At 36.2% G+C, this 68,397-nt stretch overlaps 5 protein-coding genes across 16 annotated transcripts; 3 read left to right on the top strand and 2 right to left on the bottom strand.

Moving 5' to 3' along the window:
* The first annotated feature begins 11,828 nt into the window (after window positions 1–11,828).
* LOC105200109 (rhythmically expressed gene 5 protein) lies at window positions 11,829–24,117 on the top strand. Its single transcript, XM_011167503.3, has 4 exons — window positions 11,829–12,852; window positions 17,250–17,421; window positions 17,595–17,684; window positions 21,492–24,117. The coding sequence occupies exons 1-4, from the start codon at window positions 12,727–12,729 to the stop codon at window positions 21,908–21,910; spliced, it is 807 nt and encodes a 268-aa protein (XP_011165805.1). The 5' UTR covers window positions 11,829–12,726; the 3' UTR covers window positions 21,911–24,117.
* A 1,308-nt stretch (window positions 24,118–25,425) lies between these two features.
* On the top strand, window positions 25,426–30,752 carry LOC105200120 (actin-interacting protein 1). 2 transcript variants are annotated; one of them, XM_011167518.3, is made up of 14 exons: window positions 25,426–25,658; window positions 27,143–27,264; window positions 27,345–27,435; window positions 27,744–27,891; window positions 28,001–28,168; window positions 28,252–28,420; window positions 28,504–28,632; window positions 28,710–28,814; window positions 28,903–29,226; window positions 29,454–29,573; window positions 29,663–29,821; window positions 30,198–30,200; window positions 30,289–30,439; window positions 30,502–30,752. In XM_011167518.3, exons 1-14 carry the CDS (start codon window positions 25,643–25,645, stop codon window positions 30,609–30,611), a joined length of 1,815 nt encoding a protein of 604 aa, XP_011165820.1. In that variant the 5' UTR covers window positions 25,426–25,642; the 3' UTR covers window positions 30,612–30,752. The 2 variants fall into 2 exon arrangements, with proteins under 2 accessions (XP_011165820.1, XP_011165821.1); XM_011167519.3 differs by lacking the exon at window positions 30,198–30,200.
* LOC105193331 (modifier of mdg4) lies at window positions 30,612–36,116 on the bottom strand. 2 transcript variants are annotated; one of them, XM_026138635.2, is made up of 4 exons: window positions 36,009–36,116; window positions 35,117–35,310; window positions 34,598–34,774; window positions 30,612–32,066 (listed from the first exon to the last, which is right to left on the bottom strand). In XM_026138635.2, the coding sequence occupies exons 2-4, from the start codon at window positions 35,297–35,299 to the stop codon at window positions 31,389–31,391; spliced, it is 1,038 nt and encodes a 345-aa protein (XP_025994420.1). In that variant the 5' UTR covers window positions 35,300–35,310; window positions 36,009–36,116; the 3' UTR covers window positions 30,612–31,388. The 2 variants fall into 2 exon arrangements, with proteins under 2 accessions (XP_025994420.1, XP_025994421.1); XM_026138636.2 differs by lacking the exon at window positions 36,009–36,116 and adding an exon at window positions 35,532–35,756 and having other exon boundaries at window positions 31,389–32,066.
* Window positions 36,117–36,133: 17 nt separating this feature from the next.
* LOC105200122 (thiamine transporter 2) lies at window positions 36,134–43,017 on the top strand. Of its 4 annotated transcripts, none has more exons than XM_026138634.2 (9): window positions 36,134–36,389; window positions 37,220–37,365; window positions 38,040–38,169; window positions 38,672–38,870; window positions 38,950–39,334; window positions 39,705–40,100; window positions 41,235–41,427; window positions 41,595–41,730; window positions 41,800–43,017. In XM_026138634.2, exons 4-9 carry the CDS (start codon window positions 38,748–38,750, stop codon window positions 41,908–41,910), a joined length of 1,344 nt encoding a protein of 447 aa, XP_025994419.1. In that variant the 5' UTR covers window positions 36,134–36,389; window positions 37,220–37,365; window positions 38,040–38,169; window positions 38,672–38,747; the 3' UTR covers window positions 41,911–43,017. The 4 variants fall into 4 exon arrangements, with proteins under 4 accessions (XP_025994419.1, XP_025994417.1, XP_039311197.1 ...); XM_026138632.2 differs by lacking the exon at window positions 36,134–36,389 and adding an exon at window positions 36,577–36,777 and having other exon boundaries at window positions 41,800–42,159; XM_039455263.1 differs by lacking the exon at window positions 36,134–36,389 and adding an exon at window positions 36,854–36,985 and having other exon boundaries at window positions 41,800–42,159.
* LOC105200121 (WD repeat, SAM and U-box domain-containing protein 1) lies at window positions 42,411–54,988 on the bottom strand. Of its 7 annotated transcripts, none has more exons than XM_039455258.1 (19): window positions 54,693–54,978; window positions 54,045–54,593; window positions 49,916–50,049; window positions 49,649–49,820; window positions 48,912–49,057; window positions 48,517–48,743; window positions 48,190–48,428; window positions 48,028–48,118; window positions 47,846–47,955; window positions 47,229–47,371; window positions 46,974–47,166; window positions 46,756–46,901; window positions 46,226–46,455; window positions 45,801–46,114; window positions 45,631–45,721; window positions 45,308–45,402; window positions 45,057–45,218; window positions 44,831–44,975; window positions 42,411–44,713 (listed from the first exon to the last, which is right to left on the bottom strand). In XM_039455258.1, the coding sequence occupies exons 3-19, from the start codon at window positions 50,020–50,022 to the stop codon at window positions 44,553–44,555; spliced, it is 2,772 nt and encodes a 923-aa protein (XP_039311192.1). In that variant the 5' UTR covers window positions 50,023–50,049; window positions 54,045–54,593; window positions 54,693–54,978; the 3' UTR covers window positions 42,411–44,552. The 7 variants fall into 7 exon arrangements, with proteins under 7 accessions (XP_039311192.1, XP_039311193.1, XP_039311195.1 ...); XM_039455259.1 differs by having other exon boundaries at window positions 54,843–54,975; XM_039455261.1 differs by lacking the exon at window positions 54,045–54,593 and having other exon boundaries at window positions 54,843–54,988.
* Between the last annotated feature and the right edge of the window lie 13,409 nt (window positions 54,989–68,397).

Raw genomic sequence — 68,397 nt, 5'->3', positions numbered from 1 at the left:
CGCCGCTCATCGACGGAGTGTCACAAAAAATTATTATTGAAATTTGATCGTTCACACTGTTTATACAATTCACGCTTTCGTTAATTAAGTATAGCACACGTTTTACGCGCCATTTTCTTCAAGACGACATATTGTGGAAAAAATCTATTAAAGTTAAAATTTAATCAATGAATCACCCAAAATTACCTTTTTGATATTTTATATTGCGATTGACGTGTTCACATTGGTATCTGCGAATGACAGTATACGAAAAATCTCGTTTTATCTGATTAACACATGGCATTTATTTTCGTTAATTCCTCAGACAATATTAGTTTTACAAGCTAGAAAGTTCGCAGGTTCTCCCTCCTCTTGGAGAACTATATTGACTCAGCATTTCGAGCTCGCGTTCAGCTGGATTACAAATTTGGACCGTCTTACATATACAACCGGATTTAATTTTAGATAAACAAATTTTATATATGTATATATTCATCAATCACAGCCTGAGAAGCGACCCTCTCTTTCGCGAATAAATCAAGGCGCATCGCGCGGCCTTGCACACGACCTTGCTGTGCGAGAGACACGTGTAACAACTACGCGGGCATAAACGAACATTAGCAGTATTACGAATGTCTCTCTCTCTCTCTCTCTCTCTTTCTTTCTTAAAAGAGATGACACCGATTCGTAGCCTTATTACTCCGGTGCGTAAAAGTTTCTCTCGCGTCTGAGTCATCGTCGATAATTACCATCAAATAGCAACTAGTTATTTCCATGAGAGCCGTGCTCATAATCAATCCATCACTAAACCGCTTCCTTCTTCTACGAACTGTTGTTACGCTTCGAAGATTTTTCTCATGGATTCAGTCATTACATAACCATAATTGAATTGCATAATTTAATTTTAATCTGAAGCTTCTTGCTTCAAGTAACCATGCAGCGCAGTTTTAAAAATAGATTGTAGTACAATACGTATTAAGTATAATGGCTAAATCGGGTATGAATCAGTGTTCTTTTGTTATCAGCGTGCGGGCTGCTTCTTCTTTCGACGGTGTTGCAACAAAGAATCTTTTTCAACGCCAAAAATAAAATCCAATATCTCAGTGCGAATATCTCAGTTTTGAAAAAATTTTAAAATTACAGTTCGTCAGAACAAGAAATTAATCTTAATGCTCCTATTCATTCTCGCGCACGATCTACCGTTTCGGAATTTGCGCTGCGGAAAGAGAGGATTAGAAGCCAGGAGTAGAAATAAATTTTAAATCGTTAGACAGATAATCGTCGCGACCGCCTCTGCGCCAGACCAATCTAGCACGCGCCGCTCATTATAATTCAACTAACTGTCTGACCGGCGGTCCAGGATCTTCTCGAGCAGAATATACAGAAGATACGGGATTTCCTGATTACGGAATGGCGCCGCGCTGTGGACCGGCTGCCACGTGTATGTGTATGCGTATATTCACGCACACAACGCCGGCAGACGTACTGTTACATGCCTTTGTGTTTAAAAGTTTAATCGGAATTTTTCGCGTCTACACGCGACATCGTTTGAGAAGTCAAAGGCCTCGCGGGGAACCAAAAAATCTCCAGGAATCTTGAGAAAGAAAGGATTCTTCGCGATAAGAAAAAGGGTTTTTCCCTGATTCGACTGCTATTTACATACTTTCTTTTATCTACATTCTGTTATATAGATATACTTAATGATGCATATAAAACGACACTAAAAATTTCCATAAGGTCGTTCGATTATAGATAGGATGTATCATCACATGGAAAAAGAAGTTTGATTAATAGGAACTATCAAATGTTAAGTGAAATAACGCCAATTAAATATTCGGTTAATATAATCTAAAGTAATTTTGTTTTTAGATATTGAGTAAATATTATCAAATGTAATAATATTTTAATATCCAAATATCTACGTAATATCTACAAAATATTTTATGAAAGTAAAATTATTTTTAGTCATATTAATCGAATATTTAATTGGCGTTATCTTTTAATTTGATAATTATTGGCAAACTTTTTTTGCCAGTGTTTACACATAGTCAATTAATTTATATGTTAGAGAAACGTGTTTTGCAGACGTACGTTTTACGTTTTTCTTACTTCTCCTCTCGCTTTCTCGTCCTTTTTGCGTTTACAGAATTTTTATTGAAAAAAATTCAATTGTCGCTCTATTATTCCCACCGTCTGCGCGATATTCTTCTAATTCGCGCAATTTGCGCAAGCATGTCATTGTCACGCGCCGCGACGCGTAACGACAGAGATGATTAAAAAATAAATCCAACAGCTGAATCGCGCATTATCACGTCGAGATACTGTAAATATGGATGATATGAGGAATTCGACTTTTTTTTCTTTGTTAATCGCCGAGAAATAAGTTTACCTTCGTTTCGTAGAAGAACAAATTAATATTGATAACTTGACGCTGTCTGCGTCTCGTGATTTATCTGACGATACTCAGACACGGCCTTTAAAGGCCGGTCGAGTATATTTTTATGAACAAAATAAATATATTCGCCACAGGACGTGCGGACTCTTACTTCATATCGTCCCGCGCGACACGCTCGCTCGGCTCCTCAAATAAATTATCAATTCACTTCGACGTACCCATCTCGCGGAATTCCCTATCAGGCTGTACCAGTCATTAATCAGCCGTAACATTGTTCTCATCGTCGCATTCTGCATTCCTCTGCACGGCGACAACGATGACGACACGACGACGGACCTCTGTAAACTTGACACCCGACTTTTAATAAATAAAGTTTTCAATACATAAAATGATAGTATTTTGTTTATAGTTAATTGTAGTAACAATAATTTTATTTGTAGTTCCATATATTTAATAATATAAAATTTAAAAAAAAAATCGCCGACTTTGAAATAAAAAAATGATCCAAAAATTTTTAGATTCAGAATCGTTTGTAGTTGTTTGTAGTGATTTTTCCGTTGTTTCTAAATGAACCGTTTAAAAGTTACAACAATTTAACAATAAACAAATATTGTAACTTTTAAACGGTTCAAGTACAAACGACGGGAAAATCACTACAAACAACTACAAACGATTCTGAGTCTAAATATTTTTGTGTCTTTTTTTATCTCAAAGTCTGGTGACATCATTTTTTCAAAATTTTATATGATTAAATATATGGAACTACAAAAGAAATTATTTTATTTATTAAAAGTCGGGTACTAAGTTCACAGAAGTCGACAGCGGGGGCTAACTCGTAAAATGTCATTTTGTAGAACATTCTCGTGCTATTTGATATTTGCAAATTACAAGCCGTAATCTGTACTGACTGTCGACCATCCGGAACTCGCGTGCTCCTTTGGCCTTTTTTTTTCTTTTTTGTTTTCATTATTGTACTCGAAGGTCAACCGGTAATGCCCGATAACTTCCGGCTCGTTTTCGCAAAGACGTAATATGTTTTCTTCAAAGCGGCTGCTAGATAGATTTATTTTTCGATCGTTATCGTCATCATTATTTTCATCATTATCATTATCATCATCATCATCATCATCATCATCATCATTGTCTTCGTCGCCGTCGTTATGGTACGACGACCCAGAGAGAGAGAGAGAGAGAGATTACGCGAAATTCTGATCCATTCCTACACGAGAACTCCCACATTCCAAGGAAGGTGAGAAATCATGATCGCCGAAACTGGAATCTCTGTTTTTTCTTTTTTTCCTTTTTTTCATTTCTACGATTAATGTGACAACTTTGCTCGAATCCACATGTTTTGACCACACCGTCATCGATCGATCGTTGGACCGAGAGAAGCCCCTACCGTATCCGGTAACGATTACGTCGACCGGAACGCGGTTCTCCGCACGTGCTGCTTGGGTAGCATCGCAGACGCATAGTGCAAAATTCCTTCGGTACATAAAAGGGGAAAAACATTCTATTTATAAAATCATTCTACATTTTTTATTAGTTTTTTTTTTATAAAATTATCTGAAATTTAGAGTTTAATAAATAAGCATAAGATTACTTTGAATTTTTTATGCAAATTAAATGAAACCTGAAGAAAGTGTGTATACGTAATATTTTATAAACTTACGTACTATTCTTGGTATTTTAAAGTATTAAGAATTTTTTACTATCTGAATCAGATTATGATATGAATATGACTATCTAGCAGCTGTTTAATTAAACTACCTAATTAAATAATTAATTCAGAGAGAGAATGAAATGTTATATATCATTATTATATTTATATATGTGTAATCGAGTAAAATATCTATATCCTTCTAAATGGCACATTGTGTGACGCAATAGAAAAGGAAATTGAAAACAGGAAATAATTTTCTGTCCTCTTTTCGATTCGCTTCCGCTTTCTCGTCCTTCTGTTGCATTCCGTTGCGATCGATGGGCACGGGAATCATTGTTGCGCGAAACGATCAACGCTGCGAATCGCGCGATTCCAAATGTGTCGAATGGGCATTCAGTTACAGTACGGTTAAATTTGAGTGATGTAATTGCCGTCGTCAATTGATGATGTCGAAACGAAGTAAGTATGATTGCGGTCAGCTGAGATTTCTGATGCTCCATAACTAGGAAGGAAGTAATTACATGAGAAAGAAATAAAAATTAAAAACGTAGAGAATAAAAGAATGATTATTTGATATTACTTTTCGACGTTTCGTTCTTAAGAAAACTAATTTTTTAAAAGCTGCCATATTTATTCGCGAAAAGTATATATAAGATTGTTTTTTTTTATTTGCATAAATTTGTGCAAATCGTTATGCTCAGTTGAATTCTAGATTTAATCAGTAAATAAACAACGTCTAGAGTCTATGCAATATTTTTTAATTTAGAGGTAGATTTGGTTCCACTGTAACATAACAGTCAATGCTATTGAAGGTGTCATAACTTACATACGAATTGATTCCGTAACAAAATCCTCTCGAAAAATCTTGCCGAAAATGACAGCGGATTAGGAGGTATCGGTTTATTTTCGTCAAAAGAAGGTCTTGGTTTATGCATGCAAATTGACACTGGTTTAATTTGGCAAGGGTCAAACACGCGCAATATAAAATTGTAATTTTTTCGAAATTGTACTTTTTTCGAAATTTTTTTGTATAATGAATATGAATTGAAATTATTGATTACAAAATATTGTTGAAATGAAGAAATATTTAGCTCGTCGTTATATTTTTAACCAATTAATTTGCAAAAACTCTACATCATAAAAAAAAGCATGAAAAAAAAATATTTAAGTTGAAATTTTATCTTGAAATTTTTGCTCATAACTGAAGCTATATTTCTCAAAATTTATTAAAATGTTTATAAATTACTTAAATCAGCAAATATTATCATATTTAACAAAAATGACTGATCAAATTAAAATAGATTTTAATTATTTTGTTTTTCTTTTTATTTTACGTCTTTTTTTTTATATATCTTTATTATCTATTTTTTATGAATTCCTCGGCATTTTCTTTTCTTTTTCTCTCTGTTTCTAAGATATCATTCTTTCACAATGCACACCACGGACAAACATGCAGTTACATGTGCCGATGCACCATGCGCTCGAGATGATGAAACGTAGATTTATTAGAACGGGATCGTACAACTTCTGGTTGCCACGAATTTCGCTCGCGTAACAGAAGGCAAAAGCTACTGTGTTATCAAGACGACGTGTGAGATATTTTTACGTGAGAAACCACGGAATCTTGAATCTTCCTATCAATTCTGTCATTATGTAATTAATTCCGTATAAGCTACCGGATCCTTTCTCTTGGTGTGGGACAATACCGTTAAAAGAATGCGAGACGAATATATTTATAAGAAATTCGTGAAGTTATCTTCGATTTCGTAAATCGCGGGTATGTCTTGTTGATGAGACGCGTTAAATTTTTTAATTAATTAAATTCATTTGTTCGGCACAATTATCATTATAACTACCGTCACGCACTAAAGTTCTTTCGCGCATCCTTAAAAAAGCCATTGTGAGAAACGATGACAAATAACATATTCGAAGTCTACGCGTTGTATATGCAATAGTTTCTCTTGGTGACAGATTGCGAAGATGTAATCTCAAATAAGATCATGCGAAACCGAGAAAAAGAGACAAATATTATCTCACGAACGATCGCGAGAAGATTTATTTATTTCAATCGACTTTCAAACGATATTCCAACAATGAAAATTAACATAATATGAATTGCAAAAAGTTCTTGCTATTTTGTGTAAAATAGGAGAACCTATCTGCATTTTGTTACATAATTTTTTTTTTAGAAGGACACAAGTTTTATTTTTTGTAATAAAAATGCGGTTTTAATAAAGTGTCTTGTTAGCGAGCTGCCGATATGATATCAATATTTGAAAGTGGCTAAAAATTTAATTCTAAATTGTGATTTAAAAATCATGAATTAATCAAGTTTATTTTAATAATCAATTTTATTTACATTTGTATAAATAATAGCCAGCATTGGGAAATAAAGAATTTTTAAATTTCTATTTAGAAGCGCCTTTTTTATGAAGTTAATTAAAACATAATTTATCATCTGTTTTTGTTTTTAAAACCTAATTTACAAAAAATTCCTCGTTTTCGTTAACAAGAAATTAAGTTTGAAAAATACGAAATGTCTCAATATTTTTAGTGTAATCGGTGTGCGAAGTTAGCTAAGGAATCTTTAACAGAAAAACATCCCATGATTTCGCGGCATTGAAATAAATTGATAGTATTCCGTATAATTGTCGTGCGTAAGAGAAAAAAATAATTTCCCATCGCGACGAATGTCGACGTGGACTGCGTTTCGCACCAAGCCGTGTGTGTTTAGATTGTGTCATTCTGCTTTCCAATTCAATTGACCGTGTGCGCGAGCCCGACCTCGAGGTGGCTACGTACGTAGCGTAGTCATCCTTTCAGTCGTTCGACCTCATCGGCATGGAAGGATATCCGTCATTGCCGTCGATCGCGGAGCGCGTCGATTCTCACACGCGCGCCTTACCTGGTTAAAAGCGCGTAGAACAACCGTAGGAGGTCAAGGGACACCGGTGACGGCGCTCGTTAATTGGCGCCGATTCCCGATTAACCAAATTTTACGGCCGAGCGATGACAGCATCCTGCGATTTCGAATCCGTCATTGATTTCGACTAACGATTTGTTCACTCATTTTATTTCCTTTTTTTCCGAGAACTTTTAAGGTTCTCGAGGAGGTTCTCAAAGAGAAGAACTCCCGGCATACACTTTGCGTTCGTTTAATTGCGCGGAGATAGGATTTATCCTAGAAACATAATTACAGGTACGGCCAATTCAATTCAATTCAAATTTCGCAGTGCATGCGATGGTAACGGGATACCTTCGTCAGCTTCCAGACTATTTGAATCCTATGATGATCCCATCGCGATCATGGTACTCTCCTTACCAACCAAAGAAACGTTACGTGCCAGAGCAAATTAATTCCGCGCCTCTTGTTACACAATAAATTTATTAGCCGCGCATACGTAAAATGCAGGATATGTAAAGCAGAAGTTGTAAGTGCGACATAACTCACTATTATTCTGCAGGGTGAGACTTGACCACCTTGAATATTACTGTTAAATGCAAATCATGCAAATGTTTGTTGTTTCGCTACTTTGATATCGCGAAACTATTCTGCAGCATATATTTTCTAAACTATATTTGTTTTAAGTAGTAGCGTATAATTGTTTTTATGCAGTAATATTTTATCGTTCTTGTCTACATAATATTTCAATTTAATAGTCTTTTATTTTTTATTATTTTTCTTTTGCCTTAATATATCTATTAAATTGTCCTTTCGGCCATTAAAAACACATTTAATTTTAGTTGAGAGAGAAATGAATATTTTATTTACGCCTGTTAAATTTTTCTGAGATTATTGAAGGCTGCATTATATAAATTTTAATTAAATTGTCTATGTTTCTCTCTTAATAATTCCATGTCCAATCGTTAGCCGCGATATTTCAATATGAATGTTAATCTAACCGAAAATGTTTTCGTTAAAAATACCGTCGCTATTTTTTAAATAAAAGTTATTTAAAAAATAACATATTCATATTATTGCCTAATCCTTAATTTTAAAACATTATTTTGTAAGACACCAAGAAGAATTGCAAGCATATTCGTTTCTCGATTTTGAATAAAAGCGCGCGAGGGCCTCATGAATAAATTTTTTATCACTATTAAGAAACAGGATATAGATATAAATAACATATAATTAAGAATGCGGTAATTAAACAAAAATTTGCATCATTCTCTTGGTAAAGCAAATTATGCAAGGTGATCGTCAGGTTTGCATATTTCGCATGCTTTCGTGGGTGCAAACATTACTCTTAAACGAGCGACGAAACTAATAATCTGAAAGATTATTGGGAACGGCACCCGTTGCGGTAAAAGCAGATGCACATTCGCACCGCATGCATAACTGCACGTATAATGAGAGGTGTGTTATCCCGGCATGCATGCGCTGCGACGTGGTACGCAGAATACGCACGTGAGCACGCTCGAGCGGCGGCGTTTGCATTCTCACGTTGGTCATCGCCACGGAAAAGCGTCGTAATGCCATTGTTCAATTTTCTACGCGTGAATTTTCCCCTGCTCGTACATTCCACGAGACATGGAAGTCACAAAGCGTAGCGCGGAATTTATTTTCCTAATAGAAGAAAGGAAGACGATTTTTTTTTTTTTCGTCGATTATACAACAGATCGCAGATTTTCAATAATACGATACAAAAATTTAAAATCAATTTCTCCAATCTGGAAAATTACATACTTAATTTTTAGAAATGAATTTTCTTAACGAAATAGTGAAGCTAAAAAGAAAGTCTTGCGGTTTTTCAAACAACTCACCATCTCAAAAAAAAAATATATATAGCGTTAAAGTAAATCAAAGTTGCTATTATTTGCGCGATGGAAATTGCTTCTCGCGCACAATGCGCAATCGGAATAATCAAATCGGATACGCAACATCTTGACGGCTCTTGGCGATCGACCATCCGAAACATTTCGGCATAAGTTATCTGGACGGAGTCGACGTGTGTCTACCGGTCGTTCGCACGAAAAGAGACGAATGTGAAAGTGAAATTGGGAAATGATGTACAAATTTTATTCTCGTATGCCACGGGCGCGCGGTGAATAAATAACGCGACAGGCGTTATGTGTGTCCCGCGCGCTGCTGTTACGAATTACGCTTCACCTGCTCGCGAGCCTTCCTGACAAGCCAACGCCGATACAATCGGGCATACGGGCAACACAATCGGTGTCGCTCTTTAATTGACACTCCGCTCACGCATTCATTTCATCGTGCTCGATGTGATACCCGTTCGCGATCAGTCACCGCAATGCATACTCGTGTCGTTCACTTGCGCTTTATGTCCGCGCTGCTCGAAATATCGCAAGCACATATGTAAAAAATAAAAAAAGAAATTTTGTTTCCGTAGCAAAACTGCCACTATACTTTCTACGAGAGTTTGTTTGCATGTAGGATGCGAAAGCGTACCATACGTCGCCAGCATAATTATTCAATGATATAACGACGCCTTTCTTTCGTAAAGTGGAAACTTTTTTTCTGAATTAATTTATAAAAATGCAAATCTGCTACCAAAGCAGATTGCTAATTTAAAGAGAAATAGTTTATTCTTAGCAAATGCAATTTATTGTTACAGTGAATGCGTGTTTAAAAGACGGAATAAATTAGAATATTAGAACGATAATTGGAAGAAGATAATCTTATTTTTTAATTAATTAATTGAACTTGATTTTCTGAATTAGCAGAATTTCTATTTCAAGTTTTATTAACCCTAGCTTGCGTTATCTTTATTTCTGATTATCTTCCCGCCACCTAATTGATCTGTAACGTGGAATCTTGTAACTTGTCACGCTGCATCTCTAAACAGAAAGCATATTTTTTAGCTCATAATATGTGAAATAGATACCTCTGAGTCAGATGACAAATAAGACCCGAATCAAAAATATTTTATTCTCAAGTAATTACAACTGTTTAAAGAAATTGTATTGCAAAAATTCGCAAAAGAATGAATACTTTAAATAAAAAAATCTCAAATTTTTTTATTTTAATTTGTCAAAAAAAATTTATACCAGTGGGCTTTTTTAGTTGACCTTCTTTGGACTAACAAAAAAAAATAATAATTTGGTATGAATTGCTTCATAAAGTTTAATTATTTGAAGTATCGAAAATTGACATATTTGAAAAATCAAGAACCATAATTTTAGAACAAAATTTTATTATTTCAACAATATAAAATAGTATTAGATAAAGGATTGTAATGAATAAATATTATTATTGTATATAATTAAGAAGCATAGGTCCTTGAAAAGAGTTCCGGAAGTTTGCGCACGTTAATACGCAAAAAGAATATTACTATGCACGTAATAATGTGCATACATTACATAAAAATAATTTTTTTTAATTAAAAAAAAGAACAAAAAAAATTGTTTTCGTCTAAAGGCTTGGCAAACGTGTCGATATCCCATATGTACATGTGGACTGCTCAGTATCTCATTAAAGAATTGAAAGGGATCTACTTGTTTTATTGCTGTCGTAAATTTTTCTTGTTTACGCTCAGATTTTATGAACTTGTGAAATGTGTTAAAGATTGTTCGTTGATAGAAGGTCAATTTGTTAAGGTCATTTGTTTGCTTAGTGATTTATGTTAATTTTCATCGTCATCGGCGACTTCTTCTCTTTTCAATCGACTTCAGCGTGTGTTTCATTTTAATTCACGGTCAACGAGCAGTGTGATAATCAAGGGTTAAATAGGACCGATAGAATCCTTGGCCGGTTTGTCTTTTTGAGGTAACACGTTGCGGGTCGTTAACAATGTACGTGCGATACGTTTTATCAGGTTTACCGAAAATTCCCACATCACACGCGCGTGCGATGACGTAAGGGCGCTTAACGATTGTAAAACCGTCGTAAAGGCAACTTCCAGAACTTCGCCGAACACAATTGCTCAAAGAAAAAAAAAAAAGACTTGCCCTTAGGGCTCTGGTTAAATCCCGGGGAATACAGTCTAAGGATGAGAAGAACCGGACAAACAGGATCGAGCTCCTTTTTCAGGCGCGTCCTCTCGAAGCAGACGCTTCTCTACCTCAAGACTTCAAATCAAATTGCGATCGATAAACTTTATTCTAAAATAGTCTTCTCTCTCTCTCTCTCTCTTTCTCTCAGAATTTCAGAAGCCGTCCGCGGTATTTTCCTGATGATCGTGAATCATTTCGATAAAAATATTTGCGGCATCTGAGTCATCTCACTTTTTCAAATCGCGTGAAATTCCTCCGGGCGAGATTACACCGCAATATTTCTCAATTAATTAATTAAATTATGGAAGGCATAGTTTTTCTGCTCCGAAAAGCGACGCGGTATGGCTCATTCGCAGGAATGTCGACGCGGCGCCGAATAAAATTACGAGGTGCTTTTTTTTTGCACCTTCTGCATACCTGCGTCGCGTCGACGCGCGCTCGCGTCGAGCGCGTAAATACTGACATAAAACAATATATAAACGTGTATACTCAATAAGCATAATTATGACATTAATGAATCCTCACCTTGGATCCATTTCACTCGGCCGTCTCGCGCGGGAACCATAAACTTTCTTTCGTCTTCGCGCGTGTGTCGCGCGCAGGAATTTCGGCGCGGCGCCGAATAAAATTAAGAAGCGCTTTTTTTTGCGCGCGCGTTCTTCTCCACATCCTTGATCGCGCATCAGGGATTTCCTAGAGCGCGTAAATATTGCCATACGTAAGAATAATATATATATATATATATATATATATATATATATACGCGGTAATTAAGCTCGTGCGAAACTTATTTAAATTTATTTTAATGCAACGTCTCGATTTGAATTGACGTTAACCCTTTTGAAATACGCAGAATCTCTTTCTCTCCCCGCGTCACATGTATTCTTCCACTGTTGAAAAGGACTTTGAACTCCACGATTGAAATACCAGTCAGGGAGCTATCGTTTGAAATCTTCGACTCGGCGAACGTTTGTAAACTTTTAAGCAGCACCGCGCGGTACACGCTGTATCAGGGCTCTCTTTGCAGAGGTCTTTCCATGTCATCCTAATCTCCGTGCATATAAAACATCTCTGAGCAATAAGAGATTAATCGTGTATTCCGTCGAACTCCCAAGCGGCGCCAAAAAAAAAAGTAAGCGCGAAGTAACGTATCTAATAAGCAAATTTACGGCGCTAATAAATCTCCATTTTATCCCGCGTCTCCATCCTCCACGTCACGCGAGAAAAGCCCAGGCTCTCTTCGATTTAGCGCGCGTATCGTGCGCAGGAATTTCGGCGCGGCGCGTCGAATGAAATTAAGGAACGCCTCCTTCTTCTTTTTTCTTAGCGCGCTATCCGCATACTTGCGTCGCGTCAGCGTGATTTCCTAGTGCGTGTAAATACGTTCCGGATCCCGTGGACTCTGGCTCCTCTCGTACTGTGACGCGTGTATACCGAAACCCGGATGGATGGACAAAGTGGGGGCGCTTGGAGGCGCGTGGTCGCCACTGGACGCGCGAGGCAACATAAAACGAAGCGGCAAACGAGATCGAGACTCAGTATACACGAGACGATCGATCGCAGCACGATCCCGTGAACGAGAACGAGATTGGGGCTTGTTATTGATTGTTTGACAACAATCGTGACGGCGGCAATTGCACCGGTAACTGCACGTGTGATCGCACACCTGCCGGCGTGAAGCGAGTGTCGCGACGTGAAGAACGGAAGGAAAGCGGAAAAGGGGAGCATCATGATGATGATCAGCGGGACTTCTATCGTGAAGGTCACTACCTGCATTCTGCTTGGATGCTGCATGACGATGCGAGTCGCCGGATCGGCGATACCGATGTGGGAATTTCTCTCGAGAGACGAGAAAGTGAGTACCATCCCTATGAGATCATCCCTCAGTTCTTTTTACCGCTTATCTCAATAGATATAATAACATGTTAGCTTGTGCAAAAGATTTAACGATTTTTTCATTAAATGCTCCTTTAAATTGACGCTACTGAGCTTTTTAAAATCTAAACCCTTCAAAGCACTTTTTCAAGTAAAGCTATCTGATTGTGAGCTTTCAAAATAAAAGTGTTTTAGAAGAAGATGTGTGAATTTCTTAAATAAGAATTTATAAAAATTTCTATTTAGACCAAAATCTTATTGGAATGCATTGACAGCGCTGATTATTTTTGATTGATCCGTTAAACGTTGGTTGTGATGTGAAAAATTCTTGTTATTAATTTTTAATATGGCTTATATAATAAGTACATTTGTGTAACATGACAACGAGCAAGCATAAACTGCTCCAAATTTATTAATTATTTGCAATGACAAGTTCTATAATAATTCTAAATGTTCATTTCTATCAATGTAAATTAATTTTGATCTCGGTTTAATCTACTCTCTATCTTTTTAAATTTCTTAAAACTAGAAAAAAATAATGAGTAAATAAAACCAAGACCAAGGTTAATCTACATTCGTGGAAATGGACATAAATGCAAAAAGGATGAAAGAAACAAAAGAAGCATTTTTATTGCGCAATGAATTAGATGAATTGAGAAATAAAGTATTTTTGCATATTCCATTTTTTTTTTTCAGAATAATTCTAAAAAAGAATATTGCTATTATATTTCCATCAGAACATGTATTTTCATTTATGCAAGAGTACATTGAATAAAATACTTTATAGAAATACTTATTTCATGGCTATACAATTATTTCATTCATTGTAACTTCCGCATGTTCAGTTTTTTTTAATTTCCATTGATATGGTGTTAAAATCTCTTCAATTAGTTTCGCATGAAACTGCGAATGAGAGGTGTTACAAGCATCTCTTCGTGATCAGCTACTCAGTGGACTTTCACCGAACAATCGGGTGTATCAGATGCAATTGCGTTGCATTCGAATCGCTGGGCGTACTCCGCGATGCTGTTATTACGTTACTTGTATTGTACTTGTATCGTACGAATTTCTCAGCGACGAATCAATAAGCTAATATATCTATGAAATTTAATATGAGTTCGATGAACATCTTTGAATTTCAGATACTTGCAGAAAATACTTTTAATAATTTATAAAAAGATATTTGACTTCGTCGCTTTACTTATTGCTCACTGAGCTTTATAATTAAAATTATAGTTTGATATTTGTCTGAGTTTATCCTAATACAAGTACAAGTATTTTCCATTTTCTTGAAATTATTTTATGTATCGGAAAAATTTATTTAACTTTTTTGAGTCTATTTCTATCCTGACTTTCCCTGTATCATTATTTCCCTGTATCATTATACTTTATAAATAACGAGTTTATAAGCGGCAAAGTTCTTTTCGTAATTAATGACGAGACAGAGAGCTAACATCGTTTTTTCAACAAGTTTTAATTATCTTACGCTTCTTCAAAAATAAATTTTACGTTTTAAGTAACATTTATTCTTTAAGATTTTTGAAGATGTATTCTAAGAAAAAAATTTTCTGTCTTAATTTTAAAAAAAAACTCTGATAAATACTAAAAAAATTTTAATTAAAAACAATTATTTTAAATCATGTAACTCGTTTTCAACTTCAGTTGACAAATACCAAGCCGACTGTTGCTGCAATCTAACACTTGTTTATTACTGTCATAAATCTTCCGACAGTGCGAATAGCGATGTCTCGTGCGAATGACACATTCGGTATTGTTGAGCTGTGGAAATCAGGCGCTTCGTTTTAATCTCGAACTGCTCGATGTTATCAATTAATAGCCGGATGCTTGCGATTTTACACTTGGCTCATACTCTTTATCTCAGAGCCCTCATGTTTCCCATAGAATGTCTTTAGTACCTGTGGAGCGTTATGCGACAACAGACGGTTGTAAAAAAGTCTGAAGATTACCGCGATTATGACGATCGGCTACCGGGAAGATAATTACACTGACTGTTAATCGTCGCCGTGACACAATAATTGCGCGGATTCCTGCAAGGCAATGAATGTATAGGAGGTCAATTAGCTTTCGATGCGTGTAAGAAATTAGTTGACATTTATTTTTTATATTTTTTCTAAAATTTATTAAACTTTAAATTAGAGAAAGTAAACAATCTTTTAATTAAATTAATATAAAAGACACATACCTTCCTGACATTAATTTTCTTAGATTTATTTTCATTCAATAATGTTTATCGCGGATTGCGTGATCTAGGATTAAAAATAGAATGCAATGTGTACAGAACCTTAATTGGCGAACGCTGTCTACTAAGGTTAAATTACTGTTAGTCATTGAAAGTGCTTCGTATTCTTGGCCAAGGCTATACGCACGGTATTCTGCGGCTGTACCGGATTAAATGTGTGCATGTAATACTCCTGAAGCAAGTAAAAGCGATCGTACGCAGTAAGTGCTGAACTGAAGTTCAAGAGCACTGCAGCGTATCTAGGATCAGTTTCTCGATGGAGTTCGGGTCAATGTACGGATTAAAAATTGATTTCAGCTAACCGGACGAATAAAAATATATATCGCATTACAAATAATTTAGCATAATTTTTTAAAAATAATTTTGTCGGCAATAAACGCATCTATTTATTGAACTAACGTAAATTATTAAGGACATATATATGTAAATTTTAAGTAATTTTTGTAAAACAAATCCTTGCAATTAAAATATGTATATTTTTCTTGTACGTTTTACATCTTTATTTTTATCTTTTCAATTTTCAAATAGTTTTATATAAATCAGGAAACACTCATTTAAAGCTGAAATTAATTTGTTTTCTTTTTCTTTTCTATCTAAGAATTATTCATATTTTAAATACATATTTAAATATTTAATTTAAAATTTAAATTAAGTATTTAAATTCTAAATGACTTTTGAAATCGTATATAAATATATGTGTTTTTTTTGTCTATAATTGGATAAAATATTTGACGGACAAGCGCGAAATACAAATATTGCTATGTATCCAAATGCAAGAGCGTACCTCTAGCGTAACTACATATGTAGTCATTGTCTTTCCGCGCTAATTCGCCTATAGCCGAGAATTCCGCTCATCTCCGCTTTCTCCCGGTTTCCGGAATCGCAGCGGAAACAGGACAATAATCCGTCACTGACCACATACCTAAGGTACATTAATCAGTAACGGTAATTGCACCGAAAAGACATGAGATAAAAGACGTCGCTTGTGATTTTTCCTTTTTCTCTCGTGACTTTCAGTTTACTTTCTTAAACATTTAATGATTACATAAAGGAAGTAAACATAATCACATTTAACGATATTTAAAAAATGATAATGCTGCAGCTGTGAACAGTTTTGACATTCTAGCAATCAAGTTAAACATCCGATTTTTGAAATGGATCAACATAATTATTTTCAGCTCTGTGTTTCAACAAAATTATTCTTTTCGTGTGTGATATCTTTGAGTTTCTCAACTAATAAAAATTTCAAATTTTTGTAAAACACTCTTAAGCCGATATTCATAGTCGATTCTTATACTTAAGATTATCTTGAGTAACACCTTAAGATGCCATCAACCAATTAGAGAGCCATATTAGCATCTTAAGACGTTACTTACTTAGGTTCCTTTTGATCATAAATATGTGTCAAAAGTGATGTCAGAGACGGATTGGGTCGTTTAATTTGCAAAGTCCGCGAGAAGCGCGTCTGGGCCCGCCAAGAGGTGTCGAAACGCGCGCGCGACGCGAGAATAATAGACCATTGAAATCGTAAAAGAGGATACGAGAGCTCCGTCGTCCGTTACAGAAGTGTCATTAGAAATTCTAAGATCGGTTGTGCGCGTCATCGGAGCGAACCGCAGAAGGTGTCCGCCTATTTGGACATTCGTTCTCGTTATCGTCATCGCCGGCGCGAGAAACGTGTGGCGACCGCGCCAGCCACGCGTTTCTCGCGACCGATCGTGGCGAAGAAGCAAGAGACCAACGATATCGCGCAACCTAATACGTGATGTACGGGACGTGCTGCATCGCGCATACATATTTGTCGGTTTTAACTGTCGGTTCCGTCGCCGGCGTTACACATTGCCGAGTTTCACCGGACGCGGTCAGAATGCGTCGCCGCGTGTGGTCCACATTTCGTTCCCCGCTGATCCGAAGAGGACTTTGACATTATAACAGAGAACGCGCGTCGTATTCTCGAAGATTATCTATCGAGGAAGCTTCTCGTGCTTTCTTCATTCACCTCACTTTATTCCTCTCACGAGTGAATCGACGCGTCGCGCATTCGCGCTCTTCGCAAACGCACGCGAGATCAATGGCCAACGCAGGTTCTAAATAGACCCGCGCCTTTCTCGTTTCAGATGAGTCACCTGTACGGACTATTCAGCAAACAAGTGGCACGGTTTTGCGCCGATTCCTCGAGGCCGGACTGCAATAAGAACCTGCTCGTAACCGGCATACGGAGCCTCGCCAGCATGGACGAAAACGTCCTCGACAAGCTGGACCCGTATCAACGCGGCGCGAAGGAAATGAGTAAGGAAGCGTTTCACGTAGCGTCGAGAAGAGGCTTCGTGTTTATTCGGCTGTATATCGCGGAAGAGATTTCGTGTTTACCCGAGCGAACATACAAATGAACCGCGAACGCCGCCAGCCTTGACACTTTGCTCGGCCTTGTACTCAAGCTACTTTTAATTTCTCGTTTTCAGTTTGGCACGCCATGGTGGGAAGCAACAGATTTGCATCGAGAATCAGCCATGAAAACGATGATGACTCTTACTTCACGACCGACTTATCAGGCAAGTGTGATCGAAACGATTGTTCTTTTGTTATCGATGACAGTCGCTCGAGAATAGTTTAGACATGAAGATATGAAATATCGGCTATTGTAAAAATATCTCTGGAGGTTTAAATAAATTGTGTAGTGTAATATAGAAATGGGACATGGAAAAGAGCATGGACAAAAGAATAATGAGGTTGATCAACGAATTTTAAAAAGTAGTACAAATTAAGACGTAAAAATGAAAATCTCGCTTGGCGAATTTATTTAGAACTGAAAATAACCACTTGGAAAATGATTAATTTCGCATCTTTATATTTAGATAGCTTTGTCTGTTTTCGATTATTAATTCAGCTTGCTTTGATCTGTCCTATGTCAAATAGAAAAATCTTTCTTGGTCTAAAAGAGAGATGTAAAATTTATACCTTTATTTTTTGCAACCCAAAGAATATCGTTCAAGAATTGTCGCAAAATTTATTATACAAATATGTTTCAGTAAAAATCGATGCGCTTCGTGCGATATTATTTGTCTTGTATTTAGCTGTTTGTTTTATATCTTCTAGTCACAAAGCTTTAATTATGTATACAGTAGAGCCTTCCATATCCGAAATAATAGGGAGACAAAATTGTTCGGATAAGGGAATTTTCGGATAATAGAATAAATATATTTTTATATTAAATTTCATTTATTCAAACAGAAACTTAAATTTTTAACAAAAAAAGGACTTCATATATTCAAAAACACTTAAATTCTTTACGTAAAAAAAAAACAAAATTAATTTCACAACATGTTATAACATTCAAATAGTAGAACGTTCGGCTATTAAGTATTCGGATAATGGAACTTCGGAAATGGGAGGCTCTACTGTATATGCTATTATAATAAGAAAATCTTGCGGTGAAGAGAAACACGCCCTGCGCTGGCCTACTCGAAAAGAAATGACGAGTTTCGAGAATCGTTTCTTCCTCATTTCGGGGATCTCTCCGCGATTACGATTTGGCGGACGGAAACACATCGTACCTCGAGAAAGTTTCAGCCGCGGTTTCGATCCCGCTCGTGCTCGCGCTCGTGCTCCTAGAAAGTCTTTTTTTCTCCCTTAACGATATTGCGCCCGATAGACAGTAAATCCTTGCTGGTTGTCTTCAACTATGCGCGCTTTCTCCCTTTTTTTTTTTAAAGAAGCAAAAGAAGCACACGGTCCACCGCGCCGATTCAAACCAATTTTTAGTTATTATTAAAATTATATCACGTTCATCGTTCGACCGCAGATCAGTTGGATGTGTTAAATCGCGAGCGGATAGTGTTCGTCGTTTATCAAACTTGAATTTTTTTTCTAATAGAAATAATTAAAAAGCAGGCAACTTTTTACTCTTGGAACACTTTGACTCAAATAATAATTAAAAGATTACAATCTTGCATTTTTTATCGTTTTACAACAGCAAGATTTCGATATTAGGTATCTCATCTAATACATCTAATACATTTATTCATAGATAGATAGAGACTTTTAAGAAATACTTTTAGAAAATGCTAATTTATTTCAATGATCTATTACCATGGCAGTCCTTACGTAACATTTGGTAGATAATAAACATGGGTAATGTGCACCATTCATCAAGCTTACATTTCTTTTCCAATAGAAATAATTTAAAAACAGACAGTTTTATTCGAGCTCCTTGATTTAAGTGATTTTTTTTTAGAAAATTCTATTAATTTTTTATTCAATCATCTGTTACTATGTCTGACAGTCTTCATACATAAAAACATTTGGTAGATAATAAACATGAGTAATGTTCATCGTTCATCAAGCATAAATTTTGCAATAGAAATAATTTAAAAACTAACAGCTTTTAATTTTTCGAGCCGCTTGATTTAAATAATAATTAAAAGATTATAATTTTACATTTCTATATTGTTTGATAACAGCAACATTTTCATATTAAATATCTTACGCGAAGCGAACATATCTGAATTCATATATAAAAGATGAAACTTCAAGAGGCATTTGTGAAGAATTCTATTAATACTTCATTTAATCTATTATCACGTCTGACAGTCCTCGCGCGTAAATAAACATTTGATAGATAGTGGACAGATTGCGAAAGGAGGTCACTTTTCTCAATGTCCAAGATGAGGGTCCCCGGCGCGGGGGCGCACCACGCGGTGGCTTTCACATTTTCTCTGTTGGCCCATATATACATGCGTACGCTAATGATGCATCGACATGCGATGAAAGCCGCGAGCGTTGTACACCCGTGATTTCATACGTTTATCGATCAATTATCGTGCATCTAGAAATCTAGCGAAAAAAAGAAAAGGGACTTGATACGCTGCCTGTCGATCCCGTTTGATGGCAGGGAAACAGCAAGAAAACGTGATATGTTCTTTCCGTTATACTACATCGACAGCTTTTCATCAAATCGATGGCAATTATGCTGTACATTTCATGGTAGAGAAATTTATAACTGTATAGCTCGTACAGCTTCTTTCCCTGTGGCCGAGAGAATGCGTACGGATAAACACACGTAAATACACGCGGCACTCGTCCATTGCGAGGGCAAATTCCTTCACGTCTATCTTACGGAGGCCTTGTAGCCTACAAATTGATAGCATTCGACTAGCTGTCGGAAGCGAGGAGAGCACGAATTGACGTGCAGATATTGGATTTTAAATTATCATAATGCGGAGGTCGCGCAGGCTCCCCTCTAGAAACCACGTGTGCGGTACGATAAAATAAGGGGCCGTTGATCCAAAGTGATCTTTGCCCGCGAAGAATTGCGAGCGCGTCTTGTTCTCCTTTCATGGATCTCTTGCGGGACATGCGTCGCCGCTCTTTTTCTACCATGCCAAAATAAAAGCGCCCACGATTTCAGAACAATAAATGAATAATAAAATCTAAGGAAGTCTGCAATCGACGATTATTTACAGCATTTGTATCGAGAAGCAATTATAATTATATGCGGTGTGTCAAAGATTGTAATATAATATTAATGTAATTAATTAAGTACGTATGCAAAATGGGTATATGAGAAGTTTCATCTCATGAAACATTAGGAGTTTAATGTGGTCCTGCAAAAATTGTCAAAATTATTGAAATTGTCACAGTTGTGCCTAGACAATTTTCATTCTTAAACTCCTTATAAGCGCTACAATATTCCTAAAATATTCTACGAATATTATTAAAAATTAAAATAATATTAAAATTATATTCCGAGAATATTATTCAATCTTTTTAAGATTATTTTAATATTATAGGAATATTGTATCAATATTATCAGTCCATTTTTATATAATACTCTTGCTATTTGCGCATTATTTCAACATCCGTGGAATACTGTGAAAATGTTCTACGAATATTACTATGATAAAAATCAATGTGAATTATTATGCATAAAATATTCATAAATTTTATAATTATTACATTTAAAAATTATAATATTTTCAATAATTTAAAATATCGAAGCAAATATTATTTACTTCTCATATAATATTCATGTAATATTTCAGGAATATTATTTAATATTAAATAATATCGTAGCGCTTATGTAGGGCTCTAACGGCATACAATTCAATTTTTGCGTAAAGTCATCGTGACTAAGAAATTTGTGGTACATGGTGCGCTCGCACGGTTTTAATGAATGAATCTTGATGAAGTACGGACAAGGATTTCTCGTTGGTGGCGCATGTACGCTTCCTGGTACTCGTTGCGCCTGTATAATGGGCCTGTGTTACTCAATCCTTGGCAACTATAAACCAACGTCATTTTCGAAGTTAAGTGGCCAGGTTGGCGCATTTGTTTAACTCCATCTCTTTCTCTCCTTGCAGCGAGCAGCGGTAGCGAGACGAACGGCCTCGACGAGGAGGATAACGTAGCTAGCGGAGATTACATTCAATCATCAGAGACGAGCGGGCCATATCTGGCGGGACCGATGGTGATACGAGTCTACCCGGACGGCCGACCGGTTCCGGAGGACCAGAAGCGCCCTTTGCCGAGGGACGAGGACGCGGACGAGTTGAAATATTCTCGCTTGCCGTCTATCGAGGAGATCGAAGCTAAGAGCGGCAGCATGTTCTACGGGAAAGGCACGTACGAGCCGTCAACGGCCAAGAGGAGGATGGCCTTTGTCGCCGACGACAAGAACTATCGGCGACGGGAAGCGATACGTTTTCGCGGCCGTCCACTGCCCTACGAAAGGGCGGTGTTCCAGGGCACGTTGAACGAACGCAGAGTGCGTTATTACTGAGGAGTTATCGCTCGTGTCTGCTCTTCTACCTGATACCTTCTTGCGGAGTGGCTCGTCCGGTTACACCGCCTAGTGATGATGAGATTTTTCGAAAAATAAAATTGCCGTCGAGATCCCGCGGAGAGATGTGGATGACAGCAACGGTGCCTGTTGCAGTCTCAGACGATACGTGAAAAGAACGCGGGGGAAAGTTGAAGATACAAGCGGTACCAGTCGCGGTCGCGTCGTGGACGACTTAATAATAATCAGCTGTAATTACTAATTCATTGCGCATTCTAATTTATCTGATATCGTCGTTGCGGTAAGTACGAAAGGGAAATCGTCGTACACCATTTTTCGGAATCTCCGCGCTGTTGGGTATTTGTCGTTGGAATTAAAGATGCAGAACGTGATTGCAGAACTTCGTCTGAGACATATCACAATTTATGTAAACCGCGTAAATCGGAAGAATTTTGCGAAGCCGTCAATTCTTCCGACTCGCATAAATTGGAAGCTTGACGATTGGTCGGTAATTAGATTCCTAAGATATGAGCGCCAGGAAAAATACATGTACATATTCGTACGCTGTCTCAGTAACACACGCGTAATCCGACCATGAATATCATTCGAGTACCATTTATTTAACTTCATTCATTTATTATAGTATTTATTTAATACTCAATGTGATTGTCATGACTCATGCAGAAGAATTTCATAATGAAATTTAGACCTCGAAACCGTTAGCGCAAAAAATCACGCATATACTGTTCAAATCTATTCTGCAATTTTTCAACAAAACAGCGATTTTATCATTATAGTTCTCTTATATGTTTCTATAATTTTAAGGCTCATTATGCATTATGTTTTTTTTTTTTTTATATGTGTGCGCCATCATGTCGCATAAAGGAACCAGTGTACCTCGCTGAAAAATACCGCGTTTTGCATATAAAACATGTTATTATTTCACTAAATCATTGAATATTATGTAAATTATTCGTTTTAACGTGCAACAATAACTAATTTACTAAAAAATTGTTCTTGACAATTTTCATAATAATTAATTGCACAAGTAATTTGTATTAAAATAACTGTAATAAAATGACATCTATTGAATATTCAACAAATAATAACATGTTTAAAAAAATCTACATTACGCATTTACGTGACGATTACGATTGATTATTATATCTATACGTACTCATTTTCGTTTTGTAAATACGTGAGATATTTGCCACTATTAACTTTAAGTACATGTCAATAAGATAGAACTAAAGTGTGATAAAATATAAAACGCGTAATATATTCGAAGAGCAAGATTAATGAGATTACAATGTGATAAATTAAAATTAACGCGATGCGTATAGCATATGCGTATAGCATATGTATAAATATCCACATTTGTAATGTATGCATATACACACACATACACATGCAAACACTTATTACAAAAAATTTAATATGATAAAAAACTTCTTCATAATTGATTCAAGATGATAAATTTTTCTGTTACAATGTTTAGCTTTTAATGTGTGTGTGCTGCTAGTTTAAACATTTTACATTTTCCATTTCAAAATTATTACTTTTTTGCATATTATTTTATTAATGCGTTAATAGATTTCTATTTAAATCCATTTCTGATCCAAATTCCAAAAATTTTGTTTCTTATATTTTCAAATAAATTTTTCAGATGAATGTTTCAGATTAATATCAGATAATCGAACATCTATTATTTTTCTTTTTTATTTCTACTTTTCTTTAGTTTATATTACAAAATATGTGGTATATTTTTTTGACAAATGTATGTATGGTGTGTGTCATTTATATGATTACATATACACGAATAAAGAAGACATGTATATGAATACATGGCGAATATAGATTTAATGTTCGTAATATTATTTTAAATCTTGCGGTGATAATATTCTATACAGCAAATATTGTATTAAAAAAATAGTGATCGAATACGCATTAAAATAAGTAAGGTAACTAGAGAGAAAGGAATTGTATTTCATTGTATTATCTTTTTACTTTTTACAGTTGTATGAAAACTTGTATACTGATATATCGGTTGAATATATATTATAATATTAATAGATACATATTGCGATTTATATATTATGTTTTAATTTAGCAATTTGTTCAATATGGTCAAGATTTGTATGACACACAAAAAACAATAATGCAATATAAAAGATATTCAATAAAGTACGTTATAAAGATTATGAATATATTTATGTTTGTATATGCGTATATAACAATTAATATCTTTGAATTACAATTTAGTTTTTAAATTTGATTTATATAATATCGATTTGAGGACGAACAGCTCAAGTAGTAGAGTGACATTAAAAGATGATACAGTGGTATCTATTTACACTATTAATAGATATTACAATTAAGACATTAGTCTTGTTATTGTCACTTAACGTCATTTTATTATTTGTGAAAAAATTTACAAACTAAATTATATATTAAAAGTAATATGAATATAATATATGTTTAACATAAAATGTAATTTATTTTTGTATATACAAGAATTAATTTCTCACGTAATTTAATTTGAAAAATAAGTATATGTATATTTAAACAATTTGGAGAGAAAAAAACCAAAGAAAACAATGTGCAGAAAACAAAACAAAACAAATGAACATCTCATTTTTTAAATAACTTTTTTTACGTTCTTTCTTTTTCTAAGAATATATATTTGAAAAAACATATTTAGGGCATATCTCATTTACTTCATCTGCTGATTAAATTCATGATTTATTAACTGCAAAATTTAAAATTGATTATCCCTAACTTAATTTTTTCATAATTTTAATTAAAAAATGAATTATTAATTTTAAGTGATATATTTTACATAAATAAATTATAATTTGTAGAAAATGGATAAAGAAAATAAAATAATACGATCAATTTTAAGCTTTGCAATTAGCTATTGTTAAATTTAATGGGTCAATCAAGATAATCGGAGATAATGAGACCGCCCAGAGATTTTAGAAAAGCATTCAATTAATATGGCGGTTTCAGTATTGGTCTTATGGAAGTCCTAGAGACTCTACAATCAATCATAGCGTTTTTCATTGAGAAAACTAGTGCGCACTGAGTGTGTACTCGCCGCTGGCAATTGGATGTTTCGGTTCGCGCGATGACGGTGCCAACGGAAACGCTCAATTACCTGCAGCAAGTGCACATTCAGTGCGCACTAATTTTCTCAATGAAAAACGCTATAAGTGTGTGGCCACAAGACGACCAGTTTTGATTGGTTTGCTCACTTCTGAGAGAGAGAGAGAGAGAGAGAGAGAGAGAGAGAGAGAGAGAGAGAGAGAGATAGAAGAAAAAGAGAACGGAAGAGCTAATGGCAGTATATCCTTCTCTCTCTCTCGCAGAATCTCGCCCATGTTCGCCTTCTGGCTGGAGTTGATTGTAGAGTCTCTAGAAAACTCTACTCACAGGCGCACCTGTTACGCGCACGTTTCAGGCACATCTAGCGATATATCTTTGTTCATGTTTCAACCAAATAAGGCGAAGGGTGGAACACGTATCTCGTGCGTGAGTGTGAGAGCGTGTGCATGCGTGCATCTCTCGTTTGTGTGCGTGTGCGGGAGGTGGATGCGCTGTCGCGAGCTATCACACGTAGGCTGACGTAGGCTGCCGTGGACGTCGCATCCTCGCGTCACACACACCGGATCCCCACGTTTGGATCTCGTTAGATATCGTTGGGCGCGCAGTGGCACAGAGTGCACCGGCGGGATGTCGTACGAAACGAGTAAGTCGCGATGCGAGAACATTACGCATACCTTCGTGTTACCGGCACGTCGTACCGCACCGATTTGCCGAGTTGAAGTAGCCTCTCTCGGTTTTCCGGTTTGCTTATCGCCGGTCGGATCGCGAGGCGTTGCGACGCGCCCGGAACGACAGCGGAAGGCTTCCCTATGATTTTACGCGTTCCTCGCGCGTCGCTTGCGTGTAAATCGATTTATCTCGTTCATTTCTCGCTTCTAACTTCGCTCGAGTCCCGAGCGTTGTCACACACATGTGTCATGTGTGACATGATACCACCGGACGCACGGCTGATGTCAATGTACATATACAGGGTGCTCAAAAGTTATTGACAGTCCCACTCCAAGGATTCTAGATTCAGGACAATTTGGAGTAGATTTTTGTTTAATAAAAATATAGTGCCCAATATGAAGGAACAATAAGCTTATTGTTTATTTTTGAATGGTTTTTATTTTATTGAAATCTTGATTTGTTAATCTTCATTATCAAGATTTTTTTATAATAAAAATTAAGGAACTGTTTATTTTTAATTGATGTTTCTAATTAAATTTTTGTGTAAAGTAAGAAAGATATCTCGAAACTTTTGATACACCCTATATGTTACATACACTCACACAAATAAAAAAAGAATGATGAATCATAAATACTAAATACCAAGGCTTAATTGAACCTTAGATAAGATTTACACTTGACATTGTACTATTACCAGGTCGATAAAGCATAAAAATAAGATTATTTTACAGCAATTACATATTAAATATTAGCGAAAAGTTATCTGATAATAAAGAACTGGAAATTTTGTATATTTATCAAAAGAAACATTTGTAGAAAAAAAGGAAGAAGAGAGAAAAAAGATATTACATATTAAAGATTAATGTATATTTTTTGTAAATTGTTAATGAGTGTAAAAAATTATTTTAACAATGTTACTTCTGGAACTGCAGCATGATGCAGGATAAACTATAGTCTGTTAGCGCTCAAAATAATTTGAAATATTAGGAGCTGGAGCCATGCCAATGTATCAAGGAAGAGTATTTTGGTTCCAGCATCTGGATGTATTATATGTTGTTTGCATGATATTTGATATCTTCTGCATTTGTGTAACAATAGTTTCCTGATAAACTTAATTTTTTTTATTCATTTATTATTTATATTACAAATAATATATAATTTAAATAATGTATAATATAAATGAATACAGAGCAAATATCCAATTTTTATGGATAATTTTTTATGAAAAATATGCAGTATAAAATGACAATACGATATTATTAAAGTGATTGTATTAAAAACTTTATTTTTTGTAATTTTTAGAGAATGTGTGACATAAATTATATTTTAGTATTTAAACGATTTTTGATTAATATTAATCAATTGTTTAATTATTTTTATTTTATTTGAATATATCTAATTTACTTGAAAATATTTCTGTTTTTTTGCTCAATAGTTTCTGATTTTTTTATATTACAGAATATATATTTGCTACTTTACCGAGGACCCAAAGAGGACAACCTCTCGTACTAGGCGGTGATCCCAAAGGAAAGAACTTTTTATACACCAATGGTAACAGTGTTATCATTAGAAATATTGATGTGAGTTTCTATTTACAATAAATATTTACTATTGTCAATCAGAGATGAATATACTAATTGTGTATCACTGAACATTGCAGAATCCAGCAATTGCAGATGTTTATACGGAACATTCTTGCCCTGTGAACGTTGCCAAGTATTCTCCTAGTGGTTTTTACATAGCTTCAGGAGGTATGTAATGTTCTGTATGTAATATTTATATATATGTTACAAAGATTTTTAATTACTTAAAAATTATATATATGTACACAACCTTTACATGGAAATTATCATCTGTAATAATAATACAATGCAGAATATTTGCTGTTAATCTTCGATTATTTTGCATTATCATTTTCATCGAAAGCTTCGTAATATAGGATGTAAAAAAGATGTGAGATTCCACAGCAACTCTTTTTTTTTCAACTAAATCTTTTTTATATCTTTTTATATTTTTAATTTTATATACATAAAGAATTTATAATATGGTTTTATTTCAGATCAATCGGGTAAAGTACGTATTTGGGATACAGTTAACAAGGAGCATATATTAAAAAATGAATTCCATCCTATTGGCGGACCCATTAAAGACATCGCTTGGTCACCGGATAGTCAACGCATGGTCGTGGTCGGAGAAGGGAGAGAAAGGTATACTTTGCTCACTAGAAACTAGATGAAGTAAGATGTACCATTGAAGAAGAGTCTAGATAGACTATTAAAAAAAATAATATTAACATGTTATAATAATTGTGTTTAGATTTGGGCATGTCTTTATGGCAGAAACCGGGACGTCGGTGGGCGAGATTTCTGGTCAAAGTAAATCCATTAACTCGTGCGACTTCAGACCGGCTAGACCATTTAGATTAATAACTGGAAGTGAAGATAATACTATTGGTATATTTGAAGGTCCGCCATTCAAATTCAAGTATGTACACAACATGCATGAAATTCAATTTAAGAAGGAGAATTGTAATTCATCATGTGATTCATTACATGCCGTTTATGTAGGATGACAAAGCAAGAGCATACTCGTTTCGTTCAAACCGTGCGTTATTCGCCCGACGGAAATCTATTTGCTTCCGGTGGATTCGATGGGAAAGTATTTATATATAATGGAACAACTTCTGATTTTGTTGGGGAAATAGGATCCCCTGCACACCAAGGTGGAGTTTATGGGGTATGTAATCTAACTCATTGAATATAACATGAGATAATAATATGAAATTATTTGATATAATGTGATCACATTTATATTTATAGGTTGCATGGAAACCTGATGGTAAACAATTATTAACTGCCTCCGGAGACAAAACATGTAAATTGTGGGATGTAGAAACGCGATCTTTAATTACCGAATTCAATATGGGAACGACGGTCGATGATCAACAAGTTTGTAACTCATAAATTTAAAAGATACACAGAAAGATAGTATATGATGTAATAAAGTAAACAATCTGTGTTTTCAGGTGAGCTGTCTGTGGCAAGGAAAACATTTATTATCCGTGTCACTTAGCGGCTTTATCAACTATCTTGATATCGACAATCCTGAGAAACCTTTAAAGATAATAAAAGTAATTTCTATTTTTGCTAATTAATTTATTTCAAAGATCAAATTAAATTGCTCTTTTAATATATCAATTTTAATATGTTCTTTTTCAGGGTCATAACAAACCAATAACGGTGCTAACGTTAAGTCCTGATAGAGGTACGATTTACACTGGCTCTCACGATGGATATATCACCAACTGGAATGCGGAGACAGGGGAAAATGATCGTGTACAAGGACACGGCCATGGTAATCAAATTAACGGGATGAAGGCTACGGGTAACTTGCTCTATACCGCCGGCATCGACGATACTTTAAGATCAATCGATATTGCGACAAATGCATATGCGGAGACCAGTGTAGTAAAACTGGATTCACAACCACGAGGACTGGATATAAATAATGATGATATAGTTGTGGTGGCTTCAGTTCGACAGGTAAGTCGAATATTTACAGACAATTTCTTCGATTTCATAAATTTATTTAGTAAATCTAACAAGATATTTAGCAAATTTAAAATAAATTTAACTATAAACTTAACAGCAAAAATTGTTACGCAAGTCTGTTATAAGACTCATTAAATATATTCAGAAAAGCGATAAGCATCTTTGTGGACACTGCACATAAATTTCACATGATGTTATGTTGGTATTACGTTTTGCAGATCGCAGTTACACAAAATGATAAAAAGCTATCAAGTTTGTCAATCAATTACGAGCCGTCGTGCGTGTCAATTAATCCAGAATGCGGAGATGTAGCTGTTGGATCCACATCTGACAATAAAGTTCGTTTCTTATTTATTTAATATATAAGAAATGTAAAAGCTGGCTAATGCTATTATCAATCATTATAATTTTTACAATTTATTTATAGGTTTATATTTACGAGTTGTCAGATACTACATTAACTCAAAAGACTGAACTAGAACACCTGGGTCCAGTTACGGATGCCTCATATAGTCCCGATAATAAATATTTAGTTGCCTGTGATGCAAACAGAAAAGTTATACTGTATACCGTGCCAGAATACAAGGTAATACATATTATATATAAAAGATAATTAAGAATCGTTTAAATTCAATTATGCACAGCTAAAAGTATAGCTACAAGTTTTGCATGAGTATTTGTCTGCTATTAATAATATAGAAATGCAAGAATAGTAATAACACTTGAAATTTCTAACTCAAAAAGATTTTTTGTTTTTAAAGTCATAATTCAACATGATTATAATAAGGGATCAGTAATCTTAAATAATTCTGTTTGTATAGAGCTATTTATAATATTTATCTACTAAATTGTAATGCACTAAAATGTTGCAATGCATAAAGTAATTAAACAAATACAAATAATGCTTTCTTTAATGAATTAATTGTTATTAATGGCTTGTCATGTGCTTCTTGGATTAACAGGGGGTGAGTAATGTAAATGGAAATAAATTTCTGTATTATACAAATAAAGATTTAAAAAGAATATTCTAAAATATATTGATTTGATTTGCAGCTTGCGCATAATAGAGAATGGGGCTTCCATAATGCGAGAGTAAACTCTGTTGCATGGTCTCCAAACTCTGATATGGTTGCGAGCGGTAGTCTTGACACCACCATCATCATCTGGAGCGTAACAAACCCAGCAAAACATACTATCATCAAAAGTAAGTGTACCAAATTTTTTTTGAATAAACGGACCACATTTAACGAGCATCCATGTTTTTAGATGCTCATCCTCAGAGTCAAATAACGCGCTTGGTCTGGCTGGATGAGGAAACATTAATCTCCGTCGGACAGGACTGCAATACTAAAATATGGCGTATAGAAAAGATATAATTAACTTTTGGAAGAATTTATTGCCACGTGTCTAAGGAAACTCAATTTTGGAGGCATTTTATTTATTTCGTAGTCTACGAATATATTGTATATTATTTTTTAATACAATTCTTGATATACGATTAAAAAATTATATTGCAATCTCTTTTGCATCTTTTGTGTCTATTAACTTTATTAGTAGAATAATTCACATCTCGTAAAACTAAAAACCGCGGCTGTCCCACCGCAGCTTTATTTTTGCACATATGTAGAGATATTGTATTTGCACTAGAGAATCACACAACTTATCTAACTTGTCTTTATTAAAACGATGTAACAATAACAAGAAAGCGATAACAATTCGAACACTAAAGGTCTTCAGGAACATGATCACACTTTACTTTGTACACTTAACGAAGATGGTATTATGACTTGACTTATCATTAATCAGTCCAGTGCTGCTCTTATGAATTCAATTATGTTCGTTATCTACCATCATATACCAGGTAGGCATATTCATTCTATAAATTTTTTTTACTAAATTATTCTCTAATTCAACATATCTAAAACAATGCTCTATTACTTTCAATATATTTAAAATATTTGTTTTATTTCAATCTCTTTCAGTAATTTAATGAAAATTTTAAATAAAATTTTTAATAGAAAGATATCTTAGATAAAGAAAATAATTATTTTATTCTTTATTATTTAACGAAAAATTTAAATTTTTAATAGAAAGATATAAGATTTTAAAAGTATTCCCTAATGAAGTGTCTATGCACAATAGTGACTTCACCATCACATTATTGATGGTTTTGATGTACTATATCGTGGACGTTTTTGAGAAGAAGCTACAGGATGCCTGTAGGATACGTGTTTCCTGAGAGCGTCTCGTGATCGCGACACGTGCGAACACGACGTGCAGCTGTACGAGCTATTGCTATGCGTCTCCATATGTACTCGCAGGTTGTACTGATTACTCAATTGCTTACCACAGATAAGACAAGTGACACTGGATTTGTTGTAAGTCTGGGAGGTCCTACTGGGTGCGGACGCCGCAAGCAACTTGAAACTTGCATCCCACACAGCCGGTGATGGTTTTACATCCTCCATAGGTGTGACCTGATCCTCCACAATCGACGCTGCCTCATCCGCTACGTTCTCAGAGTAACCTCTGTCGATATATTTATTAATAGATACGTTAACAGGAACAGCCGTTTTTTCCCTTTGGTTCAGCTTTGCATTTATCGAGTAGTAGGGCTTCGTTTTCACGCAATACGGTATACTTTCTTGATCGTTGCTAGGCTCTTCGTCCTCTAAATTATCCATTACTTTAGGCAATGGTACAGATTCCGACGATCCAGTAGCTATTATATTATCTTTTGATTCTGTTTTTACTACCTCTTCATTCAGTCTTTCTTGAGGTTGCATTACCGGCGACTGCACATACAAACCGTTATCCTGTTTCGAGTGTTTCTGAAATAAAGACATGTATATAATCATGTAAATTACATTAAATAATTATCAATAGTTTTCCATTAAAAATACTATATCACTAAAAACCATAAAAAAAAAAATATATATATATATAATCTAAAAGTGTATTAACTATGCGGCGTCATATGTTTTATCGTCTCTATGTGTTTATGTTAACAATATTAGGTTTTATAATAATATTAAGTAAATATTCACACTATTATAAAGATTTGTACACAAGAATGCAAATCGCTTTCGACAATTGTAACGAACGTATTCTCTAACTTTTGCAGCATATGAATACTGATGATATAGAACGAATGTATGAATGTATTTTTCACAAAGTCCAAAAAAATAAGTTAAAACGCATTCTATGTATATATATTATACAACAGGTTATGCATTGCGCATTATTTATTTTTTTCAATTTATTTAAAATTAATATCAATATTAAAACACATTACTTAAGGCTATTTAGCATGATAATTTTTAAAATTTTGTTCTTTTGGGTTTACATTAAAAGGCCTAAGAAATATACATTTGTTAAACAATAATAAATATTCTTAACAAAATATCTAATCTTTTGTAAAAAAGAAAACAAAAATATATTTAGTCAAGAGGTATTATTATATTCCAATAGTTTAGCACATAAAAAACTAAGATCGTTGATTATATTGGACACAATTCATTTACAGAAATTACTTTATCTGTAAATTTCCATACATTTTGTTTTTTTTTCCTTTAACTAATAACAACTTTAGAATTGTAAAATTAGTGCTAAATGTTTGTTATCGTCACACTTGACTAAATTGTTAAGCATTATATTGTACTGCGAAAAAAACATAAGTGTTGTATAAAATCGCCGTTCTAATTCTTCGGTAATAATATAGTTTTAGTAATTTAGAGATTCATGGAAGAAGCTATTTTAGATATACCTGTAAAGTCATTCTATGGGGTAAGGTTCCATGGGATGCATCCACTTGCATTTAGTTGCAACACACACAACGATCTTGATCTCGTGGATATCGTTTTTATTCATTATCGTTCCTTCGATGCATGTACGAACATAATATGTGTAGCGGTATAATTCCTTCGTGAAGTACTTCTTGAGGAACGACAGTGAATGTGTTTAAGTAACCTGAACAAAACAACACGATCAGGGTAATATAAAGAGATTAAGTGAGGAACAAGCGAACGCGCGAATTTTGCTTCGTTCTCCGTTCTGCTCAATAAGTAACGAATAAAGAAATTAATCTGCGACCTTTATAAAAATATTTGCGACCATATCGTGGAAATTCTGTAATCTTTTTAAATATATATGGTATCAAACATGCATGTTACAAGGATAATTTACAATTATATGTATATAATATAATATAGTACGTAAAATTTATATCATGATTTATTTAAATTAAATAAGACAAATTCTACTTCATAGGTTTGCTTACAACTGTAATAACTGCTTACAACACTTACTGCTATCGCATATAAATATTAGATGATAGATATATCTTTAATATATGCAATGTGTTACAGTTTTAAACAAATTGGAAAATAATATATTGACATGTTTCATTAAAAAGCAACATTATTTATGAGCTATTGAGTATACTATTAATCATATATTACAATGCATAAACAGTTGTATACCAATGTTAATGAAAAAAAGGAGAATGGTAGTTTAGAATGGTGCAACTTATTAACAAAAAATATTGCAAGTTTTGTATATATAGCTATATATTACATATTAGCTATATTGTTGAGCACATCAACAATACAGTTATTTTGTGCAAACTTGTAACGGATGTACTTGTAAAAGAAATGTTTAGTATGAATTCGTAAGGAATAGTAAGAACTGTTAAGGGGAATCATATTTCTATATAACGGCGTTTAAGAAACACATGCTTTGTTATAAGCAATCTAAAATTTTTGTTTGAGAACAAGCGCATTAAGGAGATTAAATATTATTCATGCTAATTACCTTAAGTACTAAAAAAACACGTTATTAATATAAAATAACGAGAAAATCGTGATCTATATTTCTGAATATATTATAGTGTAATGAAATCGTTACATATAGCGATATTATTTATTTCTTATGCACAATCAGCAAGCCTACAAATATACTCAACCTGAATTTGAAATAATAAAAATCATTTTTATGATTTGTACATCTCAAATACAGGTTATTTCAAAATTTCGAAATATAAAAAATGAAAATGGGTTCATAATGCACCTAGAATGATAAAATATTTTATTACTTTGTATATCATTATATAATATATTACATTAGGTACAAAGACGAAAAGTTAAAAATGTACAATAACTTTTACAAATTATTTTATATGACGCCAAAGAAGTGCCAACATAAAAATAAATTACAAGCTACAAATAAACAAATACAATACATTCAGAAAACACAAAATAAATACAGAGTATTGCATAGTTTTTTTTAATGCAATATATAAGCTTTTCTAATTGTTTAAAATGGCTTCTATATTTTATTTAACAATAAAAGAGAAAACACTTACCCCGGCCATATCAGCTAATCCACAAATATGCAACGTATCGGCCATAGCTAAAAGTGCAGGTAATTGTTCTTGATAAATATTCACTTCTCCATTATACATAAACTTGACCAGAGCCCAAAGATTTGCATATTCCATACCCGGCAGCACAATGACTGGATGTTGTAAGGAACTCAAGTTCTAAAAAATGAATTCATAATATTCTCATCTTATTGTTAATGAATATTTAAATCACATATTTGATTTTGTTACATAAGCAATGCAATATTGACTTTCATATCATAGCTTAAATTTATTTAAAAAACCATTACATTTAACTTAAATATAATAAAATTAACTATCTCAAATATTTCCATTCTCACAAATATTATTATTAGTAAAAAAAAAACAAACAGAAAAGCAACAAGAATAATAAAATATTGCGTTTAAAACAGAATTCAGAAAATGTTTTAAATATTTGTCCATTATCATTAACATATAAGTATGCTTGCATAATTAAAAGATCTTTATGTGTATAAATACCTTAAAGAGTTCTTTAAAGTAATAACTACAAGCCGAGAGTATGATTCTGTGAGCATGAATATGTTTACCACCAGCGCTGAGTGTAACATCTGTCAGATCACCTCCATCGAGCAACTTTGGAAGTGAACTTAAGAGAGTATTTTGAAAATTGTGCCACCGTAAACAGAACTGTTGACCTTCCATGTCGCTGCTTGCTATAGGAAGAAAAGAATTCTATATTAAAATGTTTTGAATTTTACAAAAAGAAAAATTATCAGGGTCATCTCTTTCTTCTTACGGTTGTATAAGAAAGAAATGAATAAAGAGCACCAATTTACAATTAAATATATGCGATTAAATTTACAAGACATGTAATTTTCATTTGCATAAAATTGTTCAGAGGAACAGATGGATATCGCAGTGAAGGATAATTTACCGTACGATACGCTCAGTTTAAATCTGTACTCATTCACTTAACGGCACTAAACGTTGCTCGCGTAATCAGGCACGTAACAATTCGACCCTCTTGGCGGTGCGGGGTGAAAGGTTACACGTTTACAAGAGCCACGAAATTGCAGGGCGAAAGAGAATTTTTTTTCGGCTCTCGATTCGCGCGAGAGACAGATCTACGTCGCGGATGCGAGATCGCGATGCAAGGGAGGTGGCGCTAGCCCAAGACACAGAGGGACACAATACTATTTATTTAATCAGGCTCTGTGCAGGTTCCAGCCAAATCTATTATTGTACTCAGGTATGGCTGGAGGAAAAGGACGGTCGTCGCGTCCCCGCGACTCGCGACAGCTCGGTAGCTCGCGATGGCGACGGCGACCCGGTATCGCCGATCCGAGGACGTCAACTCGCGATCAAGAGATCGGCAAAGAGACTCCGAGAACTCACGTTCGCCGTGCCTTACCTCGTGAAAATCGCTATCCACCACAAATGACCGTTCTCAGCGCGACACTACTCGTCTCTCAGCTGGCGAGCGCTCAGCGCCATAATCGCGATTGACGCGAACCACTCGATCACATGAGGAACTAAACCGCGCGAGTTACCGACAAGGAGACTCTGCCATCTGTCGACATAACCTCAAACTCACTACAGCTTGACACGATTTCCGAGCAATCTTCAAAGGACAATTTCGAAATTTGATCGTTGATTGATTTGCTTAAAATAAATAATTACCATACAATCCACTGTTTTTAATTTAGGTGTTACTGAAGAATACGGGCTATCTCACCGATTTGGTTGAAATTTTGCTGTATTGTATATTTTTGCGCGTAGAACACAAATACACGTAAGTAGAAATTTTTTTCCTCGTATGTCAAACGACAAAATTTTAACCGTATTAAAATATTTCTAACAATTGTTATTTATTAAGGACATAATTTGTTTGATAATTAAGTTAATCAAATAGCTGTCAACAAAATTTATTTGCATTATAATTCATCTTTAATGTAATTTTTGTTTCCCACTTTCCCGTATATTGAATGATAAAATAATCTTATAAATCTATCTTATAAATTATCGGGTATGCTATCGGGTATCTCCGATTAGCTTGATTGGCTGATTAAATTTAATCCATTGAATAAAGAAAGATTTATTTTCATCCTCCGCAGTGTGTGTGTGTGTGTGCTATATTGCACTTTTTGCACATAAAATGCAATAGAGACATAAGTAAACAGGTAAAAAACTCTGCGGATTGTGATTCATATTATTCACATTTTCACAATATTGCTGCTTTTTTATGTATCTGACAATGAGTTGATCTGGATATCTTTGTGCACGTGTATAACCTTGCACTTCATAAATCTTTCTTTTTGTATTTGTTATTTATCCGTTTGTCACTACTTTTTTTTTATTGCAGCAAACAAATGAATTTAGTTGTTTTGAGTAAGTTTTTATTGCAAGTGAGCGATTGGAAGATATATAATGTATGTATGTATGTATGCATGTGTATACATACATGTCATAATTGCTTTCTAATTTCTAATTATCTTAGCTGTATATTTTGGCAAGATTTAATTTTATATGAAAGATTAAGAATATACATTGATACACTGATATACATTGTTTCTTACATAAAAATGTCCTTATCTTAAGAATAATTTTCTATATTTTTTATAGGTAATATGCATGGGATGTTAAAATCAATGGATTTCAAATTATACGTATCTTCATTGAGAAAAGATGAAAAGAGATCCTTAAAATGGATGAACAGCTGTGGAAGTACAAACTGTGGTTACACTTGAAGAAGCATCAGATAAGATTATGTATTAAATTTTTTGATATTTATATTATTTATTTATTTTATTACTTTATTTCATTTACTTCATCTATTGCATACTGACAGTAAGATTCTAAGTGTACAAATTCATTAACAGATAAATTTGATGCTTTCATGATATTTGGCTAATATCTAAGAATATTAAAATTAATTTTGTACTTTAATAATTATGTACAATTTTATATAGTTCCATGTTCTGTTTTGATGCAATGATTGAGTTACTAGCTATCCTATTGCAAAAATATTTCTCAGCAATGTAAAATGAAATGATAAGATACAGGAGCGTTAAGTAAGATAATATACTAAATTTTGTTGTAAATTTATCTAACTTTTTCATTATTTATTTTATTTACTTTATGTATCTGTTTCTTTTATTTCTTATATTTTAACTGTAATAAAATTCATGTTTTATTAAAATTGAAATATAATCAGCTATTATTTATTAAATAATTTAATATGTTTAATTTGTCTACTGTGTAAGAAATTTTTTTAATCTCTAAAAAAGTATTAATTGTAATAAAGTATAATTTGAGAAGACAATTTTTTAAATAAAGTATTTACAATTTGTATGCAGAAAGAAATGGTATATATATATATATATATATATATATACATATATACACACATATATATCTTTATAATTGATTCTTTACATGGTAGGTGGCGTAAAGTGGCAGAGTATTTTGTTAAAAATGTACAGTACGTGAGTAATGTGTGAAGATAGCAGGAGTGTTATAAGATTGACTGATGACAGCTGCCTTTCGTTATAAATAATTGAACATGCAATCAGGTAATACTTAGAACATTACATTTATAATTGACAACTATTAAAACAATGTTCAAATGTATATTAAATAATTAGAAGCATATTATATTATAAAATTAAAAACAGAAACAAAAGTTTGAGGCTTTTATGAATAACAATTCAAATAAGGCAAGACGAGCTTGAGAGCCGTGCCGGGTGTTGTGCGCCAAAAATAAAAATAAATGCCAAAATAAATAGAGTAAACATTTCGATTTTTAATAATCAGTCTTCTTCAGTATAAATCTACAACAAGCGATTAAATTATACGCCTTGTCGCGAACTTGACACATCGAAACGTTTACTTTATTTATTTTAGCATTTGTTTTTGGCGCACAACACCCAGTACTGTTCTTAAGTTTGTCTTGCCTTATTTGAATATTATATGTTTTATAATAATATTTTTTAAGTAAAAGTTTTATTGAAATAGGCATATTATTTGTTTATGATATTGATTGTATATTAAATAAATTAATGTTCTCTTTTACAGATATATTAAAAATTCTATTAAACTTGCTATTATAACGTATTTAACGAGAACAGATATAGAACAGATATATAACATTATGCATTGGATCACGATCTCATGTATTTTATGCATGTTTGGATGCTTTAAAGACTTTCGGCCTTCTGAATCGTTTTTGACCGATTATTTAACTGGGCCATGGAAAAATTTTACAGCCAGTGAAGTTAGTTTAGTGAATTATTAAATAAATTAATGCGCATTTAATATTTCAATGATATTGAAAATACATCTTGATATTACAGGTAAACCATGAGATTTATCCTGTGACTACTTATAGTTACTTATCAACGTTAATACTTATGTTCCTGATCACAGATTTTATTAGATATAAACCCATAATAATACTTTGTGGTCTCTCTGGAACTATAACTTTTCTTCTGATAATACTCGGGAAGATTGTCGTAGTTATACAGATTGCTAAATTTTTTTTTGGCCTATTGATGTCTGCAGAAGTGGCTTATTATACTTATATATATGCTAAAGTAGATAAAAAACACTATCAAGAGGTCACAAGTCACACTAAAGCAGCCTCTTTATTTGGGCGCAGCATGTCTGGCATCGTAGCTCAGTTAACAGCTTCTTTCGATCTGCTAAACTATCATCAACTTAATTATTTAACTCTTTCGTGTACGTAAGATAAGCAGATTTAAAATATAATTTAAAAATTTTTAATATTTATCACAATATATTTAACTTTGTATAAAATTTGACATGTAAATGATATATATTTATTATAGATAATTATATAGACAGTTAATTCAATTAGAAATAAAAGATTTTTATTTAATTCTCTCTTTCTATACTATATAAATTCTCAGAGTGTTGTGACGATATGATTAAGGCTTTATTTTTTAATTATAAATGTTTAAACGTTCACGTTAAAAGTGCTTAAAGCATTTGAATATTTAGATATTATTATAATTAAAAAAAAAGCATGTGTATTTTTATAACATGTATATATGTATATTGTAATATATTTATGGGATATAATTTCCAGCTCTTATCATTGCAACAATTTGGTCAATCTTCCTGCCTTCTGTGGGTCAGTCCATCTATTTCCATCGTGTTTCCAATGATAAAGAAAAGAATTTAGTTACTATACAATCGATTGATCAATTACAGCCGAATGATTCACAGAAATTATGCGATAAAAGTAGCAAAACGGAGCCAGGCACATTGCTTTATCAGATCAAGAGCGCATATGCGCTGCTGTGGAAACACTTTGTGCTAGCTTACACAAATTATCGAGTGATTAAATGGTCGGTCTGGTGGGCTTTGTCTACTAGTGGTTATCTCATGGTTGCTACTTATTCACAATTATTGTGGCAAACTGCAGTGAAGCCAGGTGATAGAATTTACAATGGCGCTGTGGATTTTGCATACGCAATCATAGGTAAGTAAAAAATGTTCTTAATGAGACAACTATATTATTTAATTCTATTTTTATTTAATATTATTATGTTATTTCAATCTTATATAATCGAAAGAATGCGAGAATAGAATAAAGGATAAAATTATCTGAGAAATGCGGCATCTCAAATCAAAAGTTTAAGTAAATAGAACTTAAAAAAATCTTTTGTTTATGCGCATAAGATAGAAATGTTTTAATCTTTATTTTGGATTTTTTCCAATTATGATGTAAATGTTGTTTAATGTTTGTCAAAATTGTTTATAATAAACATGTTATAAATTTAAATCAAAAGAGCAAATGTGATAAAAAATTACAAATTATGCAAGAATTTATGTAAAAAGATTTCAACGATAAAATAACATCGAAATAAGGTATACATACATAGCATAGAAATAAAAGGAGATAGATGACTTATTGATAAAAAGAAGACTATTGCAAACTCGTATATAATTACAACACACAGAGCACAGTAAGACATAATTAATCGAAGTATGCATAAACGGACACTAGTCTGTCTCCGTATACTTACATATCAAATCATTTTCAAGGAAAACGTGATTATATTTGATATGCAAGCATACGGAGACAGACTAGTGTCCGTTTATGCATACGTTCTATGAAAAATACACCCAACTGGTGACCAAAATGACACTTAAATGAGTGTTAATTCTCAAATAAACCTCGATCTAACTTGAGAGTTAATAATTTGAGTGTCATTTCAGATATTAGTTGGGTGTTAATCTTAACTTTCTAATCATTTTTAGACATTTGATTAGATATTAGATTGAAGATAAGTTTACAAGTGCTTAATAGTATTAGTTTGTTTTAATAGCTTAGATAGAAAATATTTCTCTTAATCTATACTTATAAAACATTTTGTTGATCCAAGTTTCCAATTTATTTAAAATATTTTGATAAAAAATAGATTATTTAAAAGATGCAAATAAAATTAGAACTCTTTAATATAATTGAGATTAGATTTTTTATCTATGAATTTGGGATAAATAAAATTTAAAATAAGTTAAATAATAAAAAAACGCAATTAAACAACTAATTAAATTAAATTATATACTTTAACTTCCAAACAGTCATTTTTTTATAAACTTTTTTTACTAGGTTCAATAAGCGTATTTTCTGTAGGAAAGATACAATTAAACTGGGTTCTATTAGGAGACATAATATGTTGCGTATTCGCGTTGTTAGAAGGCTCTATATTATTGGCATCCTCTTACAGTTACAACATTTGGTTTTTATACGCCGGCTATATCATATTTGGTATAATTTATCACACCATGGTCACTGTTGCGAGGTGAACTTCCATATAATTAATACAATACATTAATATCAAGAGTTTATAAAAAAAACTAATTATTTTCAAAAAATTACAAAAAATTTTAAAAGTTTTGAATCTTTATTTTTTATGCCTAAAAAAATTAGAGGGGAGATAATTAAAATACTTTTTTTTCTTTCATATAGCTTTGAGGTTGCTAAATGTATATCCGAGGATAGTCACGGCTTAATATTCGGCGTGAACATATTTTTCGCATTATTAATGCAAAGCCTACTGACGTTTGTAGTTATCAATACGATCATGCTGGATATCAGACAACAGGTAAGAATTATATATCAATAATACATTAAATTTATATTTCCTAACAACATAAAAGCTTTCACTTGTTAGTTCTACGTCTATGGCGGCTATTTTATGATCTTGGCTGTGACGTACTTTATACTAAGTATAATCAACATCCTGCGATATCGTGGAAACGTGATTCAACCGCAAACAACTTAAAGATAGATATTTATATAACATTATATCAGCAAAATGGACTGCAAATGGACAGACGGACCAAATAAACTTTTATAAATTCAAAGAAATTTGCTGTTTGCGAGTTCTTTATATCTCAAATCTGAATCATAGTACAAATCAATTATGTACGAAAAAGCTGTTCAGAAGTAATAGTTACTGTTGAATCAAATCAATTTTTTATTTTCTTATAGCAAATTTTGTTGAATTAATAATAAAGTTTTGGAAAAAATTGTATCTGTTAGATTATATTTAGTAAAGATACATTAATTAATATGAAAAGATATTTTTTATAATTTTTCTAAACTACTAATTAATATAAGTGATAGATATATTATAACAACACAATCTTGTTGCGCATTAGTTATTTATCTTTGGATTAAAAAATGTGTATATTAATTACATATTATTATGAAGGAAACGTAAAGAAAGAAAAACCAAGGAAATGATCCATGTAATCTTAAAGAATGTTATGCAATTATCTCTCTATTAATATTATTCTATATTTTATTATTTGTATATAGCTATACAGAAAAATCACGCTTACAATTGTAAAATCGCTTAACGCTCAAGCTCGATTGCGAGTCGGACTTTCTTCAATAGCGCGATTATAAACGTGCTATTCTCGATCGCGTTACTACTGCTAAAAACTTCTTCCGATACATAACAAGTTTCAAACGATTTCTCAATTATATCACAGAAATACAGACTTTAAATTCGAGTGACAATTTGAAGACATACAATTACAAAACCGTGTTCGTAATGGGTGATCGAAAAATTCGTAGAAATTATGTAAAAACCTGTGCGTAAACGCTGATTAGAAACGAGTTTTTTTAATCACCTCTGACTGATGTCTCAGAGAGAGAAAAAAAATCGACGGTTTACGTTCCTCCAAGCGATACACACGCATATCCTGTCATTTATTACAATTTTATATACAGTTTTCGTAATTGTTGTTTATAACACTTAAAACTATTATAAGAGTTAATATAGTGTTATTATAAAATGATTATAGTTATTTATATTCATATATCGTCGATCTAAAAAGTGTATAACAAGATCTACAGCATTTACGATAATCAATATTAAAAAGCACTTTGTGCTTGTTATTGATAACAATTGACATATCAAAAAAGAAAATCTTTGTTAGATGTTAGTGCAACAAATAAATTAAAAAATCTACAATTAAACTATTGTAATATTTGCGAATAAAAAGTTACATTATTATTACACGCATATGTTAACATAATTTTTTATTTAATATATATTACAAAGTTATATTTTAGAAAATAAATATTTGATAAAACGCGATAATGCCGTAGATTAAAAAATCGAGATGTCTCCTTAATATCTCGAGAAATACGATAACTCCTCGTCGTTACGTTAGGCACAAATATTTCTATACTACTAAGTAGCATATTTATTCTAAAACGTTATAACGCGCAGAATTTATTTATTCACTATATAAATTGAAAACTTGGTTTTCAATTAGTTTCAGTACTTAAAAGTTTCAACAATTGTAAGATAAAGATTTGTAACTTTGCAATGCAGTAGAAATTGTTAGAGCCATTTAGCATTCAAAAAAATAGTCAAAAAGCTTCGGAAATCCATTTTTCTTCTACACTAAATAATCTCTAAATTATTTCTCTGATGCAAAGTTAACCCTGTCAATGCAATCTTAGACTCGAAATTAGCCTTTATTTAATATTGATATCAAGAACTCCTCACGTAAAATCATAAACCATTCGTCTCGTTACATGGGATCAAATCTTTTCAGCTGAGAAAACGCGCGGGTTATTTGAGTTATAAAAAATTTGGAATGGAGATGCAAAAGAGAACGACAAAAACACTCCACGTTCAACTCGATTCGAGAACTTAAATTTCTCGTTTATGCCTAGAACCGTATATAAAATCGGTATATTCTCGATATGTTTCTAGCTACATGTATACGTATGTACGTTCGACTACTCTGTAATATCTGATATTTAGACCAACGCCACACCGCTATATCCATAAATCTCGAAGATTGTCCATAAATTTTTGTAAACTTGTACTTGTTGCTTTGCATCAGGTATCTGGATCGTTGCGTGTATTGTACACGCGCTATATCATCGAATGTTCGGAAATCTTTCGACAATATTCTCTCTCATTTCTAGACATTGCTTCTTAATATCGATAACATATCAATCAGCGGTTCTTAGATACGCACCGCCTCTCGGTAAAAGTTATGATGCTACAATGCTCCTTAATTACTGTTAAAACGTGTTCTCTCTAAGCATATCTCCAATAATTCCAATTTCAAAACTCCTTGAAATAAAAGATCAGGAATTGTAACTTCCTTCAGTCCTCACGTGGTATCCTTTCGCGGATATTTTTTTTAATTACGAAATTGCTACTGAGTCGTTTATATTTTTATACGTGTGTAATATTGGTCCGCAGATACCGATCGATGTTTCAAACTTTTTTTCGATTCTTGTAAAGAGAATGAATCTTATTGCGTTAAAATCACCAGATCTTGAATGTCTAACGTACCGTAGAATAAAATTGCTTACTGTGTACCATAAAAGTTATCAACACGTGCGCTGTTTTTTTTTCTTTTTCTTCCGTAGGTGCGTAAAATGTCATTACTATTGTGGTCCTTCTCCGTGAAGTAGAGTGAGTATAGCATTTCTGAGAACGAAATTTGGGGTAAAAGAAGTATCGTGCAATGGCTCGTTCGTCATTGGACTGGTATATTTTCCACATAGGAACCATTCGTTTATGGCTGCCCTCTCATAAGTAAATCCATCTAGAAATAACAATCGGGTACAATTAGATTTACTAAGATAAATATCGCGCTATTTTTATTCAGATATTTCGAAATATTTTTCTAATAAAGAAACGCTTCTTTGCATAATATTTTTACCTGAGCACTGCACAGGTTCTTTCATTATCTCATGCGTTATAGGACACAAGAATTCATGAGGAATCTCAGACTCGTCTATATTCTCCATAACATTGCAATCTTCACGCTTCAGCCAATATAATTGCTTCTTCAATATTTCCATCGCCTATAAATATTTCAAATTTGTAATGAATCCAATATAAAATACACTATTTATATATAATCATCATAATGTTGTGCGTTGCACCTCTTCATCGTCTTCGATTTCCAATCGGGATATCAGTTCGTTCTCCGACACGGATAGCAAGTGCCGTCCAGTCAATCCTAGAGCAAGCACTTTTCTGGACAATCTGGACAATTCAATGTCATTCAGCCACTTCAAAGTATCGTATAGTTTCCAGTCTGCAACCTGAATGACATTGTTTTTTTTTATTTAATTCGCATGATTCGTTCATTTCGCACAATCTAAAACTAATTTGTCTTTATTTAATTACTGACCCTCTTCTTCTTGTTTCTCAAGCTATCCATCAAATTACTGTGCGACACTAATTGTTGAGGCACCTTCCAAACCAAGACAGTTTTGTCCAATGCGCCTAAAAACAATTGTCATTAAATATGGTTAATTGAGATACTAATATTTTCTATAGGAAATGATAAAAGTTCTGAATAAACTTTTAGTGAAGCTTAAAATTTGTAAAATTTGTAGAAACAAGATTCGCAAAGTAAACAGCTTACATAAAAAGTGCGCAATTTAATAATTAGGCTTTGTATTTAAATCAGTGATATTGTGCAATAAATATGAGTTATAACAGTGTTAAAACCTGTAGCAAAGAACGACGTGTCTTCGGAAAATGCGCAAGATGTAACAAGACTATCATGATCTTCCAGGACGTATAAACAGCTTCCGGAAAACTATAAAAGTATATTGAGCCTCATAAGTATATTTTGGGATTTTTAATTAAGCTTTTTATCAATTATCTTGATTGCTCACCACGCTCCATATGCGAGCTGTTCTATCTGTCGCGACGCTACCTAGAACTTCTCCATGAACGGGCGAGAAACGGACGCACATCACGTTTCCACCGTGCCCAGTCAAGGACTTCTTCTCTTTGTAACGCATTCCATTGCTCGATCGGATGCCATCCGAATCGGATGATGGATCGTTTGAAATAATTATATGCCATAGTTTAACTAATGCATCGTTGCCGCACGTTGCCAGTAGATATATCTGTTGGTTCACATCTGTATCTCTCGCTACAAGCAATTGATAATCGCCGATATTTGTATTATTTAATGAAAAATTCTCTAAAGCAATAAAACGAAATTTTTAATGCTTTAATATTAATTTATTGATTAATATGTGCTATGATTTTAAGATAATTGTAAAAATAGTAATAATTAAGAAATTTTTCTTACTGGAACTGCACATCATAGAGCATGGAGTAGGGCTGAAGTCGCATCCTTGGACACCTAAATCGTGACTCGCATCACAAACCATCAGTGCCTCGGAACCGCTTTTTTCGTCTAAAATTTCAAAGAGACGCCAAGTGCCCTCGTTGCATGCGGTTACTAAGTATCGGGAATCGTGTGTAAATGCGATGGCGGATATCGCGTCGGCGTGGCCTTCGAAGACACTGTAAAGTTGACTAACGATTATTGTTAATCGTCTACAAGTACAAAAATAATCAAGTCTTTTCCAAATTTACATGGAATATTATATATATAATTTTATAATTTTGTTATATACAAAAATTACTGCACAAAAAATCAATTTTATTTAAAAATTACTTAGATTTTAGGACAAAGCACTTCTTTTTAAGAGAGAGCTTCTTCAATGTCCATTCTCATATGAAATTCTCATTCTCAGTTCTAGTTTTTTTTTCTACATAATAATATATTCTGTATAATATATTGATTTATTCCATTATATTGAAGTTTATACACACTGTAACTGATCCATAGATTCCACGTCCCATAACGTTGTCTTCTCGTCGTCACCAGCGGTGGCAATCTTTGTGCCGTCAGGTGACCACCGGCATACCCGGATGCCCGTCCCGGAATTGACGAAAGAGGGTTTTGCTTGATCTCCGGTCTATTGATAAAAAAAATTGTCATAAGTGAAAAACTAAAAGCACGGTGCTATTTGTGAAAAAGCAATCAGTACTTCTGTATTCCAAACTAAAGTCGTTCCGTCAAGAGAGCAGGAAGCAAGCATCGAACCGCACGGGCTAAATTCCACGTAATTGACGCTGTAAGTGTGAGCGTCGAGCGGACTAAATGATTTTTCATGTATTTTGATCACTTCCTCCCCATCCTCTTCTTCTGTTTCGATGCTCCAAATGCGCACTAGTTTATCACTACAAGTAAAAATTGCGTAATCGTAAACGTAGCCAGTTGTTCCGCAGTTTCAAAAACTTACCCTGACGCCGATGCTACAAGATTATTTCCATGGAAAGCAACGCTGTTTACCGCACCGTTGTGCTCCTCCAATCTTTGAATCAATCTCACCTCGTTAGCGTACGTTTCGACATTTCTCATTACATCGTGTTCGTGCATGGTACTCTAAAGTAAAGAATCTTGTTAATACTAACATTAACATTATTACAGATATCTCTCTACTTAAATCGTAAATCGTTTTAATCGTAGATTGAAAAGCATTTACATTTCATGTATATAAAATATTGATTATGTAAATTATTGATTTTATTAATAAAAAAGATTGTGAACTTTTATTAAAAAAACAACTTTTTTAAAGATTATAATTCTTAATACTTGCTATTATAAAATTAATATTTACCTCAAAGACAAATTAAGTTCAACAAATGATTAATAAACTATTTTTCTTAAAAATATAATACGTATTTAGTAATATAAAATTAATACTTTATTTGCATCATTAGTTAATAAATGTTTAATCAACTTTATTATAATTATAGTTAATTTTTAATCAACAGCATGCCCGTTGTAAGTCGAGACAGTCGTAAGTAGAAGGATATCTGTAAATATTGTATATATGTATAATCTTGTATATACTACCTTTTCGGGATCATTCACGAACCACTTTGTGCCAATGTTTCTCGAGAGTTCCGAATCGATAGTTAAGTTTCCTGTTAAGTCCCACGCAATTACTGATTTATCGTTAGAGCCTGCAAGTATATTAAATGTCATTTATCGTGAAATGAATTGTAAACTTTTTCGGAAATGTAGAGAGATATTACCTGTCGCTAATAAGTTTCCATCGCGTGAAAAAGCGCAGCAAGCTACGTATCTATTGTGACCGGAGATTATCGTCACGACCTTTCCTGAGCTCTGTAATTAAGTTAAAAATTGACAAGGAATTGATTTGGACAACTGACGTTCTTCTTCAAGACAAATCTTACCGTCTCCCAAATTACTGCCGTTTTATCGAGGCCACAGCTGGCAATATATAATCCGTTGCTGCTAAAACGGACGCAAGTTAAGGCACTACTGTGCTTTTCCATTACTCTGCAAAGCTGTACAGTGGCAGTAGAGGGTTGGGCCTCGCATTTATTCTGGCTGACCGTGACTTCCCATAACTTCACGTCATGATCGTTGCCGCACGAAACCAGTTGATAAAGCTTTGTGTACGGCTCGTTACCTGCGATTATAATTGCATTATCTATCTCGTATATCATCACATCTTTATTCCACTTGTTCAAAATAGTGTTTTTGCAATGTCTGCGTACATGTGACTTCTTGGAAGGTCGAAAAATCGCAGGAAACCACCCCCATGTCGTGAGCATCATCGATTGAGACGAGTTCAACGATTTCATGATTGCTAGAAGTATAAGTGTCAATCAGTTCGGCAGTGGAGAACAGCTTTAAGACGCCCAGTGTGCACGAGGTGATCAGCCAGCTCGAGTCTGGTGAGAAAGACAGGCTTTGCACTGCACCCTCGTGCTTTTGAAAACATCTACAAATCGAAGTAATGGTTCAAATTATGATAATTCAAATCGTGATAACTCGTGATAGCGCAAATTGAAGTGTTAAGAAAGGGCTAATATTATTTTGCAAAAAGCTAGAACATACTTTTCATTGAACTATTTGAAAAAGAAAATATATCCTCTGTAAAAGATCTTGCCTGATCAAATTGCGATGAATCAAATCCCAGATGCAAACTTGCCCGTTATCTCCAGCAGTCGCGAGCAATGTCGAATCGGGCGAAAATCTGCAGACTCTCACCGCCTCGCCGCCCATTTGCACCAGAGTGTGTATCTTCGTTCCCGTCTTCGAAACGATATAAATTTACATTAACCGAAGACAATAATCACTAGAACATGATTTATGATTTCAGTCCTTTTTCATGACTTCTATTCTTTTTATCATTACTTGCGTAACAACTATAATTCGTATTGACCTTTATATGTAGATATAAAAGATTCATGGTATCATTAATCTTTGAAGTTGCGAAGAGAAGCTTACTTGTCTTATTACGAAGCGTATTCGTTAAGCTCGTATCAGACTATGCATTGGAAATTGTGAATTGTGAAGATTAAAGATTAGAGTTTGATTAATTAGATATTAATATTTCAATTTTTTTCTCAATGTAGAGCAAATCGTATTTTTAAATTCGATTAAATTATTAGATCGATAAGAGTATAGAAAAATATGTTCAGATTAGTATTTAATTGTTTAAGTATAAGATTTTTAGTAAGAAACGATAGAATTAAATAATTTCTCTATAATAGCTTAAATGATTGCAATGATAACTTTAATATAAATTTAGATAAAAACTTCAATAACATTTAAACCTGTTTCTATTACATTCTATTTTTTTAACAGGCCGCATTAGTATTTCTTTAACATTTTTAAACCTACACGCAAGTTCCAGAGCAGCGTGGTACCGTCTATGCTGGAGGTGGCCAACATAGTGGACTGGGGGCTGACCTTGACTGAGGTCACGCCATACTTGTGCCCCATCAGGGGCGAGAAGTAAGCCTCCACGTAGCCAGCGCCGGGCTGCCATTCCCAAACCCGGACGCGTTTGTCCCTGCGTGTTAAAAGAGAGAGACGAGAGTGATGCGGTGCCGTTTGATACACAGCGATGCGGAACTATGTGTGCACATATCGATAACCGATATTTACCCGGATCCCGTTACCAGTACGCAATCACCGGCGAAGTCGACGCTGTTTACATCGCTGGTGTAAACTGTCAGAGTCTGCAAGGCTTGCACATCGCCTATGGCAGTCATGTTTTTTCAGATTAACGGGGTTCTTAGCTGTAAAGACGTATAAAATATTAATCAGCTGTTCACACATCTCAAAGTCAAGCCGCAACATCTACTTTAATGAAAGGGATAGTGCACCTATTACATAAATGGTTTCAACGGGAAACGATACACAGTTCAAACGTCGTTTCCTATTATCGATACTATTAAGGAATAGTAAGGAATTAGTATCACTGTCGAGTGAAACTGGTCTATCGACTGGTATCGATTAAAAATGGAATACGTAGATTTTTACGGTAGATACTGAACGTCAGAATATCGACAAGTGCGATATCATATCGTTATATCATAAGCTGTCACTTTGATAGCTATCAAATGATTATGATTTATTGTGGACATTTTTAGAGTTGATGTATTTCTTCACCCAGGATATATATTTTGTCGATAGTTATCATATACCATCATAGACAAAGTATATACCTTTGGTGAAGAAACTGTGGTAAATGTAATAACGAGCCACTTGGGAACACCTTTAACCTTCGTTTTCCAAACACTTACGAACTACACGTAATATGTGCTAGCGTTTCTCAATAATACATGTGCCTTGAATCGACTAACTGTTCTACAGGTGGGCATAAAGGCAGCGAGCTTTCTCAAGTTTCTGAAAGTCAGACTGCCTTGGCATTGACCGCCGCACATCGTTAAAAGCATTCCATCGTGATTGATCCACTACGTACGTTATAGTAATTTCATTGCTATAATCTATTCGGCATTTAAGAACGAATCATTTATGTCCCATCTGTATAGGAATTAAATAATTAATTGTCGAAATTTTGTCGTTAATTTAGAGTCGGTCTCTAGCATGTCTAATTTTCAGAGCGAGAATTCTAAAAGTCATATTAATAATTTCTCTAGTTACCTTTATTGTTACGTGTCGCAATTACTACTGTAAAATTTTAGATTATTGATATCCTCGAAACTTCTCCGAAATAATTCAACAATTAAATAATATCTTGGATATGGAATCATATCCTTAATATAAATATGATATTAGGTCTTTTATTGCGCTATCTATGTTGCAACCTTAAACGGAAAATGGCTCTGAAATCAATAAAACTTATCTTTTTCGGAAAATTCTAAATTTTCGCATCAAATAAAAAATTTTACTTCAATATTTATACATGATGTATACCAGGACACATTCATATTATTTAAAAATCAATACAATACGTTAAAGGTTAAGGCTAACTAACCAAGCTAGCAATCAGCTAAATTGTCATGCTATTATAAATAAAACGTCGAAACGTTGAAAGAATTCGTTCAAACGCTTATCATTATTATTAATATTCAAATTTAAGATTCTATTTAATAGCATGACTAACTTGACTTATTAAATGCGTTATATTGATTTTAAATTTACTAAAAAAATTTGTGCATTACTAGAGTTTCTTTAACTTGAAGAAATTTTTCTTTAACTGGAACCAATTTTTTGATTGTTCCTTTTATTAGAATTAAAGAAATAATTACGTTATGCAACGAAAATATTCTTTTAACTGAAATATATTTTTAAAATCAGAAAACTAAATTATTTCTTACATTTCTATCAGTACGTTCTTTGAATTAAAAAAATGTTTAAATTAAACAATTTATTTACTTTAAAAAGAGTTAATAACGTTAATTCTTGAAATCAAATAAATTTTTATTTTCCTTTGCTTCAACTTAAAAAACCCAAGTTAGAGAAACGATTTCATTAATTTAAATATAACTTTTCTCTAGTTGTATGTTATGAAATCACTTAAAAATATGATTTTATAAAATTGTTAATATATGTCGATTCGAATCTCTTAATACTGTTAGATTTGAAATTTTCCAATTATTCGGATTCAAATTGCAGAAATTCAAATTCGAATCGAAGTTCGCATCTCTATTAATTATTTTGACAAAGAATCGTGCTTATCAAGCGAAGATCCATCAACTACCCGTGATGTACAAATTTATAACTTTATACTGAATACAGGCAAACGTATTAACCCATTTAATTTATTCCTTTCCACCGTTCTGTTTATAGAATATTTTTCCCAGTTTTTTCTCCATGCATTATTATTATGCATTATAAATTATATTTGAAAGTATCCAAAAAAATCAAATAAAAACTCGTAAATTAATGGATTAATTTGTAATCTCACTTATCTGTATCGTCGCCAAATAAAATTAGTAAAAAAAAAAATGTTTTACCCTTTTCAGTATTCTAAAATATTACAGTACGTTTTACTCGTAACGTTATTTTATTTTTCCATACTTCGTAATCTATCATGAATAAAACGGCAATTTTTCGCTATGTAGGTAGAAACAGAAGTGGCACGTAAGAGAGTTCTATCGCCAACGCTGACGTGTATGTATATAAACGCCATCGATTGCACTTATCCATTTCATCTATGAACCGCAAACATCATTGCATCATTACAGTCGCGATTGGTATCGCAGTTTAAAAAAAAATAGCTATATAAAGCATTTGCCGTCGATTATGGATAATTGATAATCAGATAAGGACACGCCACAGGTCCCAGCGCGGCAAATAATACGTTCGGAATGGAACTAATATTGTGCGATAAACAAAAACATATAGCTTGTGTACACGCGAAGTTATTTATCTATTTTGCACGTGAATATTTAACGATCGCAGCAAAATGCATTAAATTTCATTCGAAAAAGAATCGTTGAATTGTTATACGTAGCTGGAACGTCACTGCCTTACTCATATCGTGGGAATTTAGAAGCGTGTAATAACTATTAAATTATGTAAATGAAATTGATGGATCATCTAATTCTTGATATGGGAATTGCGTTATGAAAACGTAAGGAAGTATACGAAGGGGAAATTTTTATAGAATGCGAAATTATATTAGCCGTAAACTTCATCACGTTGTGAAGATATAAATAAATAGAAAGATAAAGGGGAAATTTAAAGATTTTATAAAATATATAAAATTATATTATTTATAAATATACTTCATCAAGTTATGAAGATATAAATGAGTGTGTGAGGGAAGAATTAAAAAGCTTACATAAAATGTGAAATTATATATTAATATTGTAAACTTTATCGCGTTACAAAGATAAATAAATAAAAATGAAAGGGGAAAATTAAAAATATTATAAAATACGAAATTATATTAGGCGTGAATTCGTTACATTTTGAAAATAGAAATCAGTATATGATAGAAAAATTAAGCAAACTTTACAAAATGTAAAATTGTATATTAGCCATAAACTTCTTCATATCACGAAGATGTAAATGAGCGTATGAAGGAGAAATTAAAAATCTTACAGAATGCAAAATTATATTAGCCGTAAACTTATCACATTATGAAGATATAAATAAATAGAAAGATAAAGGGGAAATTAAAATCTTATAGAATGCGAAATTATAATAGATGTAAACTTCGTCACGTTATGAAGATATAAATAAACAGAAAGACGAAGAGGAAATTAAAAATTTTGTAAAATATGAAATTATAATAAATTTTATCGCGTTATGAAAATGCAAATGGATGTACGAAGGGGAAATTAAAAGTCTACGTTGATTGTCACTCGTCAAACTAAAAAAAAATCAACGTTCATTCGTCATGTTCGAAAATGCCGCGTTCACCGAAGAGTTAAATGACTCCAAAACGTATTAATACCTTCATCATTAATCGTCTCACAACGCAAAAATAGCTATTTAATAATAATCCATCCGTTACAATTCGCGTGGGTAGCGAGCCATTATTTAATCCGTTATCAAGCCAATGAACCTCTCATTAAATTATTGACCAGCAGTAAATCAGAGTCAATCAAGCGGAAAACAAATCGACGGCTCAGCGCCGGGAGCCCGGAGTTCCCCCCCTCTCCCTGCTAAATATACGTTCCTCATCAGAATCATGTTAACGTGCAATTATCTCTTCAAGCCCGGACATCGGACGGGCGGGATGTCGCTCCTTGACTTTTCTCTCGCTCGAGACACAATAAGCAGACAATCGTCATATCTTTCTCTCTCTCGTACTCACTCGTAGCAAAGGCACATGTTCCAGACACTGGTCGGCGGCCCTCGGCGGTGCCTCGTCGCTCCGTCAACGAGCACACACGCGACACATGATTTCCTTTCACGAATCTGTAATTCCGTGAGCTACGCGTCGCGAGGCTGTGTCACATTATCTTTCGCGATCATCGCGTGCATAGCGCTCCTGCCGACGAGACACTTCAAACGAGATACCCCGGACAGGGCATCTGTCACAATGAAGTTAAAAGCGCTAAACGCATGTCCACTGGCCGCTCAGATCGATATTACAGAGGCGTAACGCGAGATATAAACTGCATGCGGTGTTCGCGCGTTGCAAAATGTAATGTCGACGTGCTACCCTATCCCTCTCTTTTTCTCTCTGTGTCTCTCTTTTTTCGCAGCCTAGCTGAGCGAAATGATTTAATGTCCGTCCGTGTTGCGTAATTTCACAGATCGAGTAAATTGTTCTGTTATGTCCGAGAGAGTGCACGATGTCAAGATAATTCACCGTTCGCTTGCGATACGGCGCTATTATTCAGATGATATATACATACATCTGCAAAATACAATTAATTGTCGAGATATTAATCTCGTGTGTTTATGAGTGAGACGAACCTGGTCGCGGCGTAAACTGGTTTTTTTTTTATTTACGTACCGCACAAGGGGATGTTTATTAATTATATCAGCAAGGAATCAAGTGGAGCTTGTTCAAACTTCAAAGATATTTTCAAAAATTAGAACAGACGGCTACGAAATAAATTTCACACGTGGCAAGTGCGTCGCATTCGCTTCGCGATCCATTTACCGGAGATGTGCATGAAGAAATTGAACGAATCGCGCGCCGGGTGCGGTCCTTCGAGTCCTGTCAAAGAGGTTATTGGTCCTCGTCCTCCGATGAAAACTCATCTACAAAGCTCGCCACATGCTTGGCCGGTGTGAAACGTCAGCCAGAGAGGAACCTGAGAGCGGCCACGGAGGCCTTTTTCCTATAACGCTTCGAAACTCCCATACACTAGTGACGCACATCTATTCTGGTCAGAATGGGAACTACGTGTCACATCCATTTTGCAACCCGCCGTTAAAAACAGTGTGGATGTTAGCACGGACAACAACCCACATCCATCTCTCGAGAAATGGATGTAGGTTGTTGTCCGTGCTAACATCCATTTTGCTGTTAATAAAATCTGACGCGTATCGCGTGTGTTGCATCCAGGACAGGAGTCGAGAATGTGCACAAATGATTAATTACGTCTACTTTCGCGTAATTTTTTATTTATTATAGTCTGAATTATTTACATTAACATTAATATTAATACATATCAATACGTTTATGCCCATATTTTGCACAATCATATTTTTACTTAAAAAAGATGTTTAATAGTAACAGAGAATTTGGTTCTTTAATCAGAACACAGAGATATTGGAGAAAGTCGCAAAAAAAATTTTACTCAAAAATTTCGAAGTTCGACACATATAAGTCTTTCGTTTTTCATTTTAGCGATTCGATCCATCATGATAAAAGTTAGAACTCTTCTGGTGGCTATCAGAACACAGAAATATTGGAAAAATTCGCAAAAAAAATTTTTCTCAAAAATTTTGGTCTGATATAAGTCTTTCGTTTTTCACTTAAGCGATTCGATCCATCATGAAAAAAGTTAATACTCTTCTGGGGGCTATCAGAAAACAGAGATATTGGAGAAAGTCGCAAAAAAAATTTCACTCAATAATTTCGATCTCTGACTGATATAAGCCTTTCGTTTTTCACTTTGGCGATTCGATCCATCATGATAAATGTTAGAACTCTTCTGGTGGCTATCAGAACACAGAAATATTGGAGAAATTCGCAAAAAAAGTTTTTCTCAAAATTTTGTTCTGATATAAGTCTTTCGTTTTTCACTTTAGCGATTTGATCCATCATGATAAAAGTTAGAACTCTTCTGGGGGCTATCAGAACACATCACCCCCCCCCCCGCTGCTACGTCGTCGGCTACGCTGACGACACGTTCATAGTGGCAGGGGGGACCTCCTGGGGAAGAGCAGTCGCCAATGGCGACTGGGCAGTGGCCTGTGTCGTCGGTGCCATAAAAGTCCTGGGCCTGAGGGTGGCCCCGGAGAAGACAGAAGACATATTCTTTCACGATGGGGTCCTCCGGGGTACCGCCCCAGGCCTTCGTCCTGGTGGACAACACCCGTGTTCAGGTGGGTGCAACCCTGAAGTACCTTGGGTTGCACCTGGACGGTCGCTGGGCCTTCGCTGATCACTTTGACCAGCTGGCCCAGCGGTTGGGCAGGAGATTGAACGCCCTCAATGGGTTGATGCCCAACCTCCGGGGTCCGAGGGTGGGTGCTAGACGCGCGTACGCCCTCGCGATCATGTCCGGGGCCCTGTACGGAGCCCCGGTGTTGTTCCGCGAGGCGCTGGCCAGTCGCCGCATAAAGAAGGTGTTGCACGATGTGCAGCGGCGGCTGGCGATAAGGATAACGCGCGCGTTTCGCACCGCTCCCAACGCGGCAATCATGGCCCTGACGGGGCTCCCCCCGGCGGAGTACACGGCCGATGCCCTGGCGTGAACCTACGTCAGGACAAAAGCCATCCGCCTTGAGGGGGGGGGGGTAGTCACCCCCAGGGCCGCCGCGTTGCTACGGGAGAGGGCCCGTCGGCGGGTGATGAGGTCATGGAAGAGGAACCTCATCGACAACCCACCGGCGGCCGGATCTCGGATCTTGGAGGCCGTCCTACCACACCTGGACGAGTGGGTGGGCCGCCCGTTTGGCGGCTTGTCCTACAGGATGACACAGGTGCTCACCGGGCATGGTTGTTTCGGTGAGTACCTGTGCAGGATAAGGAGGGAGCCGACGACACAGTGCCACCACTGTGGCGCCGCCCGGGACTCCGCGCGGCACACGCTGGAAGAGTGTCCAGCGTGGGAAGAACTGCGCGGAGTCTTGAGGGCCGAAGTGGGAGATGACCTCTCCCTGCCGGCCATCATCAGTCAGATGGTCGGCAGGGAGAGCGCCTGGAAGGCGGTCTCCTCTTTCTGCGAGCGAGTCATGCTGCAGAAGGATGAGGCCGAAAAGGTGCGGGAGCGTAAGCCTGGGGATCGTATGCCCCCAGGCGACGCGAGGAACAGAAGGGGTGGCGGAGACGGGGGTCACGTTTCGTCTCGGCCCCCGCCCCGTCCGCCCCGACCGAGAAGAAGCGGCTCCCGACCCCGGAGTTCCACCGGGCGGAGGCGGGGCAGAAGAGCCGTGGCAGTCACCACCTCGCTCCCACTATTGCGGAGGAGAGGGACGACGGCGACCGCCACAGGAATGATGAAATGGAGCTACCGTCCTCCCCTGCGGCTGCCGGCCTAGCTTTCGGGACGCGCAGCCGTGGGAGGAGGGCAGCTCCCCATGTAAGTGAGCCCGGCGAGGCCAACCTGACTTAACGGTCCGGGAGAGCGATCGCGCGTCACAATGCGCCATCGCTCCCCTTCTAGCGCCTCGCCGGGGTGCTGGTGGGGGGAAGGAACTCCTTCCTACCTCCTCCCCCCCAACACGGAGAAGAGTATGCCGCCGCGCCGGGCTAGTCCGGCGCGTAGGGGCCCGGGACATCCGGCCGGGGGGCCGGACTCCCGGGCTTTACCCCCATAAACATCACAAGGGGAAGAGGCGGGGGAGGGCTGGTGTCCCACTTCCCCGACCTTAGGCCGGCTTGGCCTCACGGCCCTGCCGGGGGACCCGCACCAGGGTGCCGCCCGGGGTGCTGAGTCGGCCTCGGCCGACCTGGTCCGGGGGGATCCGGAAGCATGCTGTACGCGTTCCCGGAGTCCCCCCCAGTCGAGGACCTGAGCTGGACACCCGGAGAGGTTTTAGTGGGTATGTCCTCGCCGACACGTTGTCGGCGGGGAAGAGCCCCACATAACCGCCAGGCCTCCCCCGGGGCCTGGGGTATGCGGTAACGCATTTGCTCTCCGTTAACAAAAAAAAAAAAAAAAAAAAAGGCTATCAGAACACAGAAATATTGGATAAATTCGCAAAAAAAATTTTTCTCAAAAATTTTGGTCTGATATAAGTCTTCCGTTTTTCACTTTAGCGATTCGATCCATCATGATAAATGTTAGAACTCTTCTGGGGGCTATCAGAACACAGAAATATTGGAGAAATTCGCAAAAATAATTTTGGTCTGATATAAGTCTTTCGTTTTTCACTTTAGCGATTAGATCCATCATGATAAAAGTTAGAACTCTTCTGGTGGTTATCAGAACACAGAAATACTGGAGAAATTCGCAAAAATAATTTTAGTCAAATATGTCGAAGTTTGTCTGATATAACTCTTTCGTTTTCCACTTTAGCGATTCGATCCATCATGATAAAAGTTAGAACTCTTCTGGGGGCTATCAGAACACAGGGATATTGGAGAAAGTCGCAAAAAAAATTTTACTCAAACATTTCGGACTTTGACTGATATAAGTCTTTCGTTTTTCTCTTTAGCGATTCGATCCATCATGAAAAAAGTTAATACTCTTCTGGGGGCTAACAGAACACAGAAATATTACAGAAATTCGCAAAAAAAATTTTTCTCAAAAACTTTGGTCTGATATAAGACTTTCGTTTTTCACTTTAGCGATTCGATCCATCATGATAAAAGTTAGAACTCTTCTGGCGGCTATCAGAACACGCCAGGGCTGCGCACGACATGCTTGCGCAGTGCCTGGCGGAGGGGGGTGGCGGGCTGGCCATCGTCGCCGATCCTTATAGGATCCCCGAGGGCAACCCCAACTGGGTTGGAGATCCCTCGGGGAAGGTGGCGATGGTCAGCCATCATGTGCCGGGCGCTCCGCCGATGATTCCTCTATCGGCTGGCGAGGGCTTCGTCATGGTCGAGTACGGACCCATCGATGTCCTGGGATGCTATCTCCCCCCTAGCCTAACCAGGGGGGAGTACGAGGCGGCCTTAGACGGCATGGAGAGCGACATACTCAGTCGCTCTCCAAGGCCTGTCATCGTGGGGGGAGACCTCAATGCCCACGCTGTGGCCTGGGGCTCCCCCCGCACTGACGCGAGGGGCCGCCTCGCTTTAGAGTTTGCGGCGGGGCTCGGCCTGGTCCTTTTGAACCGGGGCCGGGTCAGCACCTTCGTGGGGTCCGGGGGAGAGTCCATTGTCGACGTGACATGGGCCTCCCCCGAGGCCCTAAACAGGGTCCAGGGATGGATGGTGGAGACCGGCTCCCTCGGAGAGACGTCTGATCATAGACTTATCTCCATGGAGCTGGTCTCCCCCCCCACGGAGGTGCGAGAGCAACGCCGCCGCACCCGGGATAGGAATCGATGGGTTCTGAGGAAACTCGACCTAGAAGCCCTCGAGGTCAGCCTCCTCGCCTCCACTTGGCCGGAGGGAGGAGCTGACCTCGGAGCCGAGGAGGAGGCGGAGCGCCTCTGTGAGATTATGTCGCGTGCCTGCGACGCCTCCATGCCCCGCAGCAGACCTATGGCGCGCCGCACCGCCTACTGGTGGTCCGCGGAGCTCGCCGAACTAAGGCGGGCTACCGTGGCCGCCAGGCGGGCGCACACGCGCGCCAAGCGACGGGGCATGGAGGAAGCGTTGACAAACGCCACGGCGGTCCTCAGGGATGCCAGGAAGGCCCTGAGGACCGCCATAGCTCGGGCGAAGGCCGCGGCCTGGGAGGATATGATCTCCGAGCTGGATCGCGACCCATGGGGCAGGCCATATTGTATAGTGATGAAAAGGCTTCGCCCATGGTCGCCTCCAGTCTCGGAGACGCTGGACCCCCAGTTCCTCCAAAGGGTGGTGAACACACTGTTCCCCACCCGGGGGAGGGATATCCCGGAAAAGTCCGGCCCTCCCCCAGGATGGTCGGAGGAACTGGAGGTGTCCAGGCACGAAATGGTCGCGGCCTTCGCCCGAATAACTGGCAAAAAAGCGAAGGCGCCTGGGCCGGATGGCATCTATGCCAAAATCTGGGCCCGGGCATCGCCTATCGTAGGGGAGGCACTTCGTGCCACGTACACGAAGTGCCTCCGGGAAGGTACCTTCCCCAGGAGGTGGAAGAGGGCCCGGCTTGTCCTCCTTAAAAAGGAGGGCAAGCCCGCGAAGAGTCCCTCCGCGTACAGGCCCCTCTGTATGCTGGATGATGCGGGTAAGATCTTCGAGCGAATAATCGCTAACCGCATCATCCGGCATATGGCCCGGAATGGTCCTGAACTGTCCCCCAAACAATACGGGTTCCGAGAGGCTCGATCGACAATTGACGCGATACGTCAGGTTCGGTCCCTCTCGGAATCCCTAACGGGGGACGGGATGGTGGCGTTGGCGATATCCCTGGATATCGCCAACGCCTTTAATAGTCTCCCTTGGGGCGAGGTGGTGGCGGCGCTGAGCGAGTACTTTCGCCTGCCGCCCTACCTCGTCGCCATCGTTCAGGACTATTTCCGGGATAGGGAGCTGGAGTTCCGCGACAAAGACGGACTCCAGCAGCGGAGGGACGTGTCATGTGGCGTTCCACAGGGGTCCGTGTTGGGCCCCCTGCTATGGAACGCCGCATACGACAAAGTGCTCCGCACGGCCCTCCCCCCCGCTGCTACGTCGTCGGCTACGCTGACGACACGTTCATAGTGGCGGGGGGGACCTCCTGGGGAGGAGCAGTCGCCAACGGCGACTGGGCAGTGGCCTGTGTCGTCGGTGCCATAAAAGGCCTGGGCCTGAGGGTGGCCCCGGAGAAGACAGAAGCCATATTCTTTCACGATGGCTCCTCCGGGGTACCGCCCCAGGCCTTCGTCCTGGTGGACAACACCCGTGTTCAGGTGGGTGCAACCCTGAAGTACCTTGGGTTGCACCTGGACGGTCGCTGGGCCTTCGCTGATCACTTTGACCAGCTGGCCCAGCGGTTGGGCAGGAGATTGAACGCCCTTAATGGGTTGATGCCCAACCTCCGGGGTCCGAAGGTGGGTGCTAGACGCGCGTACGCCCTCGCGATCATGTCCGGGGCCCTGTACGGAGCCCCGGTGTGGTTCCGCGAGGCGCTGGCCAGCCGCCGCATCAAGAAGGTGTTGCACGATGTGCAGCGGCGGCTGGCGCGAAGGATAACGCGCGCGTTTCGCACCGCTCCCAACGCGGCAATCATGGCCTTGGCAGGGCTCCCCCCGGCGGAGTACACGGCCGATGCCCTGGCGTGGACCTACGCCAGGACAAAAGCCACCCGCCTTGAGGTGGGGGTAGTCACCCCCAGGGCCGCCGCGTTGCTACGGGAGAGGGCCCGTCGGCGGGTGATGAGGTCATGGAAGAGGAACCTCATCGACAACCCGCCGGCGGCCGGATCTCGGATCTTGGAGGCCGTCCTACCACACCTGGACGAGTGGGTGGGCCGCCCGTTTGGCGGCTTGTCCTACAGGATGACACAGGTGCTCACCGGGCATGGTTGTTTCGGTGAGTACCTGTGCAGGATAAGGAGGGAGCCGACGACACAGTGCCACCACTGTGGCGCCGCCCGGGACTCCGCGCGGCACACGCTGGAAGAGTGTCCAGCGTGGGAAGAGCTGCGCGGAGTCTTGAGGGCCGAAGTGGGAGATGACCTCTCCCTGCCGGCCATCATCAGTCAGATGGTCGGCAGGGAGAGCGCCTGGAAGGCGGTCTCCTCCTTCTGCGAGCGAGTCATGCTGCAGAAGGAGGAGGCCGAAAAGGTGCGGGAGCGTCAACCTGGGGGTCGTATGCCCCCAGGCGACGCGAGGAACAGAAGGGGCGGCGGAGACGGGGGTCACGCTTCGTCTCGGCCCCCGCCCCGTCCGCCCCGACCGAGAAGAAGCGGCCCCCGCCCCCGGAGTTCCACCGGGCGACGGCGGGGCAGAAGAGCCGTGGCGGTCGCCCCCTCTCTCCCCACTATCGAGGAGGAGAGTGACGACGGCAACCGCCACGGGAATGATGAAAGGGAGCGACCCTCCTCCCCTACGGCTGACGGCCCAGCTTTCGGGACGCGCAGCCGTGGGAGGAGGGCCCTCCGAGTTAGTGAGCCCGGCGAGGCAGACTTGACCTAACGGTCTGGGGGAGCGATCGCGCGATACAACGCGCTATCGCTCCCCCCCTCTAGCGCCTCGCCGGGGTGCTGGTGGGGGAGGGGAAGGAATTCATTCCTACCTCCTTCCCCCCAACACTGAGAAGGAAAAGCCGCCGCGCCGGACTAGTCCGGCGCGTAGGGGCCCGGGACATCCGGCCGGGGGGCCGGACTCCCGGGCTTTACCCCCGTAAACACCTTAAGGGGAAGAGGCGGTGGAGGGTTGGTGTCCCTCTCCCCCGACCTGAGGCCGGCTTGGCCTCACGGCCCTGTCGGGGGACCTGTACCAGGGTACCCCCGGCGTGCTGAGTCGGCCTTGGCCGATAGGTCCGGGGGGCTCCGGAAGCATGCTGCACGCGTTCCCGGAGTCCCCCAGTCAAGGACCAGAGCCGGACATCCGGAGGGGTTTTAGTGGGTATGCCCCCGTCGTCACGTCGACGGCGGGGGAGAGCCCCACATAACCGCCAGGCCTCCCCCGGGGCCTGGGGTATGCGGTAACGCATTTCCCCTCCGTCAACAAAAAAAAAAAAAAAAAAAGGTTATCAGAACACAGAAATATTGGAGAAATTCGCAGAAATAATTTTACTCAAATATGTCGAAGTTTGTCTGATATAACTCTTTCGTTTTTCACTTTAGCGATTCGATCCATCATGATAAAAGATAGAAATCTTCTGGTGGCTATCAGAACACAGAAATATTGGAGAAATTCGCAAAAAAAATTTTTCTCAAAAATTTTGGTCTGATATAAGTCTTTCGTTTTTCACTTTAGCGATTCGATATATCATGATAAAAGTTAGAACTCTTCTGGTGGTTATCAAAACACAGAAATATTGGAGAAATTCGCAAAAATATTTTTATTCAAATATTTCGAAGTTTGTCTGATATAAATCTTTCGTTTTTCACTTTAGCGATTCGATCCATCATGAAAAAAGTTAATACTCTTCTGGGGGCTATCAGAACACAGAGATATTGGAGAAAGTCGCAAAACAAATTTCACTCAATAATTTCGATCTCTGACTGATATTAGCCTTTCGTTTTTCACTTTAGCGAATCGATCCATCAGGAAAAAAGTTAATATTCTTCTGGGGGCTATCAGAACACAGAGATATTGGAGAAAGTCGCAAAAAAATTTTACTCAAACATTTCGGACTTTGACTGATATAAGTCTTTCGTTTTTATCTTTAGCGATTCGATCCATCATGAAAAAAGTTAATACTCTTCTGGGGGCTAACAGAACACAGAAATATTACAGAAATTCGCAAAAAAAATTTTTCTCAAAAATTTTGGTCTGATATAAGTCTATCGTTTTTCACTTTAGCGATTCGATCCATCATGATAAAAGTTAGAACTCTTCTGGTGGTTATCAAAACACAGAAATATTGGAGAAATTCGCAAAAATAATTTTACTCAAATATTTCGAAGTTTGTCTGATATAACTCTTTCGTTTTTCACTTTAGCGATTCGATCCATCATGATAAAAGATAGAAATCTTCTGGTGGCTATCAGAACACAGAAATATTGGAGAAATTCGCAAAAAAAATTTTTCTAAAAATTTTGGTCTGATATAAGTCTTTCGTTTTTCACTTTAGCGATTCGATATATCATGATAAAAGTTAGAACCCTTCTGGTGGTTATCAGAACACAGAAATATTGGAGAAATTCGCAAAATAGTTTTACACAAAAATTTCGTACTTTGATATAACTCTTTCGTGTTTCACTTTAACGATATGATCTATAATGATAAAAGTTAAAACTCTTCTCGGGGCTATGAGAACACAGAGATATTAAAGTAATTCGCAAAAAAAATTTTACTCAAAAATTTCGAAATTTGACTGATATAAGTCTTCCCTTTTTCACTTCAACAATTCGATACATCGTGATAAAAGTTACAACTCTTCTGTGGGCTATCAGTACACAGAGATATTGGAGAAATTCGGAAAAAAAACAATTTTACTCAAAAATTTCGAACTTTGACTGATATAACTCTTTCGTCTTGCACTTTAGCGATTCGATCTATTATGATAAAAGTTAGAACTATTCTGGGGCTATAAAAACACAGAGATATTTGAGAAATTCGCAAAAAAGTTTTACTCAAAAATTTAGTATTGTGATTGATATAACTCTTTGGTTTTCACTTTAACGATTCGATCCATAATGATAAAAGTTAGAACTCTTCTCGGGGCTATGAGAACACAAAGATATTAAAGAAATTCGCAAAAAAAATTTTACTCAAAAATTTCGAAATTTGACTGATATAAGTCTTCCCTTTTTCACTTCAACAATTCGATACATCGTGATAAAAGTTACAACTCTTCTGTGGGCTATCAGTACACAGAGATATTGAAGAAATTCGGAAAAAAACCAATTTTACTCAAAAATTTCGAACTTTGACTGATGTTACTATTTCGTCTTGCACTTTAGCGATTCGATCTATTATGATAAAAGTTAGAACTATTCTAGGGGCTATAAAAACACAGAGATATTTGAGAAATTCGCAAAATAATTTCACTCAAAAATTTCGTACTTTGATTGATATAACTCTTTGGTTCTTCACTTATACGATTTGATCCATTATGATAAAAGTTAGAACTATTCTAGGGGCTATAAAAACACAGAGATATTTGAGAAATTCGCCAAATAGTTTCACTCAAAAACTTCGTACTTTGGTTGATATAACTCTTTCGTTTTTCACTTTAACGATTTGATCCATAATGATAAAAGTTAGAACTCTTCTGGGGGCTATAAAAACAAAGAGATATTTGAGAAATTCGCAAAATAGTTTTACTCAAAGATTTCTTACTTTGATATAACTCTTTCGTGTTTCACTTTAACGATTTGATCTATAATGTTAAAAGTTAAAACTCTTCTCGGGGCTATGAGAAAACAGAGATATTAAAGTAATTCGCAAAAAAAATTTTACTCAAAAATTTCGAAATTTGACTGATATAAGACTTCCCTTTTTCACTTCAACAATTCGATACATCGTGATAAAAGTCACAACTCTTCTGTGGGCTATCAGAACACAGAGATATTGGAGAAATTCGGAAAAAAACCAATTTTACACAAATATTTCGATCTTTGACTGACATAAATCTTTCGTCTTGCACTTTAGCGATTCGAACTATTATGATAAAAGTTAGAACTCGTCTGGGGGCTATAAAAACACAGAGATATTTGAGAAATTCGCAAAAAAGTTTTACTCAAAAATGTAGTACTTTGATTGATATAACTCTTTGGTTTTCACTTTAACGATTTGATCCATAATGATAAAAGTTAGAACTCTTCTCGGGGCTCTGAGAACACAGAGATATTAAAGAAATTCGCAAAAAAAATTTTACTCAAAAATTTCGAAATTTGACTGATATAAGTCTTCCCTTTTTCACTTCAAAAATTCGATACATCGTGATAAAAGTTACAACTCTTCTGTGGGCTTCCAGAACACAGAGATATTGGAGAAATTCGGAAAAAAATTTATTTTACTCAAAAATTTCGAACTTTGACTGATATAACCCTTTCGTCTTGCACTTTAGCGATTCGATCTATTATGATAAAAGTTAGAACTCTTCTGGGGCCTATAAAAACACAGAGATATTTGAGAAATTCGCAAAAAAGTTTTACTCAAAAATTTAGTACTTTGATTGATATAACTCTTTGGTTTTCACTTATACGATTTGATCCATTATGATAAAAGTTAGAACTATTCTAGGGGCTATAAAACACAGAGATATTTGAGAAATTCGCAAAATAGTTTCACTCAAAAATTTCGTACTTTGGTTGATATAACTCTTTCGTTTTTCACTATAACGATTTGATCCATAATGATAAAAGTTAGAACTCTTCTCGGGGCTATGAGAACACAGAGATATTAAAGAAATTCGCAAAAAAAATTTTACTCAAAAATTTCGAAATTTGACTGATATAAGTCTTCCCTTTTTCACTTCAAAAATTCGATACATCGTGATAAAAGTTACAACTCTTCTGTGGGCTATCAGAAAACGGAAATATTGGAGAAATTCGGAAAAAACCAATTTTACTAAAAAATTTCAAACTTTGACTGATCTAACCCTTTCGTCTTGCACTTTAGCGATTCGATCTATTATGATAAAAGTTAGAACTCTTCTGGGGGCTATAAAAACACAGAGATATTTGAGAAATTCGCAAAAAAGTTTTACTCAAAAATTTAGTACTATGATTGATATAACTCTTTGGTTTTTCACTTTAACAATTTGATCCATAATGATAAAAGTTAGAACTCTTCTCGGGGCTATGAGAACACAGAGATATTAAAGAAATTCGCAAAAAAAGTTTTACTCAAAAATTTCGAAATTTGACTGATATAAGTCTTCCCTTTTTCACTTCAAAAATTCGATACATCGTGATAAAAGTTACAACTCTTCTGTGGGCTATCAGAACACAGAAATATTGGAGAAATTCGGAAAAAAACCAATTTTACTCAAAAATTTAGAACTTTGACTGATATAACTCTTTCGTCTTGCACTTTAGCGATTCGATCTATTATGATAAAAGTTAGAACTCTTCTGGGGGCTATAAAAACACAGAGATATTTGAGAAATTCGCAAAAAAGTTTTATTCAAAAATTTAGTACTTTGAATGATATAACTCTTTGGTTTTTCACTTTAACGATTTGATCCATAATGATAAAAGTTAGAACTCTTCTCGGGGCTATGAGAACACAGAGATATTAAAGAAATTCGCAAAAAAATTTCACTCAAAAATTTCAAAATTTGACTGATATAAGTCTTCCCTTTTTCACTTCAAAAATTCGATACATCGTGATAAAAGTTACAACTCTTCTGTGGGCTATCAGAACACAGACATATTGGAGAAATTCGGAAAAAAACTAATTTTACTCAAAAATTTCAAACTTTGACTGATCTAACTCTTTCGTCTTGCACTTTAGCGATTCGATCTATTATGATAAAAGTTAGAACTCTTCTGGGGGCTATAAAAACACAGAGATATTTGAGAAATTCGCAAAAAAGTTTTACTCAAAAATTTAGTACTATGATTGATATAACTCTTTGGTTTTTCACTTTAACAATTTGATCCATAATGATAAAAGTTAGAACTCTTCTCGGGGCTATGAGAACACAGAGATATTAAAGAAATTCGCAAAAAAAATTTCACTCAAAAATTTCGAAATTTGACTGATATAAGTCTTCCCTTTTTCACTTCAAAAATTCGATACATCGTGATAAAAGTTACAACTCTTCTGTGGGCTATCAGAACACAGAAATATTGGAGAAAATCGGAAAAAAACCAATTTTACTCAAAAATTTAGAACTTTGACTGATTTAACTCTTTCATCTTGCACTTTAGCGATTCGATCTATTATGATAAAAGTTAGAATTCTTCTGGGGGCTATAAAAACACAGAGATATTTGAGAAATTCGCAAAAAAGTTTATTCAAAAATTTAGTACTTTGAATGATATAACTCTTTGGTTTTTCACTTTAGCGATTTGATCCATAATGATAAAAGTTAGAACTCTTCTCGGGGCTATGAGAACACAGAGATATTAAAGAAATTCGCAAAAAAAATTTCACTCAAAAATTTCGAAATTTGACTGATATAAGTCTTCCCTTTTTCACTTCAAAAATTCGATACATCGTGATAAAAGTTACAACTCTTCTGTGGGCTATCAGAACACAGAAATATTGGAGAAATTCGGAAAAAAACCAATTTTACTCAAAAATTTCGAACTTTGACTGATATAACTCTTTCGTATTGCACTTTAGCGATTCGATCTATTATGATAAAAGTTAGAACTCTTCTGTGGGCTATAAAATAACAGAGATATTTGAGAAAATCGCAAAAAAGTTTTACTCAAAAATTTCGTACTTTGATAGATGTAACTCTTTCGTTTTTCACTTTAGCGATTCGATCGATTATGATAAAAGTTAGAACTCTTCTTGGGGCTATAAAAACACAGAGATATTTGAGAAATTCGCAAAAAAGTTTATTCAAAAATTTAGTACTTTGAATGATATAACTCTTTGGTTTTTCACTTTAGCGATTTGATCCATAATGATAAAAGTTAGAACTCTTCTCGGGGCTATGAGAACACAGAGATGTTAAAGAAATTCGCATAAAAAATTTCACTCAAAAATTTCGAAATTTGACTGATATAAGTCTTACCTTTTTCACTTCAAAAATTCAATACATCGTGATAAAGGTTACAACTCATCTGTGGGCTATCAGAACACAGAAATATTGGAGAAATTCGGAAAAAAACCAATTTTACTCAAAAATTTCGAACTTTGACTGATATAACTCTTTCGTCTTGCAC

The sequence above is a fragment of the Solenopsis invicta genome, chromosome 11 (assembly GCF_016802725.1).
Source record: "Solenopsis invicta isolate M01_SB chromosome 11, UNIL_Sinv_3.0, whole genome shotgun sequence".
NCBI classification, from domain to species: domain Eukaryota; kingdom Metazoa; phylum Arthropoda; class Insecta; order Hymenoptera; family Formicidae; genus Solenopsis; species Solenopsis invicta.
This window is presented reverse-complemented; position numbering and strand designations above follow the sequence as displayed.

Bases quoted from the DNA above. Each gene is read 5' to 3' on its own strand.
- LOC105200109 (XM_011167503.3), top strand. From the start codon at position 12,727: ATGATGATGATCAGCGGGACTTCTATCGTGAAGGTCACTACCTGCATT. The intron at 12,853-17,249 runs GTGAGTACCATC...TTCTCGTTTCAG, and splicing joins TTCTCTCGAGAGACGAGAAA to ATGAGTCACCTGTACGGACT. The intron at 17,422-17,594 runs GTAAGGAAGCGT...TCTCGTTTTCAG, and splicing joins ACGCGGCGCGAAGGAAATGA to TTTGGCACGCCATGGTGGGA.
- LOC105200120 (XM_011167518.3), top strand. The intron at 28,633-28,709 runs GTTTGTAACTCA...CTGTGTTTTCAG, and splicing joins CGACGGTCGATGATCAACAA to GTGAGCTGTCTGTGGCAAGG. The intron at 29,574-29,662 runs GTTCGTTTCTTA...ATTTATTTATAG, and splicing joins GATCCACATCTGACAATAAA to GTTTATATTTACGAGTTGTC.
- LOC105193331 (XM_026138635.2), bottom strand. From the start codon at position 35,299: ATGGAAGGTCAACAGTTCTGTTTACGGTGGCACAATTTTCAAAATACT. The intron at 34,775-35,116 runs GTATTTATACAC...TTCATTTTTTAG, and splicing joins ACTTTAAAGAACTCTTTAAG to AACTTGAGTTCCTTACAACA. The intron at 32,067-34,597 runs GTAAGTGTTTTC...TCTTTATTTCAG, and splicing joins GATTAGCTGATATGGCCGGG to AAACACTCGAAACAGGATAA.
- LOC105200122 (XM_026138634.2), top strand. From the start codon at position 38,748: ATGCATTGGATCACGATCTCATGTATTTTATGCATGTTTGGATGCTTT. The intron at 39,335-39,704 runs GTACGTAAGATA...TATAATTTCCAG, and splicing joins TAATTATTTAACTCTTTCGT to CTCTTATCATTGCAACAATT. The intron at 40,101-41,234 runs GTAAGTAAAAAA...TTTTTTTACTAG, and splicing joins TTTTGCATACGCAATCATAG to GTTCAATAAGCGTATTTTCT.
- LOC105200121 (XM_039455261.1), bottom strand. From the start codon at position 50,022: ATGACTGCCATAGGCGATGTGCAAGCCTTGCAGACTCTGACAGTTTAC. The intron at 49,058-49,648 runs GTAGGTTTAAAA...ATCGTTTCGAAG, and splicing joins CGCTGCTCTGGAACTTGCGT to ACGGGAACGAAGATACACAC. The intron at 46,115-46,225 runs GTAAGAAAAATT...TTATTGCTTTAG, and splicing joins CTCTATGATGTGCAGTTCCA to AGAATTTTTCATTAAATAAT.